Genomic DNA, 72,089 nt, shown 5'->3' on the forward strand with positions numbered 1-72,089 from the left:
TATAATTGTGTACGACTCTGTGGTCCTGTCAGGAAGCTGCAGGAGCATTACTCATTGAGGCAGAGAGAAGACGGTGACTGCCTCCTCCTACATGTTCATCCATCGGCTTGGTTTTGTGCACATGGTTTTTAGTTTGAGGAAAAGACAGTGAATCCATCTGATCGGTACTTAGCGTGCGCCAATCACCCGTCACCGGAGGACAGGAGTGCTGCCGTGTGACCGACACATCAGAGGTGATGTTTAGGGGGGAAAAGCTTCGGTCAGCTCCAGTGTCCTGTCTCCTATCTCATGCTGTCATCGCTGCAAATAGGGATGGCACTCAGGAGAGGAATGGGCCACACACACACACACAGACACACACACACACACACATACAAACACACACACCAGTAACTCCAGTCCTTATCTAACACGGGGGGAAGAAGGAAAGTATCATAACACCCCCCCCCCCCCTTCTTTCACATCTCTACTGAGTTTCCCATCACTGACAAGTAGCTGCCAGTAGATGATTGAGTGGGAAGCTGTTGGATGAAGAGGATACAGAATCTGATGAATCTATATACATTAGTGTTCATCTATAATTTCCCCACAGGGACATATAACCTATATGAATGTCAGTCAGATGTGATCGGAAGTGTACATGTGCATAAGCCTTATTGTGTTTTGAGATATTTTTTTTAATCCAACAGTATTTCTTTTTGATCAGGAATAACTTTCCCATTAGTTCCCGACAGAATATGTTGCACAAGATGTTGATGCTTTGAACATCTTTATGCAATAGATCTCCACTTAAGTAACAGCCCTTCATCTGGCACGCAATGTTTTTACCTATCGCCATAAGTCATAGCTAATAATAACATAATTTTATGGTTTTCTATCATAGAAAAGCTCTATCAGAGGGAATGCTATTTAAAAAAGAGAAATAAAGAAGTTTCACATTAATATTCTCACTATATAGGATTTGTATATGGGGGTGTGAATGAATAGGAATAGAATGAATGAATACAAATTCAATATAGATATACTTAGCATTGCTATTGAAGCTTTGGAGATATTGTGTTTGCGACTTTACAAGCAAAACCAAAAAAACACTGAAACTGAGGAGGAGTGAGGATGAAGGAGAGAAACAGACACTGAGATAAAAGAAAGGGAGAGAGAGAGAGAGAAAGATAGAGAGAGAGAGAGATAAAGTCATACACCCGCAGAGACAAGGAGGGAGGGAGGGAGGGAGGCGAGGAAGTACTTAGAGAGGAGACGCATCCTCTGTGCAGTGGTGGAAGCTTCATCTCCTGGTTGCGATCGGACAGCGCTGCGCAGTGAGAGGCGAACATTTCCCAGTTTGTTCCCGGAGCTGTGTTGAGGTGTGACGCGGGGATGTGGATTTACAGGATCGTCCTCGGGCTCGTCCTCGTCTCTTGTTCTGGTAAGTTTGGAGAAAACTATTTTACAAGCGCCAGACTCGCAGCGCGGCTTGCGTCACCGCGGAGTGGAGCTGACGCCTGAACGCACCGTGCGCTCAGAAGACTGGGAAACTGGAGGTTTACTAGAAATAAAAACCTACTTCTATTCTATTGTGTTCTAACTAAATCAGTCTCTGTGATACTTTACAAAAACAACTCTGCAGTGTTCAGTCTTTACAATTTGTGACTATTTATATTTCTGACAGGATACATTTTAAGATTTGTATATTCAAAAAAACAGCCAGAAGAGCTTAGACTGATCATTGTTACGAGATAAAATAATCAGATATGAAAACGACGCTGTTGCCCTCGCTGATGGACGCATTACTGCTGAAGCTCATCCCGCTGGACCAGCAGAGGAATCAGGTCGATAAAGTGACTACTGAACGACCCACTTTACAATCAGATCAGTGCGCCAGTCACCCGGCTCATTGCGCTCAGGCAGAGAAATTGATGAGCTGGTGAGTTAAGTTGAGGATGGTTTCAAATACTATGATGACGGCGTGTGGTCCTCTGGGATTCTCACGGTGCTCAACACCTCCACCGAAACACACACACTCTGAATCTGACACATCACTACAACAAAATCGTGTCAAAGCTACTTCCCACTGTTAGTGTTGGCCTGTGAGAGATGCAATTAGCTATAGTAGCCGAGTTGTTCTGTTTGGATGAGATCTCTTCAATTGACTGGAGTGCACCAACGACTGAGGCAGGGCCACCACTGATTGTGTGCCAGTGTGTGTGTGTGTGTGTGTGTGTTCCAACCTTGGTTTCATGAGGAGCAGTGATAAATGACTGTGCATCCCATTAGGTCCTCTTCATTAATAGCAGTTAAATCAGACTAATGCACACATTGTAATGCTGTTCCCCGGTGTTCTCAGTGTGGCCTCATTAGCTGATCATCCTCAGTGACTCCCAGACCACAGGGGCCGGTTTGCCACAGTGAGTCTTTAATATCGAATAAAACAATCATAAAACCAATGAAATGACCCAAACCATCCAGTTGGCAGACATGCTTGTTGTCGTGGTGAGGCTTATGTGTGTATTGTTGGCGCCAGAAACATGAACCTTGACGTCTCAGTCAGTTATTACACTGTCATCGTTTCCAGGATGTCAGTTTCCAGTGGGTCTTCTGTCTAATGGGCTTATGAATAATGCATATTTATAATCTATACCAGAGTATGGTCAATATTCTTAGGGGCCCAGTGTCAATTGGGGGCAAAGAAATGTCGATACCACTTCATCGGCCCATAGAAATATGCTAATAATTCCTAAGATGCAGTTATCCAACCCTTGTGACAAAGAAATTATAATAGAGGCCTACAATTTTACAGTTAAATAAAAAATAATCTTCTATATAACTAAAAGAAAGCACAAGCACAAATACATGCAAATTTATAGAACTTGAGTTAAGAAAATATTGTCCAAAATGCATTGTTTACTCTGCAAAAAAAATAAAGTTTTACAGGCTCATATTGGCAAACATCATTCTCAGCCAACCAATAAATTGGGCGGGCTCTGCTTCATGCTCTGTGCAGATAAGTGTCAGCTAAATGCACAATTGTCAAATAAACACTGCTGAGAGCCCTTGTTATGTAACTGTGTATTAGAGGGCCGGCGAAATGCGCTCCAGGACTATCAGAAGACTGAGGGTATACGGTTGGTCCTGGTGTCTCCTGATCCCTCCCACTTGACCAAATCCAGGAAGCTGAGCATGGCCAAATGTGCTCGATCCTGCAGCCGCAACAAAAGACTGCCCTTCACTTGCAGGTATGTCCACCCTCATGACATCGCCCTTTCATCTGCTCACTGTAGTGCAATGTGAGCAAAGTTGTGGTCCCTCTTGTTTGCCTAATTATGCTCATCAAAGGAGTTATTCATTGTTGTCTGTCCTGTCCAGCAGGTCCCAAAAGTGCCCTGCATACACATGCCACAGTTTTAATTGCCCTGTCTTGGTTTTTGCTAAGTAGTTAGAGAAAAGTGACCATCAACTATTTCACCCTTCCCCTTTCTCTCTGCCTCCTTATTCTCCAGAGCATTCCTCTATGATCATGGCAACAGGAAATGCCAGTGGCTGTCGTTTGATAGGAACGCACAAGGAGCTCAGAGCCAACAGGACTTCAACTACCAACTCTATCAAAAGAAAGGTGCCCTCCACTGTTCCACCTGGACTCTCTACCACCTGATACCAAAGCAATGTCAACCCGTCACGATGTTCTTCCGTCAGAAAATCGTCTTGATATGTAGTTTCATTTCTAGTCAGCAACACTGTTTCAGTATAAGTACTCAAATGTGGCTTTAAAATCAAGAAGGTCATCGAGTTTTCCAACTATTTTCTTTCAAGGGATTTGGCTTTGTATAGTTTGCATTCCTCCAGAGGAACACGAAGAAGGGAAGGACCATTGTCGTGTTTATTGTGTCCCAGCATATTATGGTTCATTTTCTGTCATTAAGCCCTGTTTGTGTAAATGATGAACCCCCCGCCCCACTTGACTCAGGACTGACCACAGCACTGAACATGCAAGCTGTGCAGCCTAGTTTGCTTGTTCCAAATGTTTTGCAGAAGATTAAGAAAACAGATTTGGCTTTTGGCATTGTACCGTCCTTGTTCAGCTCAGTGTGAACATCTCTGTCGGTCTGTTTTCCTCATCACCGGCCACACTGGCTCCCTGTGCAGGACATCGCTCTCTGGCCGTTGGCTCCTCATGTCTTTCTTGTAGTTTATTTCAGTCTGTAGGTCCGCTCTTCATCCTCTCTCTTTCTGTCTCTCTTCCAGACTATGTCAGAGAGTGCATTGTGGGTACAGGTCAGAACTACAGGGGTCGGAGGTCAGTGACAGTGAGTGGGATCCTGTGCCAGGCCTGGGCCTCTCCTATTCCTCATGAACACAAGTAAGACTCTCTCGACAACGTCAAACAAAATCGTGTCAAAGCTACTTCCCACTGTTAGTGTTGGCCTGTGAGAGATGCAATTAGCTATAGTAGCCGAAGGCCAGTCTGTACGTGCTTGTATGTGTAAATGAGTATGATATATTACGGGTTGATTAGGCTCCTGAGAGCAGTCGTTCATCAGGACTGACCTCATTGTAACACTTTACAGAGTCACAGATCATTTCCTGCCGCGTCCCAACTGTTTTTCAAGGCGTGTGTGTGCTCAATTCTGTGCGTGAGTGTGTGTGTGTTACTGGGATTAGAATCATATCTAATTAGCAGCCTGTTGTTAAACTCTGTAAGTGAACGCCCCAGATTAAGCTAATTTTTCAATACACATTTAGACTCTCTTAAACATTGCTGCTCCTAACAGACAAGAAACAATGAGCTGGAGTTTAAAACCATAAGTAAAGCAATGCCTTCTAAATTATTATGATATTACTGATCTTTAGGAACAGCCTGGTAAAAATGTCCAAAGCAGTACTTATATTCAGTCCACTACTACTTGTTGCAGTAAGTGAAAATATTATCATCATGGTTTCTGAAACGTGAACAATATGACACACATTTTATATAATAAAGGGATTTTTTTCTTTCGCATGCGTCTTTTGGGAGACTTGTTGCTATGTTTTCAGTCACTAAGTTTTGTCAATGTAGGACAGAACAACACTAAGGAGAAAACAGAAGTAAAGTAAAGTTTATCATGTTACACATATTTATAACTATAAGAGAACCTTGTACACACACACACACACACACACACACACACACACACACACACACACACACACACACACACACACACACACACACACACACACCCACCCACCCACCCACCCACCCACACATGCTACCTCCTTCATTCTCCACGCCCCTCAGAGGAATTAAATGACTTTGCAAAGCTTTGTAGTGAGTTGTCGCAGATGAATCAAAGAGGGCAGCGGTTGTACCTCCAGTGAACCTGCTTTATCAGACCGCTATTATCGTCTCTGTAGTTCAGGTAATTAGACCCAGGCACTTTGTATGTTTTATCAGTCAACTCACAGTCATGGGAAACTTTGACTGACACACACAGGAGAAATTGCAATTTTATCAGTGAAGGGTTTCTCCTCTTTTTGATTGCCCTGCTAAGGTCTTTTCATGTCTGTCACTGTCATCACCCAATCCACTGAAAACCTCACATCAAACTTTTATCTTTTCATCGTCATGTGGAAAACACTGCTGACTCAAAGATGACATTATATAAATCATCACGACTGCTGACCACAGCCATATGCTTGCCTGATGTAGAAGATGTGAGTCATTTGTCGATGTGTTTACATTGTACTCAGAACCCATCACGTGGAGAACTAACATTGCTTCTACATATTACATGTGTTTTCTTTAACTCACAACCTCCAGTCGTTGATGGTTTGATCTTTTAACATTGCCATCCATTACTTTTCCACTTGTTAAATTCCACCAGTAATATCAACAGGCAGGCTTCAGCCGTCAGGTTCAGACTCTTTCATAATTGAAAAAAGGTTTCGTCATTCTTTCATAAAAACAAAAAAGGGGCCATGGCTGTTTGAAAGAGAGAAAAGAAAATATCTGGCAACTGGTTTTGGTACATGTGTCTGTTTATGTGACTGCCCCTCTGCTCCTGACAGATTCATGTCCAAGAGGTTCAGGAAGAGGGACCTCAGAGAAAACTACTGCCGCAACCCAGACAACTCCAGCGTTGGCCCATGGTGCTTCACCACGGACCCCCAGGCACACCTCAGACACCAGGAGTGTGGCATACCCCAGTGTTCACAGGGTAGGCTCCACACACAGACACACACATGCAAAACATGTCTGTATACATGGGAGCCCACATTCATCTTAAGATATCGCATGCTGCAAATTGCCTCACCAATTGAGGCTTGATAGTTTGAAATGAGCTGCAGCAAATTAGGCAATCACGTAATACCCTGGACTGAGCAAAGCTGGCCCTTACAGTGGTCTGCTCTACAGCTGTGTGTGTGTGTGTGTGTGTGTGTGTGTGTGTTTGGTGTGTGTGTTTGTGTGTGAGAGGGTGCACAGGAGGCCAGCTGCAGCCATTTCCAGGTGTGTGGTTCAGTTTACGCTGTCCTCTCTTATTCCATCATGTCCAGGTTTTTTTTAAATGGTTTGAACTTATAGGCTGGTGTGTGAATGTAAAATTATTAATCCCTCCGTCACATCCAATATCTAAATTGTGAGCTGTTTCAGGTCCCTGTGGTGCACACAGAAGGAAAGCCGCTGAGTTCAGGTTATGAGTTCGTATAAATAAAACTTAGATATTCATCCGGTTGTGATGAGAGAAAGGGAAAAGGTCTCATCAGTGTTTCAACGTAAATGTTATAGCACAAAGTACCACTGTCAGGCACTGATGTCTTCCTGAATAAGGGATGTTAACGACCTCTGTTATCTAATCCCCGGAGATTCAACCTGTCAGAGGGGCTGTTTCCTCCGCATGTATGACACTGTATCACGTTAATGAGGAACCGGGCTGCAGTTCGATAAGACAGGGAGGGAATCCTTCTTGCTCTCCGGCTCACATATGGTGTCCCAACAGGGTTATCGCAAGTTGTACAGCACAGATAATTACTTTTTATTTTGATAGAGTGCCTGCTTTCATTCGGGAGAAAATGACTGGAAGGGTTTCTCCAGAAATTAGCTGGTCCTAATGGGAAACACACACACAGACACGAAAACATGGCGTGCTGCACAAAGTCACACACACACACACACACACACACACACACACACACACACACACACAGGCCAGTGGAACTAAATGTGCTCTGTCATGACAGCAGTGGACTCATACACATCTGTTTCTAATCTGCATGCTCTCCGTTGTTTAAACTAGACGGTGTGTACTACTCACCATGGAACAAATGCTGCTTTTACATCAAAGAAATCCTTGCCTTCATTAGCGCGACATATAACATGTACCTCTTTACATTATATACACGAGTGTATGTGTCTATAAAATCTGAACCTGGAGATCTATCATTTATATATGGAGGCTTTTATTGCTAAATGTTTCAAAACTATCTGGGGGCAGAACATGATGAAGTCAAATGTATTAAATTAGAAGCTACATTTATTTTTATTCTGTGCTCAGAATATCGCCTGGGGAAAGCGAACTCCTTACTGTTGATAGTGTTTCTCTAAACTGTTTGCTCTCTCTCTCTCTCTCTCTCTCTCTCTCTCTCTCTCTCTCTCTCTCTCTCTCTCTCTCTCTCTCTCTCTCTCTCTCTCTCTCTCTCTCTCTCTCTCTCTCTCTCTCTCTCTCTCTCTCTCTCTCTCTCTCTCTCTCTCTCTCTCTCTCTCTCTCTCTCTCTCTCTCTCTCTCTCTCTCTCTCTCTCTCTCTCTCTCTCTCTCTCTCTCTCTCTCTCTCTCTGTGTGTGTGTGTGTGTGTGTGTGTACGTGTCGTTGCTCCACAGTGGAGTGCATGAGCTGTAATGGGGAAGATTACCGAGGGCCCATGGACCACACAGAGAGTGGAAGGGAATGCCAGCGCTGGGACCTGGAGGAACCTCACAAACACCTGTACCACCCCAAGAGGTGACACACTCTCAAACACACACACACACACACACACACACACTCACTAACACACACTCACACACACACACCTGCATAACATCACTCTGCATCCCAGTGAGTTGTGCCGGCTCAATCACACTTAAGCCCACACACATGGATTCATGTAACGGAATACTAAAACACTACGAGAGTACTTGATGTAATAACACGTTGATATATTATCTTCATGTGGTTGTGGTGCACTAAGTCTGGAGATTAAGTGATTTGGAGTCAGACAGTGTGTGTTTCCCTGAGAGATTGCCATCAGAATCCAGCGTGTAATTTGGTCTTTTTAGCCGTGTTATGCTTGGAAAAATCTTCACTCTGTATTAATTGGCCCAAATTCCTTTAAGCTGTCAGTAGATTATAGAACTGACTCGTGTCCAGCCATGAGATAAGCTCGTACCTATTTTAGGGAGGCCATATATTACTATATTACGTCCTCTTTCCGTGTGTGTAGCACGCCGGCTGTGTGCATCTGTGGCGGGACTGTTCCAGCTTGTGGGATGGCAGGTGGTCTGGATTAGTGGGGGACTCGTTAACACATCCTTAATCATCCAAGTGTTTGTGTAAACGAGGTCCCTGGCTGCTCATAGCGCTAATGTAATGAGAGTGTCCCTCAGCCTGATGCTGCGTGGACCTGGAGGCAGCAGGCCTGGAGGGATGTGGGACCCGGGGATGACTTCCTGTTGTAGAACACCTGCAGCGGTGGAGCTCATTTTCCTCCTCGCTTCCCCCGATCGCTGAGCAGATTCACAGATAGGAGTCTGTGCACCGTTCCTGTTATTAATGCTGCAGTTGCGCCGAATGGGGAATTGTCTCTCTGCTTGTACTCGCTTCTCATACGGATTCAGATGGAAACATCTTTTTCAGATATCTCTGGGCCTTAAGAATGATGTAACAATTACTATTTTGTACCACTATTTTGTAAAGAGCTGTGCTATGAGCTACAAAAATAAAATTTTCTGCAATCCTCTTTTTTTTAGATTAGATTCAACTTTATTGTTATTGCACAGTACAGGTACATATACAACGAAATGCAGTTTAGCGTCTAACCAGAAGTGCAAAAAAGGCAGTAAAAGTGCAGAGTATTGTGCATATTAAAGTGAAAATGTAAATAAATAAGATCTGAACAGTAGAAATATAAATGGAATATTACAGTATTAACAGGAATTTTATGATATAAGAACGATGAATACACTATGAGCAGGATAAAAATATAAATATATATAAATATGAATACACTATAGGCGGGGTAATACAGTAGTACAAAAAAAAAATGTTGCTTTTTTTTCATCTTAACCCTGAGGTTATTTCATACTGTATGTTTTGTATTAGGCACCCCGACGAGGGCCTGGACGATAACTACTGTAGGAACCCAGACGGACGCCACCGACCCTGGTGCTTTACCACAGACCCAAACACACCCTGGGAGTACTGCGACATCAAAGTTTGTGGTAAGCATGTTTGTTTGTGTGTGGTTGACTGCATTAGCATTTCTCATGCACGATAAGCGCGTGTCTGTTTGGGGTGTGTTTGGGTTTCGGTACGGGCCCATGAAGCATGATTGACCGCACCACGATTTACAACTTCCTGTACCTTTCATTTGACCACTCCTCTTCCTCTCATTGGCCGATACCATTGAATGCACACACATACACACTCACGCACACACACTCAGACACACGTAGCCCCCCCCCTCTTAGCGCTGGCTCTCTGTTATGTCTTCTCTAACAGCCGGATTGTTTATTTTTCCGCTGCACCACTGACCTGCTGTTTATTGTTCTATGCCAGCTCTTACGTGTGGTGGTCAAACGGCGCAGGGCTCAGTTACGGCTCCACATTAACTTCCTATTACCCACCGCGACACCACGCCAGGGTCATACACACTACAGGCAGATTGCTTTCATTACACCTCCTACACTCGTGTGTGATTGATTAGTGAGCCGGGCATGTGTGCCTGTGTTTTGTCGTGTCCGTGCTCTCGCAGGAAACCGACAGATCAGCGCTTTCTCTTTGTTGACCATGTCATCAGGAACAAGTCGCTGAGACAGCCACAGTGGTTCTGAAGAACATAAAACAGCAAGAGAGAGAGAGAAAGGGGGGGAGCAGTGGTGTTATTGCAGGGATCAGCTTCTTTCTCCTGAGTCTGCGAGTGGCCTGTTTGCCTGCTAGAATCATCAGCAGCCCTGGCAGCCTGTTGACTAGATGGCACTCCTCCATGTGGACCCAGTGATTCACGGCCCCCCCAACCCTTGCTTTTTCCCCCCTCTCTAAAAACCATCTCCTACCCTCTGCTCTCTCTGTCTCTCCCTCTGCTCTCTCCCTCTGCTCTCTCTGTCTCTCCCTCTGCTCTCTCTCCATCTCTCTCTGTCTCTCCCTCTGATCTCTCTCCGTCTCTTTCTGTCTGTCCCTCTGCTCTCTCTCCATCTCTCTCTGTCTCTCCCTCTGATCTCTCTCCGTCTCTTTCTGTCTGTCCCTCTGCTCTCTCTCCATCTCTCTCTGTCTCTCCCTCCATCTCTCTCTGTCTGATATGGGAGTTTGTCGGGAACAGTATGTTTACGACCCAGTTCGCCTTAATCAAAACAAGGCGGGTGAGGGAGGGCAAGAGACAGAGAGACAAAGTGGTCTTTTGTCAAGGTTCTACTGTTTACTGTTTACTGTCACAAACAGTGCATATCTATGTTTAGATTCACTGCACAGTCTGAAAACATCTGTTTTGTGGTTTTGAGGATGTGCATCTTTACACACTGTCTGATGCAATCATGCACAATGTGCAGATTAATGGACTCAAGTAACTTCTGTATAATGAGCAGTGAAAAGTCAAGCAGATAAGATTTCCAGCTGCATCACACTGTAGGTCGTTCTGATCCAAACTCATAAAGGAAGCTGTTCTGGGGGAAAGCAGGTGGCCAAGACATCGAGGCTGTTCAGCCATTCCTCACGTCAAAGGCACTGAATATTTCCTGAGCGCTGAATCATTTACTATTTATTATTCCATATAAATGTGTGGATGTGCAACGATCTGATTAAACACACACACACACACACACAATGGAAGTTTTGACCCCAATTGATTTCACTGTCACTCCTGATCCGAGCAACTTGTTACATTGCGAAATATTTGGTGCCGACAGATAAAATCCTGCATTGTGCGGTTGCTATGACTGGAATCAGAGCCGCGGCATCACATGTGTGAGTGAGAGCAATCATTTTAAAAAATCTTGAAAGGGGCGGAGAAATAAGACCACGAGTGCTGCTCTATAACCTGCAATGTAGTACATCAAGATCTCAGTGCAATGCCACAGTTCACCCGCCTCGCTTTTATAAAGTTCAAGTCGGAGATGACTCAACTCTAAATTTGTTCTCTCAGCATTGCTTTGCCTCTTCTGTGAAAATCACAGGATAAATTAGGAGGCCTTACTTTCTACTTTGGTTCGGTAACATTTGAAATTGTATCCTGATGTTGCCTGACCAGTTGACTGCAATTATAGGATACCTCTTGTACAGTGTGTTCCCCAGCATTTATTAGGCTGATTATCATATATTTTGAGTGTGCTGTAGGAAATAAGTCATGTTGTGTGGATAGCTTGGCTATTTCAATAATAGCAGGTTTCAATAATCGTAAAATGTTTTCTCAGTTGGCTGCAGCATCAATTGTCTTTTGACATTATTAAATGTGTCTTAGTCTTTTATGCTCCAACTATAACACCACAAAAGTCTTAACTACTATTATATACTTTATTGTTTTGTATTATCCCATAAAACTGTGTAAGCTTGGGTTGTTATAAAAAGATGATTGAGTGTGTCACACGTGTTGCGCGCTCCCTTGACCAAACAAACCCCTTAATGTGTTTTTTCTCTTTCACAGAAACCCCCCCTGAAAGCAATAGGGTGGAAACCACCGAGTGTTACCAGGGCAGAGGGCGGGGTTATAAGGGGACAGTGGACATGACACCCACCGGACTAACCTGCCAACGCTGGGACTCCCAGCATCCCCATAACCACACATTCTTTCCTCAGGCCTACCCCTGCAAGTGAGTCAGACACTCACATAAGACCACCGCCCACTCACTCAACCACCTGCATGCACTTAAATCTTCAGTTAATAACCCAGACTTTCTCTGTGTTTTTCAGGGACTTGAGAGAAAACTACTGTCGCAATCCAGATGGCCAAGAATCCCCCTGGTGCTTCACTACGGACCCCAGAGTCCGCACAATGTTCTGCAGCAGCATCCCTCAGTGCGGCACCCAGGCAAACCGTGTCAGTGGTGAGAGACTCAACCGTATTATCCAGCACTCAGACCAGCAAGGGGAGAGTTGGTTTGCTCTACATCAGAAGCCAAACAATAGTCTGCATTTTCAAAGTTTGTGGACCTTTGAGTTCACATGAGACCCTGTAACCACACATATTATTTAGTAGCCCGGTTTACTCCGTCCCTGTGGAAAACTGCTGCCCTATAGTACTGTGGGAAGGACGGACCACCGCGCCTCACATAAACGAGCCCTGACAGCGGCTCAGGATCATCAGGTCTCACTGGGCAGTGAAAGATGGAGTGGAAGAATTTGTGCTTGACAGGATTGTAGCAAGAGATTTGGAAGTAAAAGATGTAGATGCATGGCTGAGTACGCAAACTCAAATTTCCCAAGGGATCTATGGTGTATTTCTTTGAGATGGCGTGGCCTTGCATTGGGATTATAAACCCTCTCTGAGGCTGTATTGTGGTCTACCCCTGAGGGTTGAATGCATTCCCGTATGAGATGTAGGGTGACAGACAGCCTCAAAACCTTATTTATGGCCCATGTTTTTCTAAGATATCATCGTGGATGACTTTGTTTTCCCAGCTTTAGATCCAAAGAAAAGCAAAGTAGCTAAGAATTTAGGAGTTGTTTTGATTCGTCCGATTATAACCGATTATTGCACAACGTATGACAAATGCACAATGACGGTTTGAAGATTTGGGTTAGGGTTTTGCAATTTTACATAAGCTTAGCAATCCTGGCTCTTGCCTCTTGTTTCCTGTTTAAAGTTGTTTGTATGTCTCGTTTGCCTATTGGATTTTATTTCCTCTCTTTTGTCCAAATCTAGTCTGCTACGAAGGTTTTGGAGAGACTTACCAAGGAGAGCTGTCAAGGACTAGATCAAACCTGCCCTGTGCTCCCTGGACCGACCACAGCAACAGGTACAGGCAACTTTCCCAAACCACAATGTACAACACAGATCTACTCCATCCATAAACTGCAGACAAGAACAAGTTGCTAAAAATAGAGATCAAAATGTCCCACAGTTATTGTACCACTGGAGTGTAGCAAGCAACGAGATTTTTAAAGAGCTCAGTGGCATCAAAGAAAACCACTGATAACGAGCAGAATTATCATAAAATGCAAATTTGATGGGTTTCAAAAGGAGAACGAGTACTTGAGAAATTAGCTCTCAGTGATAGAGGCTTGTCCATGAAAGCCTCAGTGTGCAGGAGAATGCATTTATGTTTTCAAGAACCATGTGTGCGAACATGATATGTGGTGGTTAGTGTGGAGAGGTGACCTTTTATTGACCTCCAGTTAAGTCGTAGTGTTGTTAGCAGGTCGAGTTGGGCCTCTTCTTTCTCCGAGGACAAAACAGCTCCTGCGGGTGCCGTGAGTAGCCTCTCCAGCATCTCCTAATGGCCGGAGAAGTGTTTCCCTGAAGATGACCTAACTCGCCAGGAATGACTCCCAGTGATAACTTGGCTGGGAGATATTCACTTCACGCCTCACCTTTGACCCTAAACCCCCTTCTCCGTAAGAACACCTCAAAGCCAATCATCTCCGCCGCTTGGCTCCTGCCCAGGGTCAGAAGTCAGGGTTCGGGAGTCCGACTGAGAGCCGGCTGTTATCCTAGCTGCTAGAAATACAGCACATATAAACACAGATTTGAAACTCCGCATTGCTTTGATTTGATACCCAGCGTCCCCTCTCTCGTGTCTCCCTTTCTCCTACAATTATCCACCTTATCAGCTCAGGAATTTAGCGTGGGAAAGAATTCTGTTTGTGGTTTCAAAATTCTTAGGAGAATAAAACTCATGTGTGTGATATGTCTACACAAGCAATGCCATAGGTATGTGGGTGTAGGTGGATGCATTCTGTCTCAGTGAGTAATCCCTCTGCAGAGCCTACACAGCTGTGTAGTCTAACTGTCCAGATCCGATCTTTGGCTAACTCTGAGCTATGGTTGTAAATCACCGGTAAATTCTTATTACTTTCATCAACAGCTGAATGATAAAAAAAAAATTCCATATGTTTTGAAATCGTCCTTTGGGCCTAATGAATGTTGATGACAGATTACTTATTGGCTCTTTTGTGTTTGTCCAGCGGTGAGAGGGACATGCTGATGTCTGGCCTGGAGGGAAACTACTGCAGAAATCCTGATAAAGACAAACACGGCCCCTGGTGTTATACCAACAACTCTGCCATACCCTGGGACTACTGCACTGTAAACCCATGTAAGTGGATGTGCACGTGTCTTCGTGCAGGCGCACACAATTGCATACACACTGTAAGGGGAAACAATCTGTAAGGCCGTGCAAAATTGAAAATTTGCCACACTCCCGGATCTCAGACTGAGCTAGAGAAGATTTGCTTGCTCTGTCTGGTGGTCTGCCTCACTTACACACACACGTGCTTTGTTCGCAGTGTGTAGATCTGTCTACACCTGCAGGTCAGTGTGTGTCAGAGGAGATTCACAACTCATCAGGAGGACAGGGGAGGCTTCTTCTTCTAACCATTTCAACATGCACCAAAAAGCATCATGACCGTATCTTTGTTTATGTATTTGTGGTATTGTGATTAGATCAAATTATGCAGGTAGGCATGGTGCATTTGGCTAATCAAAATCTATCAAATATTTTAAAAACAGTTTTTATGAATAGTGACTCATACTTTACATGACAATAAATGTATAAACCTCCATCCATTTGAAAATCAATTTGAAAAACCTGTTGATATTGAATTTGAAATGTGAAATACACTTTTGTGTTACATTCAATCAAACGACTCTGATTTTGGAAAATGACAGTGACATGACCCTGGCCCTCTTTGCTGCGGCTACTTCTACTGTGAAACGTACACCCGTGTGTGGGGTCGCCTCTTATCTTGTATCACTTAATTCTACCTTGTTTGTCTCGTCTCCTTTTCCCTGCAGGTGATGGTTCACAGAACACCATTCCACTGGGTGAGTGTCTCTGTCTGTATCTGTCTGTCTCCGTCTGTCTGTGTCTGCTCAGCTGCTATTCAATCGCCTCCGAGGCAAGAAGAATGGTATTTTCAGAACTCGATGAAGTCCTTTTTATGTGCAGCTATTATGATACATGATGCGGGACATTATGTTGTCATGATGACATCTGTTTCTGTGTATGTGCATTTATAGGCCTGCCTGTGTGTGTGTGTGTGTGTGCGTGTGACTCATCACACACACTCATCTCTGTAAAATAACTCAAAAACAGAGGGTGAACTCCTCAACATTCAGAGTTATAATTATGCTCATGTGTTATGTGAGCATATTCACTAATTACCTCAACTAATGGCATCATCAGCATAACCGCTGTTTTATATATAATAATGATTATAGTGAATCATTAGACAGCTCAAGTGCCCCTTGTGTTGCAAATATGTAACCAGTTAACTACAGTGTGTCTTTATATTTTAAACGAATTACATATCGCATAACATGAGGCGTTAACCTATCTGTGTGCGTGTTTCTGCTTCCAGGTGAGCTGTCCTCTGTGAATTGTTTCATCCATAAGCGAACAAGGATTGTTGGAGGAGGTCCAGTGAGGATATCAGACGGAAGCTGGATGGTCAGCATACAGAAAGGGTACAGCGGTGCATTTAATATTCCACACATCTTTCTCGAACAGCGAAAAAAACACAGGAGGCTATCCTGCCCATACTACTCTTGAATTCATAAATAATTCAGTGAGATTGTTCTTTCTATATATTTTTGTTTTCAGTTAAAAAATAGGCTTTTGCACAATGCTATGTATCCCTGCATGCAAACGTTTGACAAAATATATATATGATCCAGCCGAAGTTTTGCAGAGAAACAACACTCACCTAATTATAAAAGTTATCTGTTGTTTAGGAGGAGGCAGTGCAGTACTGCAGCATTTTTTCACTGCAGTACCAACAGCACACTTTAAAGCCAGCAAAGCCAAAATTCACAGAATATAATTTAGTGTAGACACTTATATGACATTCTTTCCGATTCCCCAAACAATGCAGTGAAACAGGACTTCAGGGCAAACGTTTAAAATACACTGTATGCATAGTTCCCATGGCTTTCCTCACAGTTAAGTCAATATATGGCTCTGCACAATGTCAGTGGCTAATTTCTGTGCCTGCCTTAAAGCTGCCTGTTTGCTTGGCTTGTAGTAATACTGGTTACAGCTTTCTTTCTGAAACTGTAAAACTTACCTGCAGTAATTGAGCCGCAGCGAAACACATGCCATGTGTGAAGCAGTTAGGATGAACAGTTATTGAAATATGTGAGCCACAGCCAGAGAGACAGACTGACAGATAGACAGATGTCTGTCCAGATGTCTAGAAGTGGAAGATAGATACACTCCTCAACAATAACAGCACTAATTCATGGGAAGTGTTTTACAGCTGCTGATGTACTGGATAAGTCCTCTATGTGCCATTGATGTCTTGTTCTTTCCCCAGCTCCGTGCACTGGTGTGGGGGTTCACTGATACGAGAGAAGTGGGTCCTCACTGACAGACAGTGCTTCTCCTCATGGTAACGCTCATCTGTTAAATCTGAATTATTTTCTTCTGCTTAAACCTTAAACTGTCAATGTATTTAATGCAAAATGTATTAGTTCATTTCATATATATATATCCCCCTATATTAAAGCTTAATAGACTGTTTTCAGTGGCTACTGTTTCCCAGTAATAAAAGTGGAATATTTTATAAAGTACTAACTCTGTCTTCTGCGTCTCCAGCGTTCCGGACCTCAGTGAGTATCGTGTGTGGCTGGGAGTCTCTGATATTGGAGAGGGCGCTGCTGACTGGTCCAACAGACAGGAAGTGAGCATAGCTCATGTGATATGTGGCCCAGAGGGCTCGAGTTTAGCCCTCATAAGGCTGTCGAAGTGAGTGCCTGGAAAAATCATCTTGAGCATACATAACATTGATATGCAGCATGTTTGTGTGTGCGAGTGAATATGCGATGTTAATCATGCTCTGCATTTTCTGTCTTCATTAAATATGTCCAGGCCTGCACTACCTGCAGACAACGTCCATACGATTCAGCTGCCTGTGGCCGGGTGCTCCATCCCAGAAGGAACGATATGTGAAATGTATGGATGGGGCGAGACCAAAGGTAGTGATATTCAATATTGATATTCTATATTTCATATTCACTGCAGCTGCTGCACACATCACTGCAGCTCTGCCAGGTTTACGATATATTGTATTTTTTCCCCCAGCAATCCTGATTTATTTTCTTTATTTTCTTTCCTCTAAATGATATACGTCGGAGGAGCGCCTGTACTGTAACACAGTCGTCTCTTAATAGCTTAGGCCATATGTTTCTGTACCTTGGATGAGTACTGCTCATTGGGTGGCTTGCTGTACAGACGGGGTTAAAGTTAAAATGTGTCTGGATGTTTCATTCACACTTCCCTCTGTGTACCTGAAAATGGAAGTAAACCCAATGTATCACTATGTTATATTTATGTTTATTTATGTTATATTACAGGATCATGTGCAACCAAAACGCGTAGGAGTTCTCCAGAAAATGGCAGCATTTGTATCACATGTGCTGCAACACAATAGAAGCAATAACGTTCAACTTTGAACTCTTTCAGGCACCGGACATGACGATGTATTAAAAGTGGTTAACCTGCCCATCGTCAGCAACGAGCGATGTCGAGAAATGCACAGAGGGAACTTCCACATCAGCGACACCAAGATCTGTGCAGGAGGCAGGAGGAATGAGGGAGTGTGTGAGGTAAACTGTTACTAAAGAACAATCCACAGTAGAACTCATGGTGCTTTAAGGACTTGTTGGTAAACAAGAACAAGCCTTTACACCTTCAGATAGAGAGATTGTTCCCAGTGTGAGTTTCGGAGGATTATTAGCGCCCTGGCTCCACATTGCACTTTCAAAGCTCAGTTTGATCTAAATCTCTAACAAATGTTCTTTGAATCCAAAGGCTTAGTATTCAGTCTGTTGTAAATAGAGCAGCTGTAGAATGTTGCACTAAATTTCATCAGCGATTAAAGCCTCGGTTTTGTGGTTTCTAGCTGTGGAAAAGAGATGTCCATGTTCACGAATACTGCCGGCACTGTCTGTCACTGAGGGCATGAAAATAACATTTAGCTTTCATTAAACCTTCTGAAAATGTAAACATTGATGGCAGCCATGTCCTAACCACTGACGCAGAGAAATGTGCTATGTATTTCTTCTTCTGTAGAGGGATTATGGCGGTCCTCTCGTGTGTGAGGATAGAGACAGCAGGGTTATTGTCGGCGTGAGCGTCCATGGCAGAGGCTGCGCTCGGGCCAACCAGCCGGGCATCTTCATCAACGTGCCCTTCTACACCCAGTGGATCCACAAGGTCTTCAAGTACTACCCCAACCCCGAGACTGATTAAATCCAGAGGAGAATTAGACAGAACCAGGGGACAAAATCAAGCCCGGAGCCGCAACTTCTGTCAATCCAGCTGTGCATTAGGACACCAGATGTCTGTGTTGTCTATAGCCCACAGGTCAATAAGCAACTGATCAGAGAACAGCTGAATGGAAGGGGAAACGTTATGATGTAAGATTTAAACGTAGTATTAACAGACACCACACTGATCCTGTGACTCACTGACAGGAATTGTGAAGAGGAAAAAAAGTATTCGTATTTCAGAAATGGGAAATGAAGCTACTGCAAAAGAAAATGACCCGTTCCAAGTTTTATATTACAGTTAAAAGGAAATTTGTCCTCGATTGAGTTTGAAGCACACCAGACAAAACATTTGGTTTTCATGTATTTTTTTCTCCTTTGTTGGCGAAATTCACCAGAGCATGTGTGCATGTGAATACTCTTGATTCCTGGCATTACTTGAATGTTCTAAAACACCAAAGTGCAGCGGTTCAGCAGCTCCCTCGGTAGAGTACCTCAATAGGCCACTTAGAAAAACTATCCAAAGGTAGGGCAACGTTAAGGGTACTCCCGCCATAAAGTGGCCCTTACTGTACATAGTATTTTAATGAGTGTATTTGTGACACTCTACAGGTGATTTGGGTCTTATAGATCTATAACAAGAGAAAAATGAATGTCGTGTTTGGCGGATGAATTATGTACAGAATGTTATCTACATTTCAGCTTTTAGCCATGTGTCTGTCTCATCATGTCGGCTCCACAACAAACTCCCATGTTTAGTATTGTACTGTTATCACAATACCACTGACTGTGTATGTATATTGATGCTTGTAGCCTCCTGTGTAGATAAAGGAATGTAAGGCAGTCAGCAGAAAATGTAACATTCACGTGTACACGCAAGCTTTTTCTATACAAAATCAAATATTTCCTTAATATGCTTATGTTAATTCATCATGGGTGTGTATGTGTGTGGGTGTTTGTGTGCATTTTTTTGCAGCAGGGCCTGTATGCAAAAAAGAAACTGCAGAAGGAGAGAGAGTGTGTGTGTGTGTGTGTGTGTCCGTGTGTGTGCATTTGAGGTTGTGCATGTTAAAGCCAGAGCTGAATGAATTATCCCCTCCCAACACTCAGGCCTTGGCAGTCCTCCAATTCCATCCACTCTGGATATTAGCCTTGCAAAGTCCGTCACTTTAAACTTTGTCATGGGAAAGAAGGTTTGCTCTTTGTAACTGTGTTGTCTGTAATAGACGCTTCACTGAGATGACTGAAAGGCCCTTGAAACAAATTAACAACCCTCTTTTACCAGTGTAAATGATGGAGCTCGTTTTGTATTGTAAATACATTATGTTTGTTTAAGAGTGAGTGGGTATATGAGTATGTGTGTGAGTGTGTGTGTGTGTGCGCACTGAAAGATGCTGCAAGCTGCTATACCCTAGAGGTTGTACAGTGCTGTCTTCTGTTCTCTGTATAATGTACATTGACTATAAACTTCATGTCATTTTAACCAACACGCTAAATATAAAACATAATTCAAGCGATTATTTTGAATATTTTATGATGTCTGTCATATTAAATGTTTTTTATCAAATCCCTGAGTTTCTTTTCCATTTTGTCGCATTCCCTGAAAGCCTCATTTAAGTGCTCTGAATGCAAATGTCACTCTCTCACTCTCGCTGTATAATGAAGACAAGGCTGTTGTGCACCCCCACCAGGAGATGGCACCACAGTCGCACACTGCCTGTAAAATGTCCTTCTAATCATACTAATCTCTCTGTCCCTCTCTCACACATATGAATCCCCACATATACTGACACATCCACTTAGATGGAAGTAGGAGATAGATATGAGGGGTAAAAGAGTTCATGTGTGTGTGTATAGGTGTGTGTCTGCGTTTGTATGTGTTAGTGTAGGTGTAAGGGCAGAAGAGCAAGAGTCTGAGAGCTGTAGATTAAACGCTGAATCCGTCAATGCAGTATTGAGGAACTTATAGAGCAAGCAGAAAATACATGGGGATCGACAAATTCTGTTGCTATGCACAATGTGTGCTGACACCACACACACATATGGTATACACACACACACAGAGAGAGAGAGAGACACACACAAAGAGAGCGTTCTGTGATAACAGATACGGTAGAAGCATCAAAGGGGGATGAAGCGTAAGAAGATTGCTTTCATCTGCAGGTCAGCTGGACAGACAGAAAGACAGAAAATGCAGACATAACCAGGAAGGCAGATGGAAGGGCAACTGTGCACACACACAGACACACACACACACACACACACACACACACACCCCACACACACACACACACACACAGAAAGAGAGAGAGAGAAAACAAGTGTGAGAATGGGCTGACTTCACCCTGGCTCAGTGCACCGTGAGATCTACAGCATACACGAGTCTAATGATCCAGAGAACATGGCTTGTGTCAGGGCTGTTCAGGCTGGCGTGAAAGCACTTGTCTCTCTCTCTGTGTGTGTGTGTGTGTGTGTGTGTGTGTGTGTGTGTGTGTGTGTGTGTGTGTGTGTGTACACTAGACAGAGAACAGACTAGGAAGTGAACATTCACTCATGACTTGCAGCTCTCTCAAGTGCATCTAAATTAACACATAAAAGTACCTAGATAAAAAATATGTACAAATTATATACATGTACATTTCCAATAATAATAATATTAAATATTCATAGTAATGATAATGACTTTATACATCTTGCATAATCAATGTAGAAAAATGTTTCACATAGAAGCACATTTATGTGTAAAGATTAAGCAGGTTAAGATTAAACAGGATAAACTCCTCATTAGGTAACGCTATCAATTTAATTGCAATCTATGAGATAAATAAATAGAATCACGAAAGCAGGAAAAGACAAACAGAAACAATCATTGGAGATGACTGGTAAAACAAAACATGTCAAAATATTTACAGCATATGGAAAAGAGTTAAGATTTATTCTGTCAGGATAAAATCCTTTAGATGGATCTTAGCTTCTTCAAAGGAGTCCCAGAATGGAGCATATGAGTGTGTGTTTTTAATAAGGGCTACACCGGATTTTCATGAATTCTGCCGTTACTGTAGAGGACCATGAACACATTCAGAATGAGTTGTTTCCTCATGAATTTCAAACTAAATGTGGAGGTGGTCGGCCATTGAAATTCAGTCACAGTTGCAGGGCACTCTTACTGCATGCAGAGATCTAAGTGCAACTGGTGGCGTCTCGGTCGCTCTGTGTGCGTGTGAGTGTGTGTGTGTGAGTTACATGTGTGTGTGAGAGCGTGGTTGGAAGAGGGATAAGGAAACTGAGAGAGACTGATTATCCCAGGGAAAAGCTTTTATAAGCCACAGGACTCCCATTACAGATCACTGAGTTTCAGACTTGGTTAGAATAAGAATATCTTTCATAATTTAATTGGGTTGTCTTTGTAATGTCATCTAACCTCTTTTTAGGCCTCTCTCTCCTCTCTGTGGACTCCTCAGCTTTAGGACTGAGGTGAGTAAGTGTGTTTGAGAGTCTACATCTAGGTGTCATGTGTAGGGCTGCTACCGTCAAGGCAGAGGAGAGTGTGTGAGATCAGAAATTATCTTTCCTGTATCAGCATTTCATACTGGACACATGATCCTGTCCTCATGCTTAGTTTACCGTCAGGCAGATTCTCACTTTTCATAATGTGTCCAGTTGATAAAAAAAAAAAACAGTGAGTAGAAAATGTAGCCTTAATAAACACCTCAAAACAGAAACGTACCGTTTGACTTAGACAATAACATTGAGTTCAACTCTGGAGACTATCAGTACATTTTTAAACTGACTAGCTGCCTGACTGACATCTCATTGTGGAAATGTTCATGTGGGAGGTAACCTGCAGCAAGCAGACTTTTTCCATCTTTTACTTCAGCAGTGCGTGATCTTTCTAAAGTTCTTTCCTCCTTATTATTACCTCTTCTTACTGCTTACTTTACTCGTCAAACTTGTTTCCAGATCCAGCAGGCAGTTGTTTTTCTGTTGTTTTGATAAGCTCCTCTCTGCTCTCCCCGTTCAGCACAAAACAGCAGACATCACAAAGGCTTCTGCTGGAAACAGTGAAGCATTGGCCAGTTTAAGAGCCAAATATTCCCCTCAGGAACTAGAGGAGACCAAAACAGAGCTTGAATATTGAAATGATTATATTAAAGGCAGCTAGACCCAACCTCCTGAAAAGCTCAGCATCTGTGGCTGAATGTGTAAAAGTATAAAGGAGCATTATGTAAACTGTATATAATGTTACCTGGACTTTTTTAAGGGGGATTTTGAGCGCTCGGATGGATTATTTTTACAAATGCTTTGGTGCAGCTGACTCGAACTAAGATAGAGCTCGCAAACAAGTTATTATAGACAATAATAAGTCAAACTTCATGATGACTAATGCCTGACAAAATGCAGGTAAGACTGATAATGAGGAGTTAAGCAGATAAACTGAGACTAAAACCAATTTTCCAAAATAACTGTGTAGAGGATAAATCTGTGTGATTCAGGTCAACACAACACAAAATGTAGAAAAAACAACCAATTTATGTGAATAGCAATGTTGCCTCTATTCATCTGTACAATAAATATATTTTTTGTCATGTTGTTTATGTTATATTTGTTGTGCTTTAGGATAGTTTGAACTGACGGACGGGTTCGTGCCTGAAAACACGATGGAGGTGATTAATCTCACTTAAGGACAAGAGAAAGTCGGATATATTTATAGAAATAATTCGTTTTCAACAGTTGGATATTTAGTCTTGAACATTACTCTTCCATCATATTTGTGGGTGCACATATTGTAGCAGCCTGCTCTCTAATCAAGTCGTGCTGGAAATAAAATTGCTTATTTTACCACAAGTCGTCTCTCATTCCTGGTTTGGATAGATCTCACAGGAACAGTGATGTGTAACCTGTGCGGCATAATCATATCAATCATATAAATGATATCTTTTGCACATCAGTATTCTATTTTTGTACGTCAGTATCACTTTATGATTTTGCATTCTTGTACAATCAACCTGTACCAATGCACTTTACAAAAATATGTTTCTGAAGTGAAGGGTGTATATTATGTACATATTATTTATCTTTTTGTATCCTGTTGCCTTGGTTCATAATTGTATTATCTTGTCTACCTCATTCTGACTTGGTGCTGTAACAAGGGAATATTCCTGGTGTGGGATCAATTAAGTTTGATCTTATCTTGTCTTTATCCCGATGTTTGTATAATCTAACTTGTATTGAGTCTGAGTAAAGAGCCCAACCTTTACTTAGCAACTGCTTTGCAAACACTGTGGAGAAAATCACTTAAGCAAATGAATTTAACCTTAATATTTGGGGGGGAAATTTACATTAATTTCATACGATATATTTTGGGCAGGTGTAAGAACAGTCGATTAAAGAGAAGACTGCTTTGAATAGCAAATATAAATTCTCTTTGGTGTGTCTTTTTCAGCAATGCACACAGATTTTTGGGTTGTCGAGCTCAGATAATTTAGTCTCACAAAAACGTTGCCTGTGGTTCAATCTGCACCTTTTTTTCGGTGACATCTCAAGGTCTGGATCAATGGCTGCGGTAAATCAGTCGCTGTGTCAGTGGCTGTGTTGATATTAATCATTACTTATTCAATCTGGGGCCCCGGGAGCGGCACGACAGACTGAGAGACAGACTGCCAGACAGGCACAGACACAGCAGGGTGAATCATCAGAGGTGGCTGACAGGCTGGGGGACATTAAACAGGATTGTCTGGAAGATCACTAAATCCCAACGTGACAGGAAACTTCCCCAAGTCTTTTTCGCATCAAAAAACGAATCTCCATATGGAAAAATTGATGCATTTCTGATTCGGCAATGATGAGATTCTCTGTGACTGCAGCAACCGGCTGAAACATTTGCTGTCGAAACACAAGAATAAACAAAAATGCACACTTAGCAGAGTATGTGTGTACACATGCAGCACATTCTCACTCTAAAGCATTTGGATGTTCTTGGATTTAAAATGTTTTCAGAGTTAATGTTATACCCTTGTGGGTTTGACGCATGCCGGGACATGATGGTACCAGTGTCTGCTCTGTCATGTAAAGTATAGTTTGACACGAGGATTTGCCGAATGATATATTCTGCATATTCTTATCCATTACGCTTTGACATGCATTTTTTATAAGGAGGTGATCCGCTATTCCGCCGGTCTTTTGTCTGTCAATCTGTCAGACAGTCTTTCTGCTACTTTCCCTTTCACCTTGCCACTATCTGTCTGAGACTTTCTATCAGACACAGGGATGTTTTATCTTGGTAAAGTACACCATAGAGCGGTAATATCTCCCGAGACAGCCAGGGAGGTGATAGGTATCACTCTACAAACAGGCTGTTCCTTCCAGGACACTACACAGAGATAATGTGCTGCTTTCTCTTCCTCCTGTTTTCCCTTCTGTCTTTGACTCTGTCTCAGACCTTTTTTTCCCTCTCTCTGTCTGGCTGCGTCCCTCTCCGCATGTATCTCTCTCCCTTTCTCCCTGTTTCTATCTATCTCTCTCCGCCAGGACGCTCTCGTGGGGATAGAGGTGTGTTACCTCTCCCAGTTGGAGATTCTGCAGATATTAGCCTTCTGTGCTCTCTCCAACCCAGGATGGAATTAGAAACACCTCCCTCTGTGTGAGCGAGACGTCAGTGCTGCATTCAGGTGCAGTGGAATCACATTATTGCCGCAATAGGTGCGTTTGTGTGCGTTGGTGCTGGGTGCCAGCTGTCCTGTAGCGTGTGTGTGTGTCTTGTGCGTCACCCAGCTTTCTCCAGCCCAGGTCCCTGGTGGTGTTCGGCATATGGTAACCATGGGACACGGGCTACAGATAACGCGATGTATCCCTCCGACTATCCTTTGACGTCAGAGACCACTCCAATCCTCCATTAACCACTGTTTGACCCTTCTATTGTGCTCAGAAAAAAAGTATATCCACTGTGTTTTAGATCGAACTGAAGTGAACGCACAAACAGGCAAATAATGACTTTAAATAAGTACAATTCATTGTGGCTTATCTGAGCTCCTTAAGAGGATTCAAATTAATCGGATTCAGCAACTGTTTGATGAATATTTCTCATTAATCGTTCTCATTAAACTCATTAAACTGATGAATATTTCTCATGAAATGTTCACAATCTCCAATAGTTTAAATGTTTCCTTCATTTTAGTTGACTTTTGTCAGGAGGCGAAGTTTCGCAGATGTTCGGTCAAAAAATCAAAATGTTGACACAAGTGTAACATAATGGGAAGGTTATCAAGTGTAAGCCACTTTTAACTCCAGAAAATGTCCGTAGAATTGGGCCCAGCTATTTTTTTGCCTTTAACATATGAAGAACTCAGCAGAAGAATCAGACGTTTTTTAAAACAACAGGAAAATGTCCAAAACATTCAGGTCAGGGGAGGAGCTAAAGAAGAATACAGGAAGCAGGACATGACGTATCAATTCCAACACGGAATTGTTTTTGTTTACGTCACATAGAAACTTGCATCAGCCCCAAGCTCTCGAATCTCGTTTTCTTTTCAAGTTGAGGTTCCATCAGTGTCTTCTACGTGTGCGGCACCTCTTCTCCTTCCTGAGACATTAGTATTCTGCCAGTTTAGAGTACACTTAGAGATCTTGCAAATATGTTTTTGAGGGAACATTTTTGGAAGGTGACTTGGACACTTAAGTGCACGTGTGAAAGCAGCTTTACATACTTTGTATGGCATCTTTTTTTAAATCATACTTTGACTTAAACTTAATCCTTGAATTTTTTTTAGAAGGCTTTAATTTGGTGTATTTTCTTTTATTTAAAACTCCTAAACATTCTCACTTAGACTTATACCTGGTGCTAAACTTGTGTGTGCACTTGTACGAACTAGTATGTGTTCTCTCTGGAAACATTTTGTACTCTGCTCACTAATCGCTCCTTTTAGATTAGGTCAAAGAGTGCTGGCCCAGCACTACCCTTTGAATTGGCTCACGGAAACACGCTTAGAGTAATTTGTGTTCTGCTCATTTATCGCACTGTGCCACAGAAACCACTTTCTCTTGTTTTCTTCTCTCTCTCTCTCTCTCTCTCTCTCTCTCTCTCTCCCTCTTTGTGAACTCACGGACCAGCTGAATAACATTGTTTGGTGACCTTTGAACTTCAGTGAAGAGAGCACTGATGACTGTGTTCCTCCCATATATCTGTGTATCCAGCATGAACCCCACTCCTCTGGCAGAGCCCGACCGTGCTAACCTGTGACACTGGAGTAAACAGCCGGGGTGATAAAGGGACAGAAAGAAAGACAAGAACAACACTGCAGGGTCCCGTGGTCACATGGCTACACCTCCGACTAAAGCAAAGGGGACAAGCTATGGATCCAACTGCTCAAAGCCATTATGCACCTTGTCTATCCCCACGGCCCCAGAAAAAAATGATCTTAATGATTTTAGCTGTTAATATGATAATCAATTATACATGTGTCAGAACTAATGGCCTCAGCCAACACAAAAGGACATCAATGTTGAACTGAAAGACCAAAGGAATTATTAGAGGAAGCATTATTTCCCCAGGATGCGAGAGAGGATTAAACTCCAGAGCTTGTGGGAGACTGGAATTGTTTTTCTGCTCCCTGGGGTTATCTCAGGTAACAACTATTCAAGTATTATTAAAGAGCTAAAAATGGCCCACACCGTTAGAGCAGCCTGAATTCGGGAGCCAAGGGGTATTTGCCCGTGTGTGTGTGGTGTGTGTGTGTGTCTGCGTGCATATGCCATGATTGTGCATGGGCCTTTGCATGCATGTATGAGAATGCCCTTGGAGACATGTGTTTTTGCGTGTGTGTGGTGATGTGTGTGCTGACAGAGGCAGTTGGGAGCTGGGATATGTGTCTAATAAGAAAGCGGGGTGAGAAGACCTCCTTAAATGTGCACGGCTCTGCAGAAAACAACTTTGGCATTTGTGCTGGAGCACTGCAAATACACGCGCGTGATAAGTAGGTCTATTTTGTCAATGCAAGCACTGCATATATTCCATGGTATTGAGCAGTATTCTTCAATGATATTTAGTTCGTTTTGCGCACTGAGAATTCACAGTCTGCTCCAAATGTGGCTTGTGTCTGTCACAGCTCATGCTGTCAAATCAAGTCTTTTATCTCTCCCACTGCAGTTTTTACAAAACTCCAACTAGACTCATAATGTCTTTATCTTATTTAACGTAGGCGCTAAGAGACGTGTACACAAACAGACACACACATGCACTCAGGGATACTTTTAGCAAGTACTCCAGTGGAGTGGTGGGTTGACCTCTTTCTTCTTCTCTCTGTCCGGCTCTCTCTTTTATCAGCCTCCTCTCCCATTCAGCCAGTCATTGTGACATTGACTGTGCCCTCTTTATCCGTAAACAAGATTTAATGCCTTTTTATGCATGTTCATGTGTGTGGGCACAGGAGGCGGAGGAGTGCTTTGGACATGGTGGAAATTAGGTCAATCACCAATACTGCTCATTATCCTGCACCATAATGGCAGACATCCAACGACATGGATGACATTTATTGCTACTATGATCTTAGTCGGCGAGTTCGGCGGCGTGTTTGTGCCTTTTGAAGCTTGTATGATGTATTAAGTGTCTCATCACATCGATAGCTGTGCCCTTGAGGACACATACAGCAAAGACAAGTGTATCATAGTGTTTGTGCATGTGTGATCACGTCTCTTGATCTGTCTTGAGCTGCTCTGAGTGTACACTACTTGCCTGCGCTTCTGCAGAAGTATGTGTTTGTGTCTTTGAGTATCTCTACCCCCTTTAAGGCAGAATTCTCTGTAATCTCACCCTCACTGATCTGATGCGGGTTGAGAGCTGCTGACCTTGTGGAGTCTCGCTGGTGTCTAATGCCAAATCTGCTGCTGGCTTCACTCACATCTCGGCCACATTCACACTGCTGGCTGCTAACTTCACTGGTCTGCTTCACGTCTTCTATCCGAGGCATCATTACAGGCAAGACGCTGCCGCATGTTTTCTTGTGCCACTTCTTCTCCCACCACTAAATGCAAAAGTTTCCCGTCTCGTTTGAAGTATCTCTACTTGTTGATTCGAAATAAAAATGATCCATAAGAAATTCCTACAGGCTGACTTTATTGTTGACTTTCTCCCGTCTTATCTGCGGCGTGGACTCTCTTCAGCGGCAGGAGGCAGACGCGTCCCACTGAGTTCTGACTGTGTGCGTCTAAACTTGATGCGAGTATTACTAGACAGCTCCACAGCTACCTGTGTTCTTGACCCTCCCCCCTGGCCCGTTCCCTGGTGAGAGCCACTGAGTTCACCTGAAGTTCGCTGCACTCTCTGAAATCTTGTGAACTGACGTTTGTGTTGGGATTAGCCTGCCAGGCTGCAGGAAGACGCAGGACCCTCGAGTACTTGACTGCATTCACGATTACTCTACTTTGTGTTGCCCTCAATCCCCCTCATCTCCTTTCTACTCCACTTTCTTTTACAATGTTGGTTTTGGTATAATTCCTTCCATAGCGTGTTTGTTTGTCAGAGGGTCCCACTTGAGATTCTCAGAATGCCGATGATTGGGTAAATGCCCGGTTATTTATCTCTCTTAGGGAGTGGGTGGGAAGGATAAGCAAACAGTGCTTAGGATCCATCGTTTTCATGCAAATCAGATCTGAGGGGAAGTTCATCTCTGAAACTAAAATACATAGCTGCATCTTTATTTATTCAGTATCATTTATTCAACACCAGTCGGATGGTAAGTTTTAATATGTATGAGATGACAAGTGAGTGTGGCATTGTGGGATCATAGGGTGTCATTATTTGCATAATTTCAAACAGATTTGCCTACACTTGTATTTTCACTATAATCTTGACAGATATTGTAATACGTATTGGTACAAGTCTCATATAGAAGAACGACATTGCTTGACAGGAGAATGATTAATTGTTCTCAATAAATTGTTGCGCTTTTTTTGCTGTATGTTTATTTTATAAAAACTTGCAAGATATATGCTGTAAGGGTTTTGTAAAAGCACTAAGCCAAACAAGGTCAGTTAAGAGCTAAAGAGGTTTTAGGCAACAAATGTATTCAGTGACATTTCAACATGTCACAGTAGCAAAAGCACAGGTGTAAATCAAATCAATAATGGCTTCTTCTCTTTCAGGGTCCTGGTGTTGTTCCTGCTGGCTCACTGTCACACACTCGTGTCTAACTGGGGGCGACTGAGCCCAACAGAGCCGTACTTCATGTTATCAATAGCACCTGTTGTTTTTCCAACTATGACAAATGTCAGATGTCTGCTGTGAAAGAGACTTGTGGTTGCCAGGCAACACACGGACGCAGACACACACAGAACCAGTGGAGAGCACGAACAAAAGGATGATCATTTCTGGATATCGCCAATCATCGTCTACTTGTGGAAATTGTCATCAGTTATGTCAGTGATCCTAATCGCAGGTTAGTTCATTGTCCCGGAAGGAGAAGTCCAGACTCACAGCAGTGCACATTCAACCGTGCACACTTTGTTCGTGGGACAGAGCAACACTGAAAAAACAGTACACATCATTAGACAATAACAACGATGACAAACAACGACAAATCATTATCGTTGGCAGATATCGAAGAGCTGAGTTCAGAAGTGCTGCCATGGCTCCATGGTACCAGGCTTTTGCTGAAGTGGGGCCTGTTGCACCTACACCTACGTCCTGATGGCTTTATTTAGAGGACTACAGAGTGATTAGTGAGTCATACTTTGACACAACCACAGAGTCCTTTATGTTTCTGGATGACAGACAGTGGTATCAATTGGTTCAGGCTCTGGAAATCTGTTTTGATTGCGTTTTAACAGAAGCAGAGAAACCACTCCAGCATCTCCTTCTGTCGTTGTAGTCCAAGTGCCAGTAATGTTGGAGGAACGATTCACGTTTATGATCCATCACTGGCGCAGTAATGCTAATGCAAAGCAGTCAAAGACGTGTGTTTATGGGGTATTTTACAACCTCTTCCAACACGGCTCAGCCAATTATAATCAAGGACCACAACTGTCTGTTTTATAAGAATCAATAAGCAAGGCTATGATTTGAGCATGGTGTGCCCGTGTGCTGTGACTCCCAATGTCCCTCAGCTGCTCTAAAATCACTGTGAACCCCAGCCTCTATGATCTCATGATATCAGCTCTATGAGCTTCTGAAGGCAGCTGTGTCTTCTATTTGTCCCTTGAGTCGCTTTTCAGAAGAATCTCTTTATCTCTGTGCGTGTGTGTTTGTGTGCTCATGTTTGTGTATTTGTCTGTGTGCGGTACTTCTCTGCCTTGAGAGTGTATTGATTGGGATCGGGCAGTTCTCTTACTTTATGTTCATCAAAGTGTTGCTGGAGAACTGAGATTGGCCTACCTCTGCTCAGGCCAGCGTGCACCCTGACGGCCATTTGTCTCAGATGTTTTGTGTCGTGTGTGTCTCTGCCTCTGGCACTCTCTCAAAATGAGCCAGTACCCTCTCGGAACAGGTTATAATGTAATGTGTTCAACTATTTCTCTTATAAAAATACCACAGTCATTCAAGGCACAGGAATGGATGGTTAGGTGGGAGGTTTGGCCACTTTTGCTGAGCAGTGTAATTCTTTAGCAGTGACAGACACAACTGCTCAGGGTTCTGATGGCCTCCTAAGTCTGTTAAAGTCCCACTGTTATAACTTTACAGAGCAATAAAATCTTGTCTCAAAAGCTTTGTGGGTCTTATTTCATGTCTAACTGGCACCTGAAACAACACCAGTGTTTCCGCTATACACATCTAACAGCATCTGCGTCTGGGCACTGCTGAAATATGAGCGCCGCTGTTCATTTTATCTTGTTTTTTTATGAGATGACTTTAGAGAAGAGAAGACAGGAGGGTTGAGTACTGTGTCTCATATCTTCAGTCAGACTGAACTGCATGCCTCAAAACTTCAAATGTTGGTAATTAAAGTCCAAATCAGTATTCAAATGCTGCTTTTTTGTAAAAAAATACATTTAGAATAACTTCCACCTTTTGACAATGAACACTAAAGACAGACATGCCAAATGAACTGGAAATATTGACTTAACCAGTGTTAGAGTTAGTGTGAGCTGCATACTAACAAATGTTCAAGACGGATTTTTGTGGCCCCAATAAGGAACGGAAAATGGAGATCATTCCTACAGTATATAAACAAGTGTGTTATTTTGGCACTTCATATCCAGGTCAATTCCCACACCTGCAAGTAAAGCATTAAGACACTTTGCATGTAGAACAACTATTAGGTAGAAGCCACTTTGAAGAAAGCTGATGCTCATCACGGTTTTAGCTTCATTCTTCTGGAAACACTCCGAAACAACTTCATAAAAGTGTCCCAACATAATGTTAGGGTTAGGGTTAAGGAAACATAAATCTGTGAAATAAATCTTAGATCCATTTTTACTATACTAAATAATATAGCAGGTATTCCACATGCACCTATCGCTTTCTTATTCCTGGAGACTGGCTGTACTAATAATATGGGACTCTGTGAAGGCAACTGACGGACTCCCACACAAAGACATTAAATTTAAATACTATTTGGATAGAACTCCCTTAAAAACCACGGTAAATTAAAGTTATTTCGTGATGACAATTTTTATTATATAAATAAAATAAAGTGTTTAACGATAACTACAACAGTGTTGATGCAAGTGGAAAAATAACTTGATGAGCTACTTTTTTAGGGGCTGTGGCTCAAACCCAGAGCCTCATCTCAAATTGCGCACATGAGCAGTTTAAAGCACGTACTTAACAGCCTCACAGAACATCAACGCTATTTTGAAAGCTTCAGTGTACAGGGGGTATAAGGCATTGCTCTACGTAGTTGTTTTTTGTTTTTGTCTCTCTGGCCCGTCCCATGTTTTGTATGGGATTTAGCAATCCAGCCTTGGCTGCCAAAACTCAAGCCTAAAGGAAACCCTGAACACAACCACCCTTGTAAATGCTTCTCTTTGTCTAAATGAATGATTAGAGGAATCATATCTAATAATATCAACATCTAAAACATCACATTAGTTCAGAAATACAGGTAGCAGAGCTGTTCTTATGAGATGAATGACATCCTCAATAGTTCTGCAAATTGAATAACTTCATAAATTAGTACACACACACACACACACACACACACACACACACACACACACACACACACACACACACACACACACACACACACACACACACACACACACACACACACACACACACACACACACACACACACACACACACACACACACACACACACACCACAGTACTGTTATCTGTGTCAGCCCTCGGGGCAATGTGATGGGGATGGATATAGGGTCGGTTGCAGCAGTTGCCTAGTAACCGCGTGGTTGATGCTGGGCCTGTGTGTGTGTGCTGGTGGGTGTGGTTGGGGCAAGCTGAGGGTCAGGTCATCGAGATAATGAGCGTGCTCAATGGGCTTCGCTATAGCAGTCAATTCCTGTCAATTACCTCTTATCTGTGCTTCAGCTCTGAGTAATGGAACATTTCTATTGAATCATGAAGATATGATGGAAGTTGGGAGAAATTAAATCACATTTTCTTTGTGTTTGCTCAAATCAACAGAGAAAATTAAATCTTTCTTTCGGAACATCATAAAAAGGATATCTGTATAACATTTAGAGCATGCTCTCAGTTAATAAAATATTTTCTTAACCCTTTATTTACATTAAGACTTAGAGCATTTTAAGAACACATTGACACCTCTTTCCAATATCTACATAGTACTGAGAGCAAAGAAAAAGGATCAAGTGTACCAGGCATATAAATCATTCAAAAGTATGCATGTAAATCATATGAACCACTGTATTAACTAAAAGTCTGCAGTTATGCTGCATTTACACCAAACATGATGCAAATGTCCACGTTGCATTACACTGCAGGATCATTTGTGTTTACTCACGGTACTCCTGTGAGTAAACACAACCCACGAATATTGGCCCCGTTCTCCAAGTGAAAGGACTGGGGGACGGGGGGGGGGGGTGTCAACTGGCTGAAGTGACTACAATTGCTGCATTGTACCGATTGTGGAAATGCTAGAGAAGCGAGTCTAAGACCATCTGGAGGCACATACAACTCAGGGGATTTCCCTAACTTCTCCATCCTGTGTCTGGATGACGAGGATTTCCAGCAGCACCTGAGGCCGACCAGAGGCCAGTTCTATCACCTGCTAGTGCGGATCGGTGCCAAGCAGGACCTATCCCCGGTGATTTCAATTCTCAACCGTGATTGGCTCATGCAAAATCCAGTCACAAATATTTTTCTCTCAGGCTCAAATATTTCACCTGGAGGAGGTGAAGCAAGTATTGCAAAAGTAATGTCTATTTCATTATTATCTCATTGAATTTGGTTTGGATGCAAAGTGACAAAAGTTGAACATTTGACAAGTTCACATTAAAAGCTACTATTTACAGCTTGGTGTAACATTTTGTTAATTGGTATAAGTGTTGACGTCAGCACTTCGGCTATTCGTGTACAATTCTTTCCTCCAAGAGGTTTCCCTAAGCACGTGCATGCACACGCTGTCCATAGCACGGTACTGACATTCACAGACTGTTGCACCACATACAAGCAACACAGCTAGAAAACCACAAAATCAAAGTAATAGCTCAAAATCGAATGAAAGAATTTGCTGGGGCAGCTCAGATGAATGAATCCAGATCGCAGGTTTGAGAGAAACAATAGATCTAATGAGCGTCCCAGCTGATCAATCAGGTAATCAAGAAGGCAATCACTTCAGTCTGTGGCTCCATGCTCTTGGCTCGCTCCGATGAAAAGGTCTGTGTCATTTAAATTGCTTGGCTGGAAAAGAGGAGGGGAAAAACCACATGTTGCATACTAATCATTTATCATGTTGGGCAACACTCTCAGTTAATAGTAAAACAGTCGGTCTTTCCATTATGTGTTTTTGTCCTGTTTGTGCTGAGAGCAATTTTTCACAAAAGGATCACAAAGCCAGATACCAGTGCTATCAATTAATCCAGTGATGTAATACTGTACATTGTGATGCTCTTTATCTCCACGTGTAACACAAAATGTGACTATTTAGCTGTAGGACTTTGATTCAGTCATGCATATTGATGGATAATAATAATAATAATAATAATAATAATAATAATCTTGTTAATTGTGTTCTGTGAAAAAACCCTTGGGGATGCTTTTTGTGTTAGATAAGTGCGGTCTCCCTGGATATGCTCAGTGTTTTGATTTTTGTGTGTGTCTGTGCCGTTTTAACTTTGATGGCTTCGTGCTATTATGAGAGTCCTTGAAATCGCATTACAAAAATAAATACACGCTGCTGTTTTGTCAGAACAAAAGCACTTTTGCTTTGTTTTCCACATTTTTAAACAGATGCTACACAGACTCCGTGTTATATAAATAAAACTTGACTTGACCTTGCTCATACATGTGCTCGACATGTCCAGCAGATCAGGACGGGCCCTTTCAAACCTGCTGGAGCCGTTCCTGTAAAAGCCTGACCTCATTCCTCATCCCCTCTCTTCTTCAGTGACTCCTACATAATGGACAACTGGCCCTAAAATGTCAGGACAGTAAGGATCTGCTGGAAAGTTCCTGATCTCCCTGGATAGATTGTTTGGTGCCTTTATCTCAAAGCTGGTTTCTGCACTGCTGAGGCATCATCTTCCCTTCAAAATTAGGCCTCCCCCACCATATCCTCTCAATGAAAATTAATGGTATCACATGAAGAGCAGAGAGAGGAACAGGATCTTTGGCTGGGCCCGGGCATCTGCGTCTTCCAGTCCACATCTGGAGAAGAGGTCAAGGTGATGATATTTTCGATTTAGTCTCCTCAGGCGCCGGAGGTTGTATCTTGTGACAGCATTTCTTCATTGACAAATTGTTTCAAATATAAAAGCACCCCTCTGGACTTTATCTCAGTCCAGAGGAGTGCTTGAAGTGGAATTTTGACCCACTATAATTTTGCGGCCAAACCACTAAGAGAGGCCAGATATTCAGAGAGAACATTTGTGAAAGAAAAGTAAACGGCCATAGCACCAACACTTACAAAGAAAGAAGTGTTTTTCCTGTAAAGCCATTGCTAAAATAAATAGAGAAGATCTTTTCATATTTGACTGCTTGATGGTTCAGAGTAGAGTGTTCTTCAAATGACTTGTATTATCATAATCATCCACTCTTTTCTTACCTTTCATTTGTTTGTGAATAGCAGTGACACATAATGCATAAAAGACTGTTTGTCTTCAGTGATCAAACAGATGATTCCTGAACGAATAATAGCTACAACATGTCTTCAGATACTAAGAGTGTTAAAGATGTCTACACTGATGATTTAAACTGGTGCATGCAGCCAGATGGTGATTTTTAAAGAAGATGCTGAAAAATGTATCTCCTGAAATTGTACGGTGGGCTGCAAGTGAGAAAGAAAATGTTTCCCAGACTTTCTGAGGAACTTTTCCTGCCAGCTCCCTTTAAAAAAAACCTCTATGTATAATGTACGAATGAGCCCAAGTGAGAATACAACAGATTATCCTGAGGATTCACCACAAGCCAGTGGGCACGATGATTATGTTTCTTACCCGTGATGGAGGCGAAACTGGAAAAATATAATAATAGCTGTGGATGTATAATTTAGGATGAAAAAAGGTTTCATACACTTAGAAGATAAAGATGTCAACTTGGAAAGTTTTTGGTCACGCTGTGGCGTGCACTCATGGGTGTGTCCTCTCACCCAGTGGGTTGATGGGTAATGTAAAGTCTGTAGCTATATATACTTCCCGTATGGGGAACATGTGCCAGTTCTTCCTGACTACTGAATAAACAACAGTAAGCAGTACCTGCGTCTCTGCCTTTCCTTGTCCTGCCACATTGGTGACCCCGTTTTTTGGACATGTTCGAGGTTGAGGAGGATAGTGTCCCTTCTTCATCGGGGGAAGACGTATTTTCTTCCCCGGCTCCCGTGGACCGTGTCTCCACGACGACCATGGCGCAGCAGCCTCCGCGATCGACCAGCTCCGCGGAGCACGTTAAACTGCCGGAGTTTTGGCAGAACGACCCCGCGCCGTGGTTTCAGCACATCGAGGCTCTCTTCCATCTGCGAGGAGTGACGGCAGACGACTCCAGGTATTTTTTGGTGGTCGCGGCTTTGGACCAGCAATCCACCCGGCGCGAGCCCCGCCGCTGCGGGGAAAGTACGCCGCCATCAAGCAGCTTCTCCTCCGGCGCTACGGCTTGTCAGCCGCGGAGAGAGCGGACAAGCTACTGTCGCTTCCCGGTTTGGGTGATGGTTCAGCAGTGGACCTGATGGACGAGATGCTGTCGTTGCTGGGCTCCGAGGATGAGGGTTTCCTGTTCCCGCACATCTTTCTGCGCCAGCTCCCGCTGCAGGTGCGCGCAGCCCTCGCCAACTCTTCTTGCTTGGCGGCCGGCGACTTCCGTGGATTGGCTGAGCAGGCGGACCGGATCCTGCTGACTTCGAGGAGCGTCTGCGTGCAGAGTGTGGCCGTGGAGTCCTCCCAGTCGACGTTGGAGAACGAGGTTCCGGCATTGACGGCTGCAGTTTCCACCCGCAGACAGCGCGGCCAGCTGTGTTTCTTCCATCAGCGCTTCGGCAGCAAGGCGCGCCGCTGCGTTCCTAGGTGCGCGTTCGAGGCACCGGGAAACGGAAGAGCCGGCGCTCGGTAGCAGCCGTGGGCGCTGGTGATCAAGAGGAGCTGCTGTTCGTTCATGACTCCATATCAGGTAATCAGTTCCTGGTGGACTCCGGCTCGCAGAAGAGCCTTCTCCCTCCTGCAGCTACGGACCTCTCGGCCCGTGGCAGTGGTCCACGTCTGACAGCGGCTAACGGTTCGGCTATAGAGACGTTTGGTACCAAGTCTGTGACTGTGTGTTTCAATGGACGCAAATTTCTGTGTGACTTTATTGTAGCCTCCATTACGGTTCCTATTATCGGAGCAGATTTTCTGTGCACTAATGGGTTATTAGTGGATGTAGCTAATCGCAGGCTCATTGATGCTGTGTCTTTTGCGTCTTTTCCGTGTCAGTCAGGGGGACCCGGGCTGTAAACATGCGCTAATTTTGCGGCGTCAAAGGATGTCTTCCAGCGCTTACTGGCGGAATTTCCTTCGCTGACAACGCCCGCATTTTCTGCCGCGGTTACTAAACACGGCGTGGAACATTTCATTCCCACTGCGGGTTCGCCCGTTTTCGCACGTTCGCGTCGCCTCGACACCGTGAAGTTAGCCACCGCGAAGGAGGAGTTTGCCCAAGGCGGACGGTTCTTGGCGGCCGTGCGGCGACTTCCGCCGTTTAAATAACATTACGGCCCATGACCGTTACCCCATTCCGCATGTTCAGGATTTTTCGATTCGTCTGGCGGGCATGACAATTTTTTCTAAAATCGATTTGGTGCGAGGTTATCATCAGGTGCCTGTGCGGGCAGAGGACGTGCCCCAGACTGCTGTCATTACACCGTTTGGGCTTTTCGAGTTCCTGCGACTGCCGTTCGGCCTTAAAGGCGCAGCGCAGACGTTTCAGCGATTAATGGACTCGGTGCTACGTGACCTCGCGTTTGTTTTCGTCTATTTGGACGACATCTTGGTGGCCAGCCCGTCGGCTGATGAGCATTTGTCGCACCTTAGGCAGGTTTTCCAGCGCCTTGATGGGCATGGTCTCATTGTCAACACAGCCAAGTGCCAGTTTGGGCTGTCTGTCACAGACTTTTTGGGCCATCGCATTTCGTCGCAGGGTGCGGTTCCTTTGCCCTCAAAGGTGCATGCAGTTGTGGATTTGCCCTGTGCATCTTGGGGTTGATTTTTCCGCACTGGCTGCCGATCAACCTGGGGACCCGGGTATCGTTGCACTGAGAGCTGCGAGTACCGGTCTGGAGCTGGAGGAGGCAGTTGTGCAAAATGGTGGGCCTGCCCTCCTTTGCGACGTCTCCACGGGCCGCCCCCGCCCGGTGGTGCCGGTTGCTTGGCGCCGTCGGGTCTTTGATATGGTGCATTCTCTTTCTCATCCGGGTGTCCGGGCGTCGGTGAAGTTGGTGTCTTCGAAGTTTGTGTGGCCTGGCCTTCGCAAAGAGGTCAAAGAGTGGGCGGCCACATGTGTGGCGTGTCAGCGCGCAAAAGTTCACCAGCACACTAGGGCGCCCCTCGAGCCATTTTTGATTCCAGCCAGGCGTTTTGATCATGTGCATATCGACCTTGTGGGGCCTCTTCCCCCTTCCCAGGGTTTTACACATCTCCTTACCATGGTAGATCGGACCACTAGGTGGCCAGAGGCGGTTCCTCTGTCTTCCACGACATCTGCGGACGTGGCACGCGCTTTTCTTTCAGCTTGGGTCTCACGTTTTGGTGCACCGTCTGATATCACCTCTGACAGAGGCCCGCAGTTCATTTCGGAGCTCTGGTCAGCGCTAGCAAAGTCTTTGGGCACACAGGTTCACCGTACCACTGCCTACCACCCCCAGGCTAACGGTTTGTGTGAACGTTTTCACCGGTCGCTTAAGGCGTCATTGCGGGCTGCGCTCTCGGATGCAAACTGGTTGGATCGGTTGCCGTGGGTGATGCTCGGGTTGCGCTCGGCTCCTAAGGCTGACCTGGATGCCTCGCCTGCAGAGTTGGTGCTCGGTCAGCCGCTCCGCGTCCCAGGGGAGTTTCTGCCTCAGAGCTCGGCCCCCTTTCTGCGTCCTGCGTCACAGGCCGCTTGTGCACCGGTGCCCGTGCATCATTTTTCTCCTCGGTCTTTCGTGCCAACGGATCTCGCGACCGCTCGGTTTGTTTTCGTGCGTCACGATGCTCACCGGTTTCCCCTCCAGCCCCCGTATGACGGCCCGTTTAGGGTGTTAGAGGCGGGTTCTAAAAGTTTCATTCTGGACATGGGCGGGCGCAGGGAGCGTGTTTCGTTAGACAGACTTAAGCCAGCTCATCTGTTGGCCGGCGAAGAGGTGCTACCGGCCCGGGTTCCCCGTCGTGGTCGCCCCCCTTCTAAGACCCCTTTGTTGTTTTCTCAAGTTGTGCCTCCTGATCCTGTGTCTGTTGTAAATGATGTCCCTTCTGCTTGTTTCACCCCTGCGTTTGCGGACGGGGATCGGCGTAGCCGTTATGGTCGCCTCGTTAAACCCCCTGAGAGGTACTGACTTTTGTCCCATTTTATTTTTTTCCCTCTGGGTGTTCGGGGGTGGGCTGTGTGGCGTGCACTCATGGGTGTGTCCTCTCACCCAGTGGGTTGATGGGTAATGTAAAGTCTGTAGCTATATATACTTCCCGTATGGGGAACATGTGCCAGTTCTTCCTGACTACTGAATAAACAACAGTAAGCAGTACCTGCATCTCTGCCTTTCCTTGTCCTGCCACAACGCCTCTGTTGATGTGCTGTAGACAAAGAATACCGCAGCAGAACCAGTTAACTATTTCCTGTCTCCTGCATGTTCTACCCAGGCCCTGCCCTACGCCTGAAGGCGCCACAGATTGTCCTGTTATCTACTGCTGTGAAAGGCTTCCCGTCTCGTTTCCTGCTCTTTCTGTTCATGCTTACTGTCCTACCAATATAGGTGAAACACACAAAATATGCTAGAGGAAGGTTGTTAGAAAAGTTTGGACGAAACAGCTGAACTCAAAGTGCATGAGGCACACAAAGCTTATTGACCTGATGCAGCTGTAAACTCATCCCCTTTAGCTATAGTCGATGTGGAATTGTTTGTGTTCAGGGCAGTGAGCATGTGTGTGTGTGTGTGTGTGTGTGTGTGTGTGTGTGTGTGTGTGTGTGTGTGTGTGTGTGTGTGTGTGCGTGTGTCATTGGCAGAGGTCATGTCAGAGTGCTGATCTTTATCTACTTGTGCGTCTGGCTGATCATGTCTGCTCGTCTCCGTTGCTGTGTCACAATTCAAGATAGTGTCTGTCTGAGTTGAGGGAGGACATTTCTAGATCAGCTGCACAGAGGACATGCTACATTCACCAAGATTTATCCATTCATGTAGACCTGCGTTTAACCTTATGTTTGACATGACCAGGGCCTGGGGCAGGAGCAACATTTCAGAGTAAACGGTTCAGACAGTAGATCACAACAGTGGAGCTGCTGTGAGACTGAAGAGCTGTGCCAGGAACACACATATATACACAAGCCACCATGCGACAACAAACCCAGCCCTCACTTATTGGAGGTGTGCCTGTGTGTGTGTCCCTGTCGCCGGAGTTCTCATGTCCTTGTTAGTGGTAATGAAGAGTTATGAGTGTGTGAGTGGCAGTAATGAGTAGCCTACAAACATGGATGTGCTATTAGGCCACCGAATGACCAATCGTAATATGGATACAAATTCAGCCATCGGCCCCCTTGTTGCTACAGTGTTATGATAGTAATCTTATTACTACTATATTAAAGAGACAGCAGGCCGCCCTGTCTTCATCAAGCGACTGCTGACCGGATCTCAATGAACGACGTGTGCAAAGGAAAACTATTCATAAGAGAAGGGGGTCAGCCGAGGCCACAAAACACTATTAGGGGGGGGGGGGGGGGGGGGAGAGAGAAGAGAGAATGTTTTGAATGAAACAGAAAAGCCAAATTGCTCAGAGTCTGGTGAGTCATACATCCAGACAGCGGGAGAGAAATGAACAGGGGAGTAAGACACGGAGGAGAAGAAGTGGGGATAGGGGAGGAAAGTACCCTATGTACTTCTTGGAAGTACAAGTACAACTTTTTCCTCGAGCAGCAAACTGTGGCAGTACTCTTTTTTTTTACAGACAAATATGATGCAGGGAAATCTGATATGTGTGTTCTGTGTTTGTTTGCGTGTCACAAATTCAGGTCGTTCATACTTGAATTCTTCAGCTAGCAAAGCTGTAAAAGTTCACACAATCCTAACGAGAAATTGGAGAGAAAAATCAGGTATGGTTTTATCTCCTATATCAGATTAAGCTAGTTAGAATCAAATTTCACTCAACTCTGGCAGACATAAACAAAGACTTAACTAAATTTTATTTCAAAGTGAGGTTAAGTTGGTTTGAAATATTTTGCAGGTATAGGATCTTAATATGCAGGGCGTCATCCCAAAATGAGCTGACTCATGATTATTAATTTCAGGTTTCCCCCAGACCAACAACCGACTGGGACCGAAAATGTGTCAAACTCGTAAAAAACTTTGTAAAGTTTCACAGTGGGAGGGAGATAATTCCTAGTTAGTTTGGAGAAGGGAGATTAAGTTGAGAGAACAGGGAAGCTGCAGGATTACCCTGACACTGACACATATAGATAGACTAAGGAGCTCAGACATCTGGAAGGGGCTTGGAGTTGAGCCACTGCTTCTCTGTGTCGACAGAAGCCAGTCGAGGTGGTTCAGGCATTGGATGAGGATTCTTCCTGGGTGCCTTCCATGGGAGCCCCCCGGGGGGGAACCCAGAACACACTGAAGAGAGTGTACATGCCACATCTGGCTGTGGAACAGCCGGGGGGTCCTCCAGGAGCAACTGGAAAGTGTTGGTGAAGAGAGGGACCCCTGCCACAGAAAGTTTCCACAAGGATAAAAATATATGCTAACAATAGAGGATGATGTTATTATGCGAGTCAGGTAACACTGTTTGCGACATGGCCACGCTTAACTGTGACAAGGATTTTTAAGTCCTATTCTAAAGTTTGCTACTTTCAGAGCTGTTTATTCACAATAACATCTACAGTTGGGAGAGAGTGTGGAGGTGGTTTTTTGAACACTGCTGTTTTTCAAAAGCCATAACCACACCACATATAGTGATTTTCATTAGAGCTTCTCTTATTTCTGTCGGCAGTTACTTAAAGTGCCTGAGTTCGTCCCCAATTTGATGGCACTTTCAAAATAAATGCTATGCAGACTCACAGTCAGGGATGAAGAAACGGGGGAACAAAGAGGAAAAGGAGGACGCAAAAGGAAAGTTTCTCATTTGAAGATAAACTGACTGCCCCGAATAGTGGGAAATGGATTGAATAGATAAACCAAGACAGCAATTTTGCTGTCATTATTGTGAACAATACTGTAATCTTGATTTTTTTCATGTAAACAAAATAATATTTTCTCAATTGTAGTTTAAGATTATTTTCTATGTACAGTACCACTCAGGTTGTTTTCAACTGTTTCGCAAAGTGCTTCTCCCACACGTGTGTGTGTGTAAATGGTAAAAGGTCTGTATTTATATAGCTTTTCTAGTCTTCATGACCACTTATTTTGCCGCTTAATGCCCAAGGACACTTTGGCATGCAGATGGGGAAGACTAGAATCAAACCGCTTATCTTCTGGTTGGAGGACGATCACCGTACCCTCTCAACCACAGCCACCCCTGTGTGTGAGTGAATGTGTGTGTGTGTACAGTACAGATTGTGTATGAGAGGGAGGAAAACCATAACTTGGAAAGATTTGCCCGCTTGGTTGGAGGATAAGTGAAATATGGGTAAGAGTTACTTTATGCTTTCCTCTCTCTCTCTCTCTCTCTCTCTCTCTCTCTCTCTCTCTCTCTCTCTCTCTCTCTCTCTCTCTCTCTCTCTCTCTCTCTCTCTCTCTCTCTCTCTCTCTCTCTCTCTCTCTCTCTCTCTCTCTCTCTCTCTCTCTCTCTCTCTCTCTCTCTCTCTCTCTCTCTCTCTCTCTCTCTCTCTCTCTCTCTCTCTCTCTCTCTCTCTCTCTCTCTCTCTCCTAGTGATCGTGACTGTACTGACAAAAGCTCTCATCTAGGGAAGTTGGTTAGTCTCCATGTGCAGACACCCTGGTTGCCGGGGAAACCAGTCTAAAGTGAGCAAGAGGCGGTGCAGGCCTCTGCAGTGCAGCAGAAAAACAGCAGCACGAGTCTGAACTTGGAGTGACGGCATACACAGCAGCACTCATCACGATACAAGCAGTCACGCAGTCCTCCGAACTCTGCATCAGCGCTCACCTGGAGAAACCAAACGCACGTGCACAGCGGCTGCAGTATGTGTGTGGGAGGATATTCCTCCGGGTGGAGCAGTACCTCGGGTTAGCAGCAACAAGTCACTGGGACATCAGAGTGAAAGTAAGTTCTCGAGTGAACACTCTAAGTATGAGAGATTATTGTGCTATTACACAAGAGCTGAAGCAAACAAAACCCAACAAATAAACAGGCGGATACATAAATATATTTAAGTTTTCACACTTTCAAGGGATTCAAACAAATACTCACAAATTCACTTCTTTGTTGACTTAACTACTAGTGTACAGTCATGTAATGGATCATATTTAGAATAATGCGTGAACGAATATATTCATTAGTGAAGGAATTTTTATCAGCCTCTCAAATGTAGATTCTCTGCCCATCACGCTCTGTTCAGAATGCTAATGGTGCTCAGACCTTTCAATCATAAGCATTCCTGATTTAATCACTTGGAAATTATATTTATTTAATACATTTATCCATCCGTGTATCCTTATTTATATTCTAAGAGCTTTCATTATGCAAAAAGCAGGGGAGAACCTTGAACATGCTGCCTCTCTATTTTACACATTCAGAAATAATGTATTCATCTAACATCATCTCATCACTGTTGCACTGATATCCATCCCTGTTCTCAGACCCTGATGTGGGAACAAGTGCAGTAAACAGCTGATATTTGTTGTTTATAGGCTCCAGTGGAAAGGAGGTGGGATTCAGCAGTAGCAGCAGAAGAAGAAGGAGCATCCAAACTGGGCACTGCAGCAGCAGCAGAGGCGGCCCATAGGTAGGCAAAGCAGACAAAAGCCTGGTGCCCCGAGCTGAGTGGGGCCCCACCGGAGAACAGCTGAATATACAAGTCCACAGCAACAGCAGTTTTGCAAGAACCTACTTAAATTCTATGATCTGCTTTGTACAAGACACAGCAACAACATTATGGTTGGTTTGGTAAATTCTAGGGACCCCCAAGTGCCCCTTTGCCTCGGGCCCCCAAAGTTCCTTGAAACGCTCCTGAGGAGGAGGATAGGAATTCATTCAAACGTGTGAGCGGCTTCAACAAGCTACCATTTTTGTTTTACCAATTATTACTGTTGTAGTTTTTTGTCACCTGTGACTGCAACAAGCACATTTCCCGCTGTCTGCCTGAACCAGCCTCGCAGGCTTTGGTCCATTTATTGTTGTTTCACTCGACAAACTGCACACGCACAAACCTTGTTTGTCTCAGTTTAACAGTGCCTGTAAAAATGTCATCTTTCCTCACAGGTTTTGATGGCAGTAATAGCTGCAGATAATCATTTTTAATTACATGCTATATATACGGCCTAATGTGGGAAATGTAAATAAATGTGACTGTGAAACTCAGCCAGATGAATCTTATGATGCTGTGAAGTCATGAAGAATTTAAATGCCCTACTTAGCATTTCCTCATGTTCCCAGTTTAATTTTGATGGCTTCTTGGAAGGTAATGTACCTCAATCAATGGCTGCAAATATTGTGCCTGTGCAGAAGTGCTATTTAAAAGAAAATGATGCGGTTCCACAAACTGCTAGTGTGGTTCACACTATGTGACTTAAATCTTAATCACAGGCTTATTATATACAACGATTCACCCAATTGCACTCCCTGTGTGCTTGTCACTGCAGCCAATGTCCACAAGATTTTTTTTTGTCAGTTTCATGTTTGACTATTGTCAAACAGTTGGAAACTACTGTCTGCCACGAGGAGAGGAAAATATAGCTGAAAAAGTCATCCTTTTCCTTGTTAGCCATGCATCCATGCTGATGTTCTATTCCCTATTATAACCAGGGAATCTAAAAAATATATTTCAGTTACATTCGCTTGGAGATATTATGTCAGCTAAGACTCAAGGCCTCCTTTTCTCGACTAATAATTTCTCCTACCTCGCTGTCTGTCTGCCTGTGTGTGTGTGTGTGTGTGTGCATGGTATGGAGCTTTATAATGCTGACGGGCAGAATGAGAGCAGAGGGAAGCTCAAAAAATGAGAGAGAAGGAGAGACAGAAGGGAAGAGAGAGGAAGAGGATGCGGGAGGCTGGGTCGCCTGTCAGTCAGAGCACAAACATTATCATTTACAAAAAGACAAAAAGAGTGAGCGAGTTAGCGAGTGTGTGCGTGTCTGTCTGTAAGTAGGTGGAAGGAAAATGAATAACACAAAACTAAATTAAGTCTGTTCGTCAGCAAATGCAAAGTCATTGTGTGTGTGGCCGCTGGCATTGAGATTGTTATTGTGGGGAGAGATGTTTTTGCCTATTTCAGCTGAAACTGATATTGTTTGTGATTGAGATACACAAGCCTTGTTAGCGAAGTACTACATGTGGTGAAAGGTTTTACCTCCCTCTCGTTTTGACTTCTCTTCACTCACATGATCACTTTTATCGAATAGGTGGATTATATTAGAAGAGACAGAAACATAGAGAACTGCAGGCATGATGAGAGCCGCTCGAAACTGGCTTTAATAAGTCAGGCGAATGTGTTTCAACTATATGAATCAGGAAACTCTGACTCACTCCCTTTTCATTCAAATGTCAAAAGCTTTATATATAGCCTACATCCTATATGCTATATTTGAACGGCTGACATACACATTCAGATCCCATGCAAGGTGACTAACCATCCATGTGCCTGCCAAGCTTCCTTTCTCTGGGTATCAGCACCTGGTAAAATCTTTCTGAAACCTCACTGCTGTAAGCAGCTATTATCAACTTTCTGCTAAAGGTGGTTCGAGGCCTAAGCAGAACATGAGTGGCTGTCCTTGACCTTTTCTTGCCTATTAACATCCTCTCCTCCTCCCATTAAGGGGTAGGAGGACGAAGTGAAAGAAAGGGCAGCATGGGGGAAGAGAGGTTGAGGTGTGGGTGGGTGTGAAATGGGCGAGAGAATCGGTGTGTGTGTGTGTGTTTGTGTGCGTGTGTGTCTCCTGCTGATCAGCAGTGTTCACTCTGTAGGAGTCCAAAGTGAGCAGGGTTGCCTTCAGCAGCAGAGTAATATATTCAGCTGATGAGGTCTGCTGTGCACTGTAAAATGTTCCCTCCAACCTGCTCCTGTGAGCTCTCCCAGGGTGCAACATGAATAAACACTCTCAGGGCTCCCATGACTCTTCTTTCCAGAGGCTGAATCTTTTATACTGTGTTTCTTTAAGGGGGGCCGCTAATGCTAATCTGATCCGCCACAATTTCAGAACAATTAATATTGAACATATAACTCATCAAGTATAAGCGTGGGGAGTTGTGTGTTAGCTGTATGGATGCGGTGTGTGTCTGTCATAGTCAACGTTTTTAAGTCAAATTCCAGATGTTGCTTGGGAGTAGGTTAGGTTATATAGTCAGATCCTGAGTTTAAACTAAGGATGAGGGTATAGTTCAAACAAGTGGTGGATATGATTAAAGTAAATCTCCAGGAAATGTTTGCAAGTCTATGTAATGTCTTCAAAAATGGTCAGTGTTAACTGTGTGCGTGTGTGTGTGTGGGGGGGGGGGGTATGTGTGTGTGTGTGGGTGTGTGTGTGTGTGTGTGACAGATAGACAGAGGGGGGTACAAAGGGCTGGCTGTGTTTCATGGGCTGGTCCTTACTTCCTGAATGTAGCAAGTAGCAACTTGGAATATCAATGATGCTTGATTACCCGTAGCATTTCCACGTACCCACACACACATAATCACACACACTGACACACAAAACCCCTATCACATACTTTGTTCAGCATATCAATGTATATATAAAGTATCTGGCCAGCCACAGCCATAGACCAAACCCCACTTTACAGTTTATAAAGGAAATTACACACATACACACTGTCGCTTGGGGCCAACGCCTAAATTGAATTGAGAATACAAACTGATCAAAGGAGTTTGTAGCAGAATTGATGCGACTGGGAGTCTTAACCTGCTTATAAAACCCTACCCTCTTCCCCTACCACCCCACCCAAGACACACACATAAACATATGCACAGACATGCACTCGCACAAAATTAGCTTCAGTGTTCCTTTCAACATTGTGTTGACGTGTGATTCATATATTGTCTTGGAGGCAAAGACTATAGATCAACAAAGTGGGGGCGAGTCTGACTGTGCAGGTGTGTGTGTGTGTGTGTGTGTGTGTGTGTGTGTGTGTGCATGGCTGTGGAAATGATTAATACTCTAATCAAGCAAGTTGATATCTAATGCCTTGGGTGTGTGTCGGCTTTTGCAAGGCTGAATTACCCATAGGACAACAGGACAATCAACAATTCAGGGGCTAAGACGAGCCCAGGGCAGACCGGGCACAAACTAGTTTTTACTTTGCATTTACCTGTTAATTGTGGCCATTGTAGCTTTTCACAGAGTTCCCTCATATGGCCAACCCACATTAGGTTCCTCAACACTGACGCTGATGAAAGTAGCTCACACATAGCACAGTTTCACCGATACGGCTTTCTGCACTTTCCCTGGACATCAAACATGAACTGGTTATTGGTCTTGATTTTGAAGATATTGTTCACCAGATTGCAAATTCAAGTTCAAGTCTGTTGGTGCCCAGGGGCCCAGTGAAGCATAGTGTTAATCTGGAATACATCAGTACATACCTCGCTGACAGATATTGTTCACATTTGCCAAGAGTTTATCTAATGATGTTGACTGAAAGTATTAGTAATTAGTGTAGTAATTATTAACCATGACCCAAGAAATATTGCAATGGAGATGTCAAGTCAGTCTGCCCACCTAGACGGCAGCTTATCTCAGCATGTGTTTTTACTCTGGTCTACTCTGGTTACAATTCTTCTAGCCCACATTCAGTATACTGTATAATGATGACACAGAATGCTGGGTATACTGTATAATTTTATAACAGTCTCTGAAGTGATGCCATTGGCCTGATTTCCAGTCTAATTCTAACAGGCCCAAGCCAGAATCTCCCCAGAGAGACCTGGCCGTGGGAGCATGAGCGGCAGAGTTAGTCTCCGTGGCGCTCTCTATGATTCGCTGCTACAGACACCACCTCAGCTGCACAGCCTTAGCAATAATGTCAGAGTCTCTATAGTGACACTTGTTTTCAGTTAAATGATTTAAAATGTCTATTTCCTGAGGGGAAAACAAGTCACACTTCCTCTGAACAGTGCTTCAGTTCAGTAGGCACTTACTTACTCTGGCTTCAAATAGAATTCAAAACCTCTTCACTTGCTTTAATGTTATAGATTTCATTTTAAATTGATGAAATTGCACATGCTCCTGTACACTCAATAACCCATAATGACAATGCCAGAAATATATTTTTTACATTTTTCACAAATTTATACAGTGTCAACGAGATTTCAATAGTATTTAACCCCTTTGCTGTGGCACTCCAGATTGAATTAATCAGACTTATTTCAAAAAGACCGTGTGTATAGACATTCCCACAGTTTACACCACACATCAGTGCATGAAGTCCAAAGAAGCCTCTGTGGACCTCTTGTTTTGAAGGAAAGGGTATGAAACCCTTTATGAAGCTGTGAGTGGTCCCAGGAGCACAGCGGCTTCAACTGTGGCTTCATTGTAAAATGTGAGAAGTGAGAGAACCCCAGGCCTCTTCTTAGAGTTGGCTGCAATACCAAATCAAATTAAAGCTGCAGGCAGCGGCAATCAGGGCTTAAAACTCCCAATGTGCACCAGGGCAAGATACCGCAAATAGAAGGAGCGCATGAAAGTCCAAAACATATTATTTCACGTGTCAAGTAGGGGGCGCTGTAACAGTTTTTTACTGAAAAGGATGGCGTATAAAATGTCTGCAGATATTTTAAGACTCAAAGAAAACACTGATAATTTCCCATTCTATTTTTTAGTGACTAGATGGTAAATAGTGAACCCTGAAAGCCTAATTTTTGTTCGTCAACATAACCTAACCATTACCATTCAACAAGCTTAACTGCATGTTTATTATGATAAACATGGCGGGCATGGTCTAGTGCACCTGCAACCATTGGGGGCACTATTTCAAAAGACACTCCTATGGGTCTTATCAGAGAGTCGAAACTCCCAATATGGTCGTTCTGAAGGAGTTTTTGCCTCAAAGAGATCCAAGACTGACAATTCCTACAGGAGCACTATGTACAGACAAACACACACACAAACACACACGCAAGTATGCACACGTTGGCATCAGTAAGGGAAACGGTGGCCAGGAGTGATGTATACAGCTAATGGGATTTACTCAGTGTTTACTACCCAGAGACATTTTATCTGATTCTGTGACTTGGAGCGCTGCATGCCAACACTTCAGTACACGGCAACACTTCAGTGCACATAATGCTCTGTTTTCTCCATCATAGCGCCTCATCTGATGGCATTTAATATCCAGGTGATATGATATGAATGAAACAGTATAAACAGTGTTTTGGAGAGTTTTCTATCTATGGACATGCCAAAATACTCGAGAAGACAGGGACTGTTCTGTCTACTGAAGCTAGTGCCAAGTCAACTACCCACATGTGTGCAAACACAAACACACACACAGACACACACACACACAGACACACACAGACACACACACACACACACACACACACACACACACACACACACACACACACACACACACACACACACACACACACACACACACACACATAATTCATCCCTTAATTCTCCCTCTCTCTGCCTTGTGTTAGACAGACGCATCAGTGGGACAATAATGGAGAGCAGAAGTATGTGAGTGAGTCCTGAGATGACAGAGAGCCTAGCGTCCCCAAATCCCCCTCCACTGCACCATGGCTCTTTGTCACGGTATAATCCTTCCTCTCTCGCTGAGAGGCCATGCAGGAAGGAGATTCAGGGAGAGGAAGATGCAAGAAAAAAAACGGATTTAAAAGATCTATAGTTGCAGCTGATCAACAAATGCCAGCGGTGGTTAAAGGATGAATAGAGAGATGATATTCTAAAAAATGAGCTACCCTTAGAGGGAGTGACTAAAAGAAAACGTCTTAAAGGAAAGAGAATGACTCAGCCAGATAGGCAATTAGGACAAGGTGCAATTCTTAGACAGAATCCAATTTAAAGAAAGGCATTTAGAAACTGTGCATGTGAGACAGAGAGAGAGAGCAAGGGACAGCGAGAAATAAGAGAGTCTGTGGCCACTGTGTGTGGGTAGAAGAAAAGCGAGGGAGGGAGGGAGCCGGAATGAAAATAAGAAAGAGTGAAAGACTGAGGCAATTAGCTCATTTGAGTTGACAGAGCTGAACAAGAGTGTTTGGAATTGATAAGGTAGTGAATGTGCAGCACAGGCAGAGGACGAAACAACTGCATCCTCTCAGCCCTCTATTAATACCACTGACACGTCAGTGAACACTCTTGTTTCTAACTTAGTCATTTATGAACAAATACATCTACACACACACACACACACACAGACAAACATGCACACACACACACACGCACACAGGCTCTGGCCTGGAGCACATTTGCTCGTGCTAATGGTCTGCGTAATTCAAACACAACAAAATTAGTGCTGAAATAAAAACACATTTATCCCCCCCATGTTTACCAGCAGTTTATCTCCAAGCTGATAGTTTGAATTTGTGAGAGTGATTTGAGGTTAATCTTCTCTGTATTAAGATAAACACGTCTCTTAAGAACAGCGTAATTATCCCCCATACAGCATAAAACCTTCGCTTAAGACTTCTAACCTCTCATTCAAAGGTTTTTTCTATGCTGTGAAAAAAGCTGGGCTTCTGTGTGCAGTTACTTACACAATGTGCATGATTGCCATTTATTGTGCTTTTTATTTCCCTCTCTGAAACCTCCTGTCGGCTTCACCTGAGGGGGCTACGTCTACCTATACCCGACATTAAATTAATTCAGCTTTTGTATTTGTAATTTTTTTTTTAATTACTTAAGTGCGTAGAAAAAACAAGTCTTTCTTTTAGAATGGAGGAAATTAATTAGCCACGACACTTCATTAATTTCCTTGCCACTGTAATATCCTTGGAAATAATACTCCAAGCAAAATTAACTTCCTGCTTGTTTAAACATAACATCAGCGGCAAAGACTTCAAGCAATTGGTCAGAATGTCCAGACTCTCCAAGAAAATAAAATTCACAGCAAACAAACCGACCAACGTTTCAGTTTGATCCAGACGGAGACCACCTCAAAATAGATGTCGCTGACCTTTGATGACCTTTGCCTTTGCACAGACACAGTTGTGTCTCACTTTGTTCAGCCACATCACTCTGCATGTTTTGAACACCAAGCCGCTTTTTGCACTCTTTTGTCAAGGCAGCACATCAAATTCTACAGCTGTCAAAGTAACAACAGAAATGTTCTACAACACGATGGAAAAGTAATCAGCTTCCTAGATTATTGGAATATTTTGTAGAAGGTCAGAGACGTACAAGTCTCTGCAGCTGCACTCAGCAAAACACAGCCTCAAATGAAAACCCAGATTCATCAGTTATCTTTCCTTCACAAATTTAAGAAATAAAAGGAATACGTGTCAGGGCTTTCAGGTGAGAAATTATTGCCTCTTCATTCATGTTTCCATTTTTCTTTTTTTCATTCATTTACTTGTGCACACTCCTGAAGTTAAACGGTGAAATATTGAACAGGCTTTTCTATAAAAATGTAACAGATGTCATGTGGGTTGATAGAACGTATAAATTATTCTTCGGTTGATTTATTGATGCGACAATGAAAGTCTCATATTTCATTGGGGAACTTATCATCTATGGCTTTTAGTGGCATTATTAAAATGTAAAGCTGCTTCTTATACAGCCAAAGGAATACAAAGTGTTTTATTTTGCAACTGTTATATTTTACAACCCAGCAAACATTTCTGCCTTTAGTCAGCTTCTACAAAAACACATTATAATTAGTTGGATTTTGAGTTAAAAGTTAAAGAGATAAAATTCTACAAAACAACTTAATTTGTTCTGTTTCACAGAATTACATTGTGATTTCTTTGTTTTCCATTAAGACAAGTAGTTTCACCTAATTAAGTTATGAAACTTGATGAATTGCTTCACTGAAATGAACTGTCATTACAGCTCTGCTTTGTGTCATTTTGCAAAACAGCGTACATGATTACTTTTATTTTCCCTTTTTCACATCACTCTCTTCTATCTGCCACAGCATGAACTCAAAACATAGCAGCCAGTGAATAGGCCCATTGAGGTTTATTTGGAGTGGCTGTCCAACCAAGGTCCTCTTAGTAAATATGAATACAGTACATTCTGACAGGGTCACAGTAAGCTCCCTATTCACACTGGCCCTTTTCTACTACAGTGTCCTCAACAGCCAATCACCATTGCACTGGAATCCAGGGAAACCATAGCAACCGCGGGACACTGAATGCTATTGGCAGGGTCAATGGAATGAAAGTGAAAAGAGACGGAAGTCACCGAAAGAAAAATGAAGCCGTGCAAAACTAAAACTGCCAATGATCTGTGGAGATTGGACAGGGAGTGTGTTGATGAACCTATTATGAGCTCAAACAGGCTCCGAGCTGAAGAAGTGCTTTTAGAGGCTCATCATGAGGGACACCAAGTCCCTGCTGCCCCACTCATCAGACCCCCTGCAGTTGGCATACCATCCCCAAAACTCCACAGACGATGCCATTAACACCAGCTTTCATCTCGCCCTCACCCGACCAGTCCAGATCAAGATCAACATCTGCAACACCACAACACGGCCGCCGGGGGTCCACGGGGTTGTTGGCTCTTCAATCTGCTGACTCATGAGTGTGCTGCAATGCACAGTTCAAATCACATTAACTAGTTTGCTGATGATGCAACGTTGTGAGTCTGATCTGCCGGGACGAGGAGTCGGCATAGAGAGAGGAAGTGCGACGGCTAACTGGCTGGTGTGGAGTCAACAAAGTCTGACTGCGAACAAGAGAGAGTTGTTGGTTTGAGGAACAAGAGACAGTTGTTGATTTGAGGAGAGCACAGAGCGACCACGTCCACTGGTCATCAGCCGTCGGTCTCTGGAGATCGTACCCAGAACCTCAATGTTCAACAGCTTCTCTACTCTCTGCTTTTTACAGTCAATAGGAGGATGCATCACTCGATGTAATTATCTCTTCTCTTATCAAGCTGCTTTGTGCTGTGATTTCATTATGTTCTCATACAAGGTGAATGAGAGGTGCACGTTTGCTCTGAGGGCGCTTTAGCAGTTGGGTCTAGTTTTCAGGTAGTTCAAGTCTTGGAGGGTTAAAGTTATCTCCTGAATTGTGAATTTATATAGTTCTTAGTTTGAGATGTTGGTGGAAAATCTCTCTATCTCTTTATCTGACTATTCATTACTGGATAGGATTACTACTCCACCAGCTAATTATGCTCTTAGAATTGCTGTCAAATAAACAGGAAGCATTGGAACTTGGATGGTTATTCTGAGGCCATTTCACTCACCCGTAAATTATTTGGATTTTTAGACTCAGATTTGACATTTTTTGTGATGCTTTGTAAGGCTTGGTCATTTTTATAAATTGTTGGACCTTGATAATGGCCTAGTAGCCGAGAACCCACTATCATTTAAGGTTACATCCTGTTTCTATAAATATATGTTAAAATATGAAATATCTATTCTTCCAAAAACCATTCCCTTATCCTAATCCCCCACCCGTCACTGGGTAAGTCTCTGTCCTAAAAAGTGCTCACACACACACACACACTCTGCATAGCTTTTTTCAAAAATGTTGAAAATAGAACCAGTGTCGATGCTGTAGCAATAAAAATGCTACAGAAGGCACAGCCGAACTGATTAAATGTAAAAAAAAAAAAAGGAAAAATTAATGTTTTCTCACCTGATTCTTCTCTGTTGTACTGATACTTCTGTGTTTGGAGAGGGGGTCCTTCAGGCAAGCGCCAAGTGGGTCAGGGTTGGAAGGATGTTGATTGGTTTTACCATAACTAATACTAAAGTGAGCACTTTCTTGAAGGTAAATATATTCCCTTAGATAACAGAAGAAATACATTAGAAATTTATTTTCCACTCCTAACCCCTCCGGATATTTTGTCTTTGCACTGTATGGTTTCCCCTCTGTATTAACATCGACATCTCTTTATTATGGACTTTGACAATGGCTGTAGAATGTTCTTAACCTGTTTGGATGTTGTGACGTTTCTTTCTTTCTTTTCTTCACCAGAGAAATCACTCATACACTTTCTCCTATCAGCGTTTGTTTTTTTGTTTTCAGCTTAATGATCTCATACATTTTCATAGGCCCTAATTTGGATCACATAATCAGACCTTTTATCTGTTTTATCTTTTCTGAAATAATGAGGGAACAGGCCAAACCTGGACAGGAAATTGATTGTCAGTCAATTGTCTAATTAATATTGAGCCTAAGGGGGGACAATGTGTAAATATGGCTGTAATTCATAAACCGTTAATGTGATACTTAGTTTAAACCCCTTGAATTACAGTTGAAAGTCTACAATACAATATTGATAATTGTGTTCAGTTCCATTTTTGGTGTCTTCTTAACATTTTTGTATGACGTTCTAATATTTAATAATAAAAACAAAATGATAAAAATTATAAAAATGCTTATAAATTTAAATCATTATAAATACCTATAATACATGTAATACTTATGGACACAACTGAAAGTGCATGTGTGTTTATAATTTGTTGAGTTATGACTCGGAGAAACAGTATGGTTTTGCTAGCCATCAGTACTGAAGGGTTTTAAAGCACCTTAATACCTCATGAAAAATTATGTAACAGTTTAATTAAAGCTGCAGAGCTTATCTACTACCTGCACAAGTGTTGGAAACAGAAGAAGAAGCAGCGTTGAGTGCACTCAGTCCTCGGCTCTGCATTCACGTTTCTTATTCCATAAGTTCTGCTATTATGCTGCTGTTACTGTTTCTCTGTCAATATGACATCATGTATATATTCTGTTGACAGTCAGTGAGTGAGAGGCGTTAATATAAAAGAAGTGTGGTTGTCTGGGTTTTCTTTCTCTCTCTCACAAACACTGCACATGTAGTGTTGTGTCAAGACAAACAGACAGCCCGACAGAGGAGGGCACGTCCAGGAAGAAACTCCGAGTGTCACCCCTGGGTACAAATAGAGCCCACTAGTTATATTTAGTAATACCTGTTTTTTTTACACTATTTATTTTATTATTTTTAAAATTGCATCCAATATGCATATATGGCTGTGCATGTGTTCGAAGACATAGGCAATATGTCACAATTCTATTTATGACACTATAATTTCCAGAATAATATTCTGACAGCTTTTTATTTCTTTATTTCTTGAGTAGCAATCTCGAGGAATTAGATACAAGCACCAAGTTCCACCGTGTATCTGAGCTGTACTTCTTAAAATATTCTCATCTCTCCCTTATTTTGCAGACGTGATTCAAAAAATGGTTTGCAGTGTAATTATAGGAAGTGCCGTTGATGGTTCGCTAGATTAATGTGCATGCAACATTTTCTCCCTTAATTATGTGGAGGAAGTCTTTAGGAAATTGTGAAAAAAGAAAAAATATATAATTTAACACTGAAAAATTATGATCAAAGTAGTTGGAAATGGAAATTACTTCTGAGGGTTAAGTTACCTTTACCTTTCCTATCTTAAAAAAAAAATGTACAGCACAAATACTTATTTAAGTTTAGATTCCAGCTCTTTGAAATTGTCTTTTGAAATTGTGTTCACCTCCTATTGTTCCTTTTAAAATAAATCCATCTCTGTTTTGCGTTTGATTTTATTTTTATGACTTAGTCCTTCGCATTCCATAAAATTGTGTTTATGATTTGTGGTTGAAGCTGAGACATTTAAGCTGAGACATTCAAGTAGGCATTAAGTTGTGTTGCATAAGCTAAGACCACGGCAGCAGAGTGGTAAAAGAGCGCACTCAGGTATAAGCTGACTAATCAAGCTTTGAGAGAGGGATGAGAATTGAGGCTCGGGTCATTTCTCACTTCTAAGAGGACCATGGATCATTTCTTACAATCCCTCTGTTGGTACAGAAAGGCATCAGTCAGCAGAGGAATTGTGACTGAATCGCTGTGGCCTACCACCTGACCACAACCTTTTACTGCCGGAGACTTCATTAACAGATAGGGATCTCCAGGCTCAAGGACTTGTTCCCAACAAACCCTTAACCTCATAGAACGCCGGCCGTAGAGCTTTATCCCAGCCCCTTTCCCGTTGTTTCTCTGCAGATCCTATCGCGACGGCGTGAGACGAGACATGCCGTGGCAGCTTAGCAATTCTTTTCACCTCTTCCATCCCCTTCCATCATGGATTGCATGAGCCCCTAACGCGCTTCTTACTTCAAAAAGATGCATCGCGTCTTTGGCTGCAGCTTTATCTGCAACCCATTGGCTGTAAATCAATGGGGTGGGTGGGGGGGAAACAGGTGGCCATTTGTGAGCATGCTCCCGAAGACTATGCAAATATGTGACAGTTGCTGTGCCACAGAGATAACAGGAGAAAGATAACGACAGAGAGGGAGAGAGAGAGAGTAAGAGTCTGCCTTAAAACATATCTGTGCTATATTGAGGGGGTTTTAGTCAATGATTTTAAGTCAATTAGCGAGTGATGAAAGGGAGGGGGGCAAAGAAAAGGAGATAGCTGCAGTTATGACAAGACAGCTTCACAGCTCATTTGCAACAAGGCAACATTCAGCCAAAATTCAAAGCATAAGACTGACTCAGCTGCTGGAGATAAGACGGCAGCCACCCCAGAGAAAATATTCATATTAACTCTACCGATGTTGTCAGGGCAGGACTATTGTCTGGGCCTTTGTTTTCAGCAGTTAACACAATGGCCATTCCACCTCAGCCCATAGCCACTTCACCCTTGACATTGGCGCAGAAAACTTGAACTGACTGAATGGCTGATAGCATTATGTTAATCCCTGGACCTGCTTCCTCTTTTTGCTGTTAAGGCTGAAGTGGAGGAGGAGGAGGAGGAGGAGGAGGAGGAGGAGGAGAGGGAGGAAGAAGAAGAAGGAAGTAGTCGTTAGTGTTCCTTTATGTGGCCGGTTGTCAGGCACAGTCAAGGCTTTTAAAAACAGCCAACATTCTCTTATGAAGCTAAAGCAAGGCCAGAGCCACGCTGTGCTGTGGAAAATAATAAGAGGCTGGTCTTTAACAACCCACACATACTGTAACAACCAAGAACATTCTGTTTTGTCAAAGCGAGGAGCAGGCATCCCATTCTGGCCGTGACTGAATGTTCAGCAGTTTACCTCACTAGTGTTGTCTTAAAGGAAAAGAAGAAATACTTGACATAGTCATAGGACTTCCATCTGCTGGTTGGAGCCCTGTGAACTCACAGGTGTGCCAGCGGAAAACACTTACACTTCCGAATCCATCCATTGAGATTTCGGGGAAACCTCAGAAATAATAAAAATGATATCAGAGATGGCGCTCTTATTCCTGTAGTGTTAATTTGTTTATACTGTATGTAAAGGTGTGAACTATTTAAACAAGAAATATATAACAAGCTCCTGAGAGAACTGACTCCTACTCAACCTGTATCCAGACTGTTACATAATTGCTGTCCCTCTTTTGTTTTACTGCACCAGAGGAGCACCTACTGTAATGCAGTCTTCTTCCTGTGAATGTCAGAGAAAATATGTATATATACGTGTAGTAACACAATATAAATCACTGTCAGTTAGGACATCATTAGCACATCTGGTGATGCTATACAGGAAGTCCAGTCAGGAGGTTTTTAACTGAAGCCTTGGTGTTCCCGTCAACTTGCCATCCTCTGTAATTATCACAGGGGTAATTCTGTTATTTCCTCCGTATCACTAAAATAGCCCTGGCAGGTGCACTGTTGCATTGCATCATGAACTCAATAAATGACCAGTATTTCGTCAGGTTGAAGGACATTTATCAAAATTGGTGCAGTGTAAGGTGACCTGGTGAGTGCTTGTATGAAGGGCAACAGTTTAAGGTCGTAGCTAAGGTGTTTCATTCAGCACAGACGCTAGGCACACCTCCTTATGGCAGCTGGCCTTTTAACTGCGTGACGTCAAGACCGTTCAGAAATGCACCGACACATTCAACATCTGCAGATAAATAAAAGATCAATTGTTTGCTTATATATTTAGATTGAATTCTGGGGAAACTTGCTTTGCATACTTAGACTTGCGTCGCACCTGAAGAGCCAGCATCAGAAGTGTGTGTCTTCTTCTTAAAAACACAACATATAGGATTTTTTTCTGTCACTCTAAAAATGTCCGATTTGGAATGGAAATAGAATCTGTCGTTGAGCATATAGGAAAAGAAACCCACAAACTGTAGAACTGTGGGATACATGTATTTTTCCCTTCACAGTCACTGAGAAATCAATGTTAAGAACTAAGCTGAGGCATCAAAGACCAACAGCCTATCTGACCTGCATAGAGCCCCACTGTGGGGTATAATGCAGCATTGTACACCAGTTACTTAAAGAACCATTCATGCAGACACTAAGTAAATGCATAGGACCGTAAGATGGGGGTTTCGGGGTAGGATACGATTTACAATACTGCCTCCAGCCTTTACGATTAAACAACTTACACACATATGGAAATATATTCAGAGAAGAAAAAACATCAGATGGAAATTTTTCTGATTAGAGAAATACAAACCAAAGGTTTTTTATTTTTCATAGCCTCCTTTTGTCTCTCCATAAAAATAGTCTTGCTCAAAATAAACTGTTAAAAGAAAAAGAAAGAAAGTCATGTTTCAATGTAGTCCATGGAAAAGCCCCAGTATCAGACATTCATTTTGTTCCACTTCAATCCTCTGTTGTTTTTTTCCTCGAAAAAGAGAACGGTCGGCAAAGCCCTGTATCACTGCACCACGTCTGCTCCTTTGAAAAATTAGCCTCAGACGGAGCCCTTGCGGAGACAAGTCAGGCAACTGCTGTAATGCATTACTAAATTAGCCCTAAACACTACACAAGCCATTAAGAAGCATGTCAAAACCTAAGGGAAAAGAAATAATACAAAATGCAACCGAGAACAGAACATAGTATTCGCAAGAGCTGTCATTAGCCTGCACTTCATCATACCAGTTGAACCAGTGAGGAATCATGTGCACACTAAATAAACATGTTTAGATACGCTACAACTAAGAAGCACCGGCACTGTCAAATAAACGCAGCTTAGCTTCGGTGAACAGAGGGTTAAATCTTAGCTGCAGAAAATCACTGCAGTCCAAAAGCATTTGGCTGATAGCTACTGAACAGCACATTCTATCTGTGCCATTATGCTGCTATCCTTGGACAAATGTTTCATTCTATCTAGATTTTGCTTGTGTGTCTTTTTGTGTCCTTAGTCTGGAAATACCATTTTATTGCATATAATATTTGGCACAATAATAACTGGAGCTTACATCTGGGCCTGTATTTAGAAACTGTTGCCTTTATAAAGAGTTTTTAATGCATCCTTAACATGATCAAAAAACAAACTAAATGCCTTCTCTTCTTACAACAGACAACACCACCTTCTATCATCAATCACAAAAGCAATTCAAAGTCTTTTTTAAATAGAAGTCACCAGTTATTAGAAAATAGTTTCAAATTACTTTCTTTTCTAATATAATCTGCATGTCTCACCACCTCCTGACATTAGTTTCATTTATATATATATTTGTATTTTTTTTCATATTTATAGACGTACGTATAGGCATGTACAAGAAACCAAAAACTGTCTCTGTTTTGCACTTCTGTACAAAAGAAAGTTACCGTTTTGTTCTTTGTGCATTCTATTGCATGGAGTGATGAGCAGACAGGTGGAGAGGAGAGTCTGGGGCAGAGTCAGAGATAGATCCACAGAGAGCATAACTCAGATTTGGGTCTCTTGAACCTTCTCCTTGCCGTGAGAAGTCTTAATGACGTAAGGATCAGCAATGGTGCTGATGTGGCTGTGATGCTGTCTGACTGAGCGATGAAGAGAGTTGTTCTGGGTCCAGTGGGCCCCATAGCCCCCTTGGCGGGATGAGGAGGTGGACACGTACCCAGGCCTAAAGATGTTGCTGTTGTGTTCCACTAAAGTAGGCAGTACCAGCCCTGTGTCATCTGAGCCACTAGATCCAGAGGTGGGTGGTGGAACAGGATGAACCTCTTCCTCCATCTGTATGATTTCTATGGTCCTGGCTGCTGCCACCGTGCTCCTCTGTTGATGCCGCTTACGCAACTTATAGAACGCTATCAACATGGCCGCTGCCAGTAGGGTTACGGCAACAAAACATCCAATGATGATTTTGGTTGTTTTCATCACCTCATCGAGGCTGGCGGCTGGCCCACTAGGAACTCTGGCAGTGGGAATTGACACCTGCCTTGGAGTCTGAGTATTTTGGAACAACACAGTTGGTGTGGAAATGAAGACGGGCTGAAAGACGGAGGGCGAGGCAGGGACTGTAGGCTTGGGTTTAGGGGTCTCCTCCACTGTGGGCTCCAAAAATTCCACTGTTACTGTGGTAAAGTAGGACAAGTTAGATGTGTTGAGTTCGGCATTGCTGACATTTAGGTAGGCTGAGGCATTCGAATTTCCAGCCATGTTGCTCACCATGCAGGTGTAGACCCCAGTGTCTGAAGGGAGGACGTTGGAGAAGTTGAGTGTCCCATCGTTAAGGACAGATATCCGTGGGTGATCTGAACCATGGGTCAAGACGGTCCCATTGGGGAGAAGCCATCGGACGGAGCTCATGGCAGCTGTGCGACACTTCAGTTCCGCCACCCTCGCTGCTGAGATGTTCAGATCCCTGGGAGCATCCACTATGAACGGTGCAGAACATTGAAAGGTGGTCTGATCAACTTCCACCAGGTATCGTCCCTTCATGTGGGTCGGGGTGTGGCAGCGTCCACAGCAGGTGGAATTTGTAGGAATGTATTCTCTGAGCCACCAGGAGAGCCACACTACATCACAGTCACATCGCCAAGGGTTGTGGTGCAGGTGTAGCTCCACCAAGTACTGCAGAGGGGTGAAGAGGTTGTGGGGGAGGGACGACAAGTTGTTATGGGCTAAGTTGAGCTCCACCAAGGCTGTGATGTCATCAAATGCATTCCTCTCGATGGTAGTGATGGCAGAGTTCATAATCCATAGTTTACGTAAATTCTTAAGCCCACGGAAAGCCCCAGGCTTCAGTTCAGGGAAAAGATTCTCTGATATTTCGAGCTCCTCCAATCCCACCAGAGGTGAAAGATGAGGAAACTCCCTCAGGTTGCACATCCCCAAGTTGAGGTACTTGAGGTTTTGAAGACCCTCGAATGCCCCATCGGAAATGTACTCCAATTTTCTCAGCTCTCCCAGGTCCAGTCTCATGAGTGAGGGGACACGGTTGAAGGCATAGGAGGGGATGCTCTCGATGGGGTTGTTTCTAAGCCACAACTCTCTTAACTTTGACAGGTACTCAAACGCTCCACTTGGTATGACCGTCAGCCTGTTGTCAAACAGCTCCAAGGTATTGAGGCTGGTCAGCCCATTGAAAGCCCCCACTTCAATCTGCCTGATGGAATTTCTGCCCAACTGCAGTACCTCCAGGTGATGCAGTTGTCTGAAAGTATCTGCTTGTATAGTCTCTATGCTGTTTTCCATCAGGTTCAAGTACCTGGTGTTGGTTGGGATGTTTGGAGGAACCCTAACCAGGCCTCTGCGTGTACACACCACCTTGCTGAGCTGGTTAGTGCAGGAGCACATACCTGGACAGTTCTGTGGGTTAGCCGAACCCAACACAGGGCCTGTGGACTGGCACATACTGAGAGCAGGCACCATGAGGGAGAGCACGGCGAGCAGGGCTGCGTTCCAGGTAGGCTGCAAACTAACCTGGCCCAGAGGACTCATGGTGTGGAGGGCTCATTATTTTGCATGGTGGGGGGAGACGGCACACACCAGAGGACAGACCACACTAGCCTGGCTGGAGCAACTCAAGGCTCCCAAGTTCCATTGACAGTGCAGGGAAAAGCTACATCAAAAATGATGTGTGTGAGAGGAGGAAAAAAAAGAGAGACAGAGAGAGGGGGGGGGAGATATTAATACAAGAGAAGTAGCGGAGAAAAAGCAGTGCAGCAATATAAGAAAAAGCGTTGAATAGGATAATCAGTGACATACCTCATTAGTTTGAAAGTGGTCCTTTTTGCCTCTTCCCAAGTCTTAAATGCAGCAGTTGTGCATCACGTTCCTACACAATTCCTTTTCCAAGGAGCGACATGGGAAAAATGTTTTCTTGCTTTTCCTTTTTGAAAAAGTGAGGTGGCCCTCTATTAGCCAAGGGTACAAAATGGCTCCTGGTATTAAACACTGAGAGCAGCATGGAAAACACTCACAGCCAGAGGTAAGGCCAGGAAGACTTGGCAGGTGCCTGGATCCCCTCTGCCCCCCCTAACTGCCCCCCTGCCATGCTGCAGACTCCAAAATGCGGCTCCGCTGTGGATAAATCACAAGGATCCATAAGGCAGTTCAGCATGACAGAGGAGGAAAGAAGAAGTGACCAACTGGAAAAAATGTGAAAAAAAAATCCCCAGTTCTGTTGAGTCCTGATACATGTGTTGGCTCGTCGACTGGTTGCCTGTTTGGTGGAGAGACCTCCCTCACTGTGACTTTGCCAAGGGCTAGTCGGTCGCTGATTAGCCCCGTTGTGACAGGGACTGAGAGACAGAAAAAAGGCTAAAGAACTCGCGGCACAGTCATCCCCCTCTCTTCTCCTCCTCTGTGCTCCTCTCGCTTCCTCCCGATGTTGGGCTGGCCCTGGTCAGAGCAGCTGCGGGCTGCCGTGTGCACAGTTAGCAGTAATCCGTCTATTCCTCCCAGGGGGGCGGGGGGGTGTTGGGAGAGATGGTGGCGCTGGGTGGGGGGTGGAGAAGAGGATGCGCTGCACTGTTGGAGCTTTGCAAAAGGCTGTCGGAAGAGAGAGAGAGGGAGAGAGAGAGAGAGAGAGAGAGCGCACTCTTGTCCTCTTCTGCAATGAGAGAAAAGAGAGAGGATGACGTTGAGAGGATGTGTGTGAAAGTGGACTCCGTATCTGTATCCAGTAACAGAGAAAGGTATGGAGGATTCTTCTCTCCGCTGGCTGCTTGTCTCCTGCAGTGCTCCTCTTCCTGCTTATCTGCTAGTTTTTCTCCCGGGCTGAGGTAGTAAGTTGTGGCAGTTAGCCATGTGTGTGGCTGTCAGACTTGCGGCTGGCTGGTGGACTACTGCAGTAGCCAGAGTAGAACAGAGAGAAAGAGAGAGAAAGAGAGAGAGGGAGAGAGAGAGAAGGGGGGAGAGAGAGACAGAGATAGATTGAGAGAGGAGGAGAGAGAGAGAGAGAGAGAGAGAGAGAGAGAGAGAGAGAGAGAGAGAGAACCACTGACAGATCAAGAGCAAGAGAAAGACAGAGTGCGCGAAGGAGAGTGTGTGAGAGAGCGACGGTGAGGAGGAGGCACGCGAGTATTCAAACAGGCAGCCCACCATCACAGGAGCAGCAGGAATACCATCCTGATCCACATCTCCTCTTCTCGTTTATTCTCCAATCTCTCTCTTTTCTCTGCCGACCCCCCCCCCCCCCCACCACCACCCCATGTGTGTCGGTGTTGCAGGCAGCTAAGATGCTCGCTCTGCCCCCTCCCTTTGTCCTTCAGTGGGAACGTGAATGTACTGCTGACGCACTCCTCTCAGATGCTCAGCCAGCCTCAGAGCAGTGCATTGGTTTGATGCAGTGTTCCTGTGTATTAACACATTCACCCCCCCCCCCCCTCCTTTTCCCTCCCTTCACTGCAACTATCTTCTCCTCGCTCTTCCCATCTCCTTCTTTCTTGACGCTAACTCTCTCCTTCGCCTCACCTGTGCCGGTCATCCCCTCTCTCGTGCCGTCTGCCTCAACGCCACCTCCCTCCATCCAATCGTTAAAATTAAAAGCCCCCCGTTTCAAAGTAGTGTACACAGACAAGAGGTCAGACTTTCCACTCCAACTCCAAAGTGGTTCTTGTATTCTCTGTCTCTCTGTCTCACGAGCGCAGAACGTGTGCCTGTGCTCTCCAGTGAAAATGCGGCTTGCTGTCATTTCTCACCTCTTACAAGGCACAGTTTGGTGAGTGTATCCATCATGCATCATCACCGAAGGGGAAAAATAAACAGAGTCTTTAGTTTATTTCACTTTTGTCAGTTGTGGAGGATTTATTTTGTGTGGATTTGTGTGTGTGTGTGTGTGTCTGATGGAGGATAGGTCAGGGGTCTGTGACATCAGAGGGGTGTGAAATGCTGACTCTGCTTCTCTGTGTCTGCTGGGCAGTCTTCTCTTCAGGGAGGAGAACGATGAAAGAGCCTGCACATAGTTATCTCTTAGAAAGACGAGAGAGAGAGAGAGAAAGGGAGAGACGGAGAGATAGAGGGAAAAGAGAATTACCGGGAGAGTGGGGGAGAGGGATGGGGCCAGGTGGGAGGAGATATATCCACGTCCTTGGTGAAATAAGGAGAAAGAGGCTATAGAAGGAGGTGAGAAATGAGATAAATAGGGACAGAGGGGAAGAATGAGGGAGACAGATGAGGGAACGTACTGCACAGTTGCCTCCTAAGTGAAATGGTACAGAAAGGCAGAGAAAAAGAGGGATGAGGATTATATGTGAGGAGTAGGAGGGACGGGAGAAGCGTTGATAGTGCTGGATTAAGCATCATTTAAATGCAGGACAAGAAGTCTCCCTCTCTGCCTTTGGTAGTAATGACAATATTCTCTCTCTCTCTGCACCCTCCTGTCACATATATATTTGCTATATATATATATGTAATCGCTATCAAGAAAACCTCACACACTCAAGACATGCAGACAATAATGGATGTGCCTCTGTCAATTCTAATTTTAATTCCAATTTATGAAATAAATAGGACATGACTGGAATTTTACATCCCACTATGTAAAGATGTTATTGAAAAATTCATGCTCCATTTCCTCATCGGATCATTAAGAGGATGAAGTGATACAGAAGCTAATTTAAATGGATGCATGCTACAGAAGAAGAGAGGACACACTTACGTTAGCGTATGTGATCCCTTGTTTGTGTCAGCATATAAGAATATGAATAAAATATCACATTAAATAAATGATAAAGCTCAGTATTATCTCTTATATACCTTTAAATAATGTAGTAAAGCATGTTATCCTTTACGATGCATTTTACTTGCAACACGTGCATTTTAATTAATCTGCATTCATGTCACCAATCAGAAACCTTATGCGTTTCCTCATCAGAAAACTGAAGCCTTGCCATGTGCTTAGGCACGATAAAGAGGAAAAAACACATTCAACTGAACAAAATAATGCATTCAAGCTCTTACAGAATTTAAATAAAAAATTTAAAGCAATGCAGTATATGTTGGTACAATTGTGTAATATATTTTATAATGTAAGTGCTTTATGTCTTTAGTTTCATGCCAACATGACTTTGCCCTCAGAGGGGTCAAAATGATGATCAAATCAAAAAATGGAGATAAAAAATGAATACATAAAAAAGGATGACCCTGGAAATCAGATTTAAATGATTTGCAATAAATAAACTAATCTTTGCACAAAAGACAAAATACTGTGTATGAGGTGTTATGAAAAAAGAAGCATGATGTCCTTCATTGCTCTATAGTACTTTGGAAAAAAACCTCTGTATTAGCAGCAAATGGAATACATTTAAACCACATTTTGTTTTAAATGCATCAAAGAATGATTTTGAGTGGACCAAATTAACAGATAAAAACAAAGGTACTTCAAATAATGTTCTAATATCTGTGTTTTGAAGAGGTTACATGCTAGAGACAGTGAAAAAAGCATGCAGCTCATGTACTAATTCTATAACCATTAGATATGGTGCTTCAAAGTGAGGCGCGGAGGAGAGAAAGAGCATGACGGGGTGGATGAGAGGACAGTTAAGGCGAGATAACTATTAGTTAAGGTGTTGCAGGCAGAGCTGGTCAGATAATTGATGGCCATAGTCGTAGCTGCTGTGTTAATGCCATTACAGGGGGCATGAGCATGGAAAAGGTCAGTTAGCACACTGAATATATGACGGTTCCTCCTACTGTCCTCACGGCTGCCTCTCCCTCCCTCTCCTCACCTCTGTCTTTATGTCCTCTTGTTCACAGGGATCCATGTTATCAGAGTAAGGAAGCCACAGTCTCTTTATGGGCCAGTTCTCCCTTTAAATATTTGAAACCAGGTCCGGGGCGAGGATTTATTGTCATCTGAATATAAATATATGGTGTGCGATAAATCACAGGGAGTTTTATGAAATTACTCCGCATGATATACAGCAGCATCCTGTGTTGCAGTGAGTCACTTCCACAACATTAATAAATTTAAAAAATCTGCCATGTCTTTCAAAATGTCATATATAATAAACTGGTGGGGTTATCTGTTTAGCTAATTTCTGTGTTGGGTTCCTTCAAATTAAATCATAAATGACGACAGCGGCCACTGATCACAGACGTGGCACACCACAGAATTTATCACTGATGTCAAGGAGGTTATGTTTTCATGCGGGTCGGCTTGTTTGTTTATTTTTCAGCGGGATAACACTGAAGCAGACTTGGTGGAGGGATGGGGCATGTACCGGGGATGAACCCATAAATTTTAACACAGATCGGAATAAAGGGGCGGATCCAGGAATTTTTTTAATCACTTTCCTCCACATAGCACGAAAGGGCATCTTTCATTTTCCTTAATATATGGATCTTGATGAAAAAAAGAAAATCTGACATAGCAAGGATTGTTTGGCCTTGGTGGAGGTATACGCTATACTGAGTGCCACTCTACTTTTCACTTTCATTCGCTGCCATTCAAAAAAGTAAGACTTTGTCATTATTATGTAAATGAACACCCTCTCCTGCTCGATAAGCATACGGAGCAGTCAAAGTGCGTGTGTGCTGTTTAACAATTTAAACTATTCAAAGAGGTTTGAACATTATCTGTGCTTTTAATACAATAAATGCTGCAGATGAACTAACCTCCCCAAGTAACAAAGTATTGCAGAAATCCAATATATGCAAAGGCAAAGAAACAAACTTGACCTCCAAATATTGACAAGAGCTGAACAAATATGGACGTGGTTCAAGAAAGGATGCAACAACTGACAAGCTATTCGTCAGATACTCAATACATGGTCGTACAAATCTGTACCTACACCCTGATGTGTTATGACGACATGACAGCTCCCCTCAAGAGAGCTTGTTGCTGTATACGTCATAAACCCTGCCTCTTCCATGTTAGTGGATGGGATATGGACCAGCAGTCAAACTACATGTTACGATGTTGTAATGATTGTTTTCAGTAGCTCTATTCACACTGACATTTTTCCAAGTGCTTGTGTCGCTGACAAGTTTTTAATCCTAGTTATTTGAGGATGTAAATACAGGGTGAAAAGTCATTATTGACAACTGAGACTGACAACGCGATTGGCTGAGTTTGTTTATTGGCAGAACGGTGATTCCTCGGCTTTATCCCCCAATCAGCACTGTGCAAACTCTGGATCCAATAGTGCAACGTGGTTGTCCCCGTATTCGGGATATTTTTGGCTTCATTTTTTTACAATGAGAGGAAAAGGAGAAACGTTGTCCATCTTTACAAACACTTTAGGTTATTTCACAGGCTTATCGACTCTGAGGCTGTTTGTGTACTGACACAATATCATGGTGTATTTGCTCTTCTGCACTAGTTGTCACCCTTCAAAACCACTTACTTCAGAATAACATAGGTCTTGTGCATTTTCCTGAAAGACATGCATTATGGTGTGGTCTCAAAATAAATATTGCAATACATTCAAGACATGTGAGGCTCAGCACGGCTGAGTGGTCGAGTCTATGGATACAATCTTTGGATGTTGTGAGTCAATAACAAGATGGAGGGAAGCTGGTGCTAAACATCTGCAGACTAAAGAGCAGTGTGGCGCAAAAAGTGTAGGTCAGGTCAATGCTGAGTGAGTGACATCCTGCCCTACAATGCCGTGTCAGGGTTAGAGGGGAAATTGAATGTAGCAGGAAGTTGAGTGTACATGCTGAGAACTCTCTTTCTCTTTCTCTATCTCGTTCTGTGTGTGTGTGTGTGTGTGTTCAAGACCCAATTAGACGGCTGGGATCAATCGTCTGCCCTGACGCGGTAGCCTTCACAGGTCTGTTGCTCTCAGAGAAGATGGCCCATAATGTAGACATTATACTACTCTACCTTTTCTGACACTGCTCACTCTTACTGCTGACTGCTGAGGTCTGAAACTGTGTAATGGTAGTAAGCAGCTGTCCTTCCTGAAGTAAGTCTGCGTTAAAAGCCGGAGACAAGCGTTGCTTACTGACCTCATGGTCACGGGCCAAGCACATATGCTTTTGAGCCATAAAGGTAAAAACTCCCACAGACGGAGACTTATAGTTATACTTCCAGCTGCTGAAGCTAGCACTACCACTGTCACATTATGATCAGCCATTCCTGCTAATGCTAATTGCACCCCCGCAGCTGAGTAGCTGAGTAGCTGCAGGGCAGGCAAAGCAACATGTAGTTACTGTTAGTGACTGTTTCACCGATGCAGCTTCCCCTCGTTCTGTAGTTAGAGCTGACAGATCTAATTAGCTGCTAGCATTAGCCATTACCTCGCCTTAGCTATTGCCGGCCCCTGTGGATCCTTCGCCACTCAGCCTGTGCTTAGTGTGGCAGGTCAGCAAAGTGCTGGAGCAGCATTTGGCCTGAGAATAGAGGAGCGGGTGACGCGAGAGAGAGAGAGAGAGAGAGAGAGAGAGAGAGAGAGAGAGAGAGAGAGAGAGAGAGAGAGAGAGAGAGAGAGAGAGAGAGGAGACCGGTGGAGGGAGATCGATGTGGCCTGTATTCATTAACCCTCGCTCACGGCTCCCTTCCCTCCCCAATCACAACCCCGCCATTTTAGGACGGCAGGGGGTGATTTATTAGCTGTCCTGGCTCAGTCAGCACCATCGACCCACAGTCTGAGGAGAGTTGACTCACACCAGGATATACCGATTCCCTCACTTTGGGCTGAACTCACTCAGTGATCCGACACCATACAAAAAGGAACCACGCTGGTGGAGGCAGGATGATCAACATACATTTATTGAAATTTGTCAGCTTTTGCGTGAAGGCAGGGCGAGGGGGCTACAGGCCAGACATTAGTGGTATATTTATTTCAACTGTCATAATAAGAAAATGATGTTGCCATTTTAATACAAAAAGAAAACACTAGGTACTGATGTTAGTGTGGAGGCTGGTGACAGGGGCCGACCCTGTGGTCAGGGGCCAAACACGAGCTACAGAGGTGTCAGGGTCACAGGCCAACACTCATAATGTTGTGATATAAAGATCACTGATACCACTGAGCATCTATAACAGGGGATGGCATTTAGGTTTAGCAATATGCGTGGTTTGTTTGTATCACTGTGAGGCAGAGAAAATGTTATCACCCACACAATTAACAGTGTGCAGAGAGTGGTGGCGTGGAGTTGTCTGGATGATGCTCTCAGGAAAGCTGCAAACTGGATCAATGCAGGCAAAGTAATCAGCCCCATTCTGACAGGCACATTTTGAACGGATACTGTAATAAACAAATAAAGTGTGCTTCCATCTAACAATGGTTTCCATATTAATTAAACTGTAAATCAAACTGTGAGGTTTATAATTTTCCATTTTAATTTGAGTAAAATGACCTGCTATTTTTAAACTAGAATTACAACAGTAACCCCTCACCCTTTCATTTTTGAATTATTGCCTTGAAAAAGGACCAAAAAAGTGTTTTTACAGAACATAATGTTACAGTAAAGTTGATAATTTGGAAATGAAATGTCTTCACTTACTCATTTGTTACTTTTAGACATTTATGTTATATTGTCCCATAATTCATAGAGGAATTCTTGAGTCAAGCCAGAAGCACGTCATATTGACCGTGACATTTGACCGCCTTGTTCTAATCAAATTCTCCTTGAATGCAAGTGGTCTTTTGTGCCAAATTTAAAGAAACGTGTTTAAACAATTTTCTTCTGTTGAGTCTTTTAGACTTCATTTCAGCACCGGGAGCTGTCCACAGTTCGACCTGTAATAGTTTGCAGGCCCCACTGCTAAATACACCCTAAATTAGGTTGGTTCTGCCACAGTATTTATTAAAATTAAAAAACGTTTCAAATTTCACTTAAGTGACAAATACTAGTATTAAAGTATTAAAGTAATTAGTATTAAAATGGGAAATAAAGGCTTTGAATGAAAATGTTAGCAGTTCATCACATATGAACCAAGTCTTTCAGACAAAAGTATTTGTGTCTTGGAAACTCATACACAAATGTCATGTCTCTGCAAAAAATATCATTAACAAGGGTTTGTGAACATAATCTCATATCTACAGGCGTATTTTATAAAACCAGTGTAGATCAACAATGATTTCACATTTATATAGGCACAATACTTTTTTATTACATGTAATTAACAGGATTTCATTCATGATTAACATCGAAACAAATATATTCGATGAAGAAATGTAAGAAAAAAAAAGACTATAAATCATATAAAGGCAGTGATTGTAATAATTTGTTAAACACTTGCTTCAAATTTGAAACCTAACATTTCACTTGAACCCTTTGTGACTTCATAGTTTGTCTTCTACACGTGTGACAGTTGTTCCATTACACTAAATGCAGACATGTTTGAAAGTAGATAAAGATCTGTCAATAATGTTTGGTCCAGAGACAGTGCAAGTCAGACGAAGAATTTCAGAACCACAAATTGATGAATCGGTGTAATCTTCCCTACGCAAACAATCAGCTGACCATTTTGTTTCATAAATCCATCATCCAGAAGTCACATCTTGTCCGACAAACAGCTCTTAATAGAAACAATGCAGCCCAATGGATTTTATTGATTTCCCTCAACAGAGACCACAGTAGGTTGGTTTAGGAGCTTGCACACAAAAGCCAGTGAATAGGGTGAGATTCCACACTGCTCACACAGGGGGATATGAGACATGCTGTATGTTGTGATTGGCACTTTGCAAATACAATTGATCACATTAGGTGAAAGAAACATGATATAGACACATGATGATGATGAATAAGATGACCAGCCGTCAGCGTAAAGATTTTTACAACAAGCTAATCCAATTATTGCACAGTTGTCACAGAATAATAGCATGTGCCCAGTTGACAGAATCTTTTCATTTTTTTTGTCCTTATCAATACACGATTGTTTCAATGTGTAAATAAACACCATCAACTTTACGGGATAAATTGCTGCTGCACGATACCTTTGTTTAAAAAAAGTATTATTTCATGTAAGGGATGCGGGGGATGCTGATAACAGTGATTATGACAGTAAACACTATTAATCAGAGCTGCATGTGTCTGTGGAAAATTAATTAATAAAGTCACCTAGGAAATTAGCCTTCAACAGGTTGCAGTATTTATCTATTTTTGTTTTCACGTCTGGATGCTCAAACACAGTTAATTATATTTGTGTATCCCATTAGTGCCGTGATTGATTTTGCAAAGCTAAAATAAAAAACGTGCCCATCCTTATTTCACATGTGCATTTCTAGATACAAGGCTGTCATTGTTTGCCGACTGATGACCTTCAGCGCACACTCATTTGTATGTGCGTTGTGTGTGTATGTGTCGCAGCCCGTCTTTAAAATGCGACTGG

General features: G+C 43.3%; 2 protein-coding genes across 2 annotated transcripts; one reads left to right on the top strand and one right to left on the bottom strand.

The window, feature by feature from the left end:
- Positions 1 to 1,237: 1,237 nt before the first annotated feature.
- hgfb (hepatocyte growth factor b) lies at positions 1,238 to 20,209 on the top strand. The gene is made up of 18 exons (XM_061075974.1): positions 1,238 to 1,423; positions 3,071 to 3,230; positions 3,495 to 3,607; positions 4,237 to 4,351; positions 6,040 to 6,188; positions 7,847 to 7,967; positions 9,327 to 9,445; positions 11,860 to 12,025; positions 12,126 to 12,259; positions 13,078 to 13,171; positions 14,340 to 14,470; positions 15,169 to 15,198; positions 15,735 to 15,840; positions 16,689 to 16,763; positions 16,970 to 17,119; positions 17,243 to 17,349; positions 17,837 to 17,979; positions 18,446 to 20,209. Exons 1-18 carry the CDS (start codon positions 1,375 to 1,377, stop codon positions 18,623 to 18,625), a joined length of 2,142 nt encoding a protein of 713 aa, XP_060931957.1. The 5' UTR covers positions 1,238 to 1,374; the 3' UTR covers positions 18,626 to 20,209.
- A 40,092-nt stretch (positions 20,210 to 60,301) lies between these two features.
- On the bottom strand, positions 60,302 to 62,299 carry lrrc4.2 (leucine rich repeat containing 4.2). The gene has a single exon (XM_061077077.1). The coding sequence runs from the start codon at positions 62,297 to 62,299 to the stop codon at positions 60,302 to 60,304; it is 1,998 nt and encodes a 665-aa protein (XP_060933060.1).
- Positions 62,300 to 72,089: the final 9,790 nt, after the last annotated feature.

The sequence above is a fragment of the Limanda limanda genome, chromosome 8, assembly GCF_963576545.1.
Source record: "Limanda limanda chromosome 8, fLimLim1.1, whole genome shotgun sequence".
NCBI lineage: Eukaryota > Metazoa > Chordata > Actinopteri > Pleuronectiformes > Pleuronectidae > Limanda > Limanda limanda.

Coding starts and splice junctions, on each gene's coding strand:
- lrrc4.2 (XM_061077077.1), bottom strand. CDS start 62,299: ATGAGTCCTCTGGGCCAGGTTAGTTTGCAGCCTACCTGGAACGCAGCC.
- hgfb (XM_061075974.1), top strand. CDS start 1,375: ATGTGGATTTACAGGATCGTCCTCGGGCTCGTCCTCGTCTCTTGTTCT. Junction 13,172..14,339: donor TGGACCGACCACAGCAACAG/GTACAGGCAACT, acceptor GTGTTTGTCCAG/CGGTGAGAGGGACATGCTGA. Junction 16,764..16,969: donor AGACAGTGCTTCTCCTCATG/GTAACGCTCATC, acceptor CTGCGTCTCCAG/CGTTCCGGACCTCAGTGAGT.